The 70,745-nt window shown below is 46.2% G+C and overlaps 19 non-coding genes across 19 annotated transcripts; 5 read left to right on the top strand and 14 right to left on the bottom strand.

Moving 5' to 3' along the window:
* Window positions 1–43,334: 43,334 nt before the first annotated feature.
* On the top strand, window positions 43,335–43,498 carry LOC134899103 (U1 spliceosomal RNA). Its single transcript, XR_010172787.1, has one exon. It is a non-coding gene; the product is annotated as a U1 spliceosomal RNA (small nuclear RNA).
* Window positions 43,499–43,650: 152 nt separating this feature from the next.
* LOC134899395 (U1 spliceosomal RNA) lies at window positions 43,651–43,812 on the top strand. The gene has a single exon (XR_010173071.1). It is a non-coding gene; the product is annotated as a U1 spliceosomal RNA (small nuclear RNA).
* A 670-nt stretch (window positions 43,813–44,482) lies between these two features.
* LOC134898920 (U1 spliceosomal RNA) lies at window positions 44,483–44,646 on the top strand. Its single transcript, XR_010172610.1, has one exon. It is a non-coding gene; the product is annotated as a U1 spliceosomal RNA (small nuclear RNA).
* Window positions 44,647–44,798: 152 nt separating this feature from the next.
* On the top strand, window positions 44,799–44,961 carry LOC134899590 (U1 spliceosomal RNA). The gene has a single exon (XR_010173244.1). It is a non-coding gene; the product is annotated as a U1 spliceosomal RNA (small nuclear RNA).
* Window positions 44,962–45,632: 671 nt separating this feature from the next.
* Window positions 45,633–45,796, top strand: LOC134898959 (U1 spliceosomal RNA). The gene has a single exon (XR_010172647.1). It is a non-coding gene; the product is annotated as a U1 spliceosomal RNA (small nuclear RNA).
* A 357-nt stretch (window positions 45,797–46,153) lies between these two features.
* Window positions 46,154–46,316, bottom strand: LOC134899532 (U1 spliceosomal RNA). The gene has a single exon (XR_010173204.1). It is a non-coding gene; the product is annotated as a U1 spliceosomal RNA (small nuclear RNA).
* Window positions 46,317–46,468: 152 nt separating this feature from the next.
* On the bottom strand, window positions 46,469–46,632 carry LOC134898958 (U1 spliceosomal RNA). Its single transcript, XR_010172646.1, has one exon. It is a non-coding gene; the product is annotated as a U1 spliceosomal RNA (small nuclear RNA).
* Window positions 46,633–47,303: 671 nt separating this feature from the next.
* LOC134899571 (U1 spliceosomal RNA) lies at window positions 47,304–47,466 on the bottom strand. Its single transcript, XR_010173226.1, has one exon. It is a non-coding gene; the product is annotated as a U1 spliceosomal RNA (small nuclear RNA).
* A 152-nt stretch (window positions 47,467–47,618) lies between these two features.
* Window positions 47,619–47,782, bottom strand: LOC134899039 (U1 spliceosomal RNA). The gene has a single exon (XR_010172725.1). It is a non-coding gene; the product is annotated as a U1 spliceosomal RNA (small nuclear RNA).
* A 670-nt stretch (window positions 47,783–48,452) lies between these two features.
* Window positions 48,453–48,615, bottom strand: LOC134899279 (U1 spliceosomal RNA). The gene has a single exon (XR_010172959.1). It is a non-coding gene; the product is annotated as a U1 spliceosomal RNA (small nuclear RNA).
* Window positions 48,616–48,767: 152 nt separating this feature from the next.
* On the bottom strand, window positions 48,768–48,931 carry LOC134898957 (U1 spliceosomal RNA). Its single transcript, XR_010172645.1, has one exon. It is a non-coding gene; the product is annotated as a U1 spliceosomal RNA (small nuclear RNA).
* A 671-nt stretch (window positions 48,932–49,602) lies between these two features.
* On the bottom strand, window positions 49,603–49,765 carry LOC134899570 (U1 spliceosomal RNA). The gene has a single exon (XR_010173225.1). It is a non-coding gene; the product is annotated as a U1 spliceosomal RNA (small nuclear RNA).
* A 152-nt stretch (window positions 49,766–49,917) lies between these two features.
* On the bottom strand, window positions 49,918–50,081 carry LOC134899038 (U1 spliceosomal RNA). The gene has a single exon (XR_010172724.1). It is a non-coding gene; the product is annotated as a U1 spliceosomal RNA (small nuclear RNA).
* A 670-nt stretch (window positions 50,082–50,751) lies between these two features.
* On the bottom strand, window positions 50,752–50,914 carry LOC134899278 (U1 spliceosomal RNA). Its single transcript, XR_010172958.1, has one exon. It is a non-coding gene; the product is annotated as a U1 spliceosomal RNA (small nuclear RNA).
* A 152-nt stretch (window positions 50,915–51,066) lies between these two features.
* On the bottom strand, window positions 51,067–51,230 carry LOC134899158 (U1 spliceosomal RNA). The gene has a single exon (XR_010172840.1). It is a non-coding gene; the product is annotated as a U1 spliceosomal RNA (small nuclear RNA).
* A 675-nt stretch (window positions 51,231–51,905) lies between these two features.
* On the bottom strand, window positions 51,906–52,068 carry LOC134899475 (U1 spliceosomal RNA). The gene has a single exon (XR_010173148.1). It is a non-coding gene; the product is annotated as a U1 spliceosomal RNA (small nuclear RNA).
* Window positions 52,069–52,220: 152 nt separating this feature from the next.
* LOC134899037 (U1 spliceosomal RNA) lies at window positions 52,221–52,384 on the bottom strand. Its single transcript, XR_010172723.1, has one exon. It is a non-coding gene; the product is annotated as a U1 spliceosomal RNA (small nuclear RNA).
* Window positions 52,385–53,059: 675 nt separating this feature from the next.
* Window positions 53,060–53,222, bottom strand: LOC134899422 (U1 spliceosomal RNA). The gene has a single exon (XR_010173099.1). It is a non-coding gene; the product is annotated as a U1 spliceosomal RNA (small nuclear RNA).
* A 152-nt stretch (window positions 53,223–53,374) lies between these two features.
* LOC134898806 (U1 spliceosomal RNA) lies at window positions 53,375–53,538 on the bottom strand. Its single transcript, XR_010172497.1, has one exon. It is a non-coding gene; the product is annotated as a U1 spliceosomal RNA (small nuclear RNA).
* Window positions 53,539–70,745: the final 17,207 nt, after the last annotated feature.

The following is a 70,745-nucleotide window of genomic DNA, read 5'->3' as shown; positions in this document are numbered from 1 at the left end:
CTTCTAGGTTTGGCATAGAAAGGTATAATTCTAAGATAGAGAATTCTATTTGGAGCTCACCTTGTACTTTGTGAAGAAATAATCAGCATTGTGGCTGAGCAGATACATGTAGTGTGTGGCTGCAAACTGCATGGATCTGCTGCGTTGCAATGCTGGTACTTTTTTTTTTCAAAGTACCAATAGCTTCATATAATGTTCACAATTTTTATGCAGGATCAAATAGCTCAATGGGTAGGGTGTTTGATTAGAATTCAACAGGTTATAGGTTTGAAACCTGGGTATTGTAGTTTGAGATGTGTTATTTAATAAAGCATGTTATTCTGACTGCCGGCATCCTATCACCTGGGATATCATACTAAATAAATGGAGTTGATCAATTTTTTTTTTTTTTTTTATTAAACTAGGGACAATTTCCAGATACTTTTATTTATAACTGAGATTGCCCCCTGGAACTTCACATCAGTTGACAACTATGCATGAGTGGGCAGTGCTTGCCCTGGATCTGCCCACCCATTTGTGTGCCATCATAAAAGAAAGCATAACTGACAGTTATCCTGGGCGTACACTACACAATTATCTGTCAGGCTATCTATCCAGTCTGGATGGATGGAATAAAAATCTGGTAATGTATAGGAGTAAATGTCGATTAACCATTTGCTCCCAAACGCTAGAAAAGTGGTCAAAAATGGTCATTACACAAATTGGTTAAACCCAAAATTTAACCAATTTGTTTAGGGGACCATTTTTGTCCATTTTCTAGTGTTTGAGAGTAAATCGTTGATGGTCATTTGCTCACATAGATAACCGGATTTCTATTCCAATCAGCCAGTGTTGGAGAGATGGTCTGCCAGATTACATAATGCATACCAGAGCCATAACTAGACTTTTTAGTGCCCTGTGACAAAGAATTATATGCCCCCCCCCCCCCACTATTTTTGCAATATGGACAACAGGCGCATGCCTCGTGGGGAAGGGGCATAACAAGATTGGTCTCAGAGAAAGCACATGAGATATGAAGATATATCTAGTATACTTGACACTCAATGGTTTGTGGTATTGCCGGGGGGCCCTCCTTAAATGCATATACAGTCACACATGGCTTGCTTGTGCAAATGGCATATCAGCAGTCAGCACTAACTGGTGACATGCCATTTGTACAAGTAAGCCATGTGTGACTAATATATAAACACACTTTATTAAATAACACCTCAAACTACCATACCCAGGATTCAAACCTATAACCTGTTGAATTCTAATCAAACACCCTATCCATTGAGCTACTTGATCCTGCATAAAAATTGTGAACATTATATGAAGCTATTGGTACTTTGCAAAAAAATATTATTAGCATTGCAACTCAGCAGATCAATGCAGTGTGCAGCCACACACTCCATATATCTGCTCAGCCACAATGCTGATTATTTCTTCACAAAGTACAAGGTGAGCTCCAAATAGAATTCTCTAGCTTAGATTATACCTTTCTATGCAAGGGTAAATAGCTCAATTGTTTGACTGCAATGCCACAGGAAATGGTTTGGATCCAATACAGTGTGACTGAATAATAAAGAAACCTTAAGATGAGTTCATGAATGTTGTATAAGTATTAGTGAGAGAAGGGGTCAGGAGCATGCTAGGCTGCAAAAAATAAGGTAGGCTGCAAGTGAAAGTAATGATCTCCTATATATTTTCCCAGATCTGTCACTCTGTGTGGCTAACTCTGGGGGAAGTCACAGCAATGGGCGGAGATGGCATCTGCAGGACGATACACCAGTGCCAGCAGCAGACCGTAACAAAGTGACAGATTAGGGAGAATATATAGGAGGTAGGGAGGTGGCCATGGTACATGGCTGACCAAGGGACACTAGCTCATGTACCCCTTTACCACTGAGGCTAGCCACCAAGGATGGACCTGTCACCAGTGCACATGCAATAACCTCTTCTGCTGCCCTCTTTGCAACTCAGATTGCCCAGTGCTCCCCTTCGCTAACAGTCCACAAAGTTTCCCCATTTCACGATCTGCCTCCTCACCGCCACTTTCATCTCTACAGCACACGCGCATATCATACAAGATCCCATCATGCGTCCGTAGGTCTGAAATGCCAGAGGGAGGTTGGGGGGAGATTGGCATGCGCCAGCAACACCACACAGCTCACTGTGACCACAGTGGAGAGGCGCTGCAACAGGACAATACACCAACCTCGGAGCAAGGAACTGCGTCGGTCAGGAGGAGAACTATTTCAATAGCATAAAAAGGTTAGTGCGTCCCACCCTATGGACACCAGACTCATCAAGTCACTGTTGCCAGAGTCTCATACAATGACTCTGAACCTCTAAGCACACTATTTGACTGTCCACACCCTGCTGTGCCTATTACCCATCTCCTCCACCACCCTCAACACTGACCCACACATCATTCACCCACAAAGATACAATAAAGGTAGTTTGGATAAATTAGCTAAATGAAATGGATTTAACCAATTTATCTAAATGACCATTTTTGGATGTTTTCCAGTGTTTGTGAGCAAATGGTCAATTGTCATTTGCTGCCACATATTAGCATAATTTTGTTTCAACTAGAAAAAAAAAATTGGACAGATAATCTAAGTGTGGATCCAGTTTAAAGGTCCGTATTCACGGCCCGATTTTGGGGAGAGATGTGTGCTGAGCGAACTGCTCAGCACACATCTCTCCCCCCGCTCAGCACAGCGTGATGTGTGCTGAGCGTACGGGGGGTGGGGGGGCGCTCATTTCACCCCCTGTGTAGGGCATTCTGTGTGTATCCAGCTTAACAGGTGTGAGCATCATACAACTACTGACTTGCGAGTAACTATACAGCAGCTCCATACCTTGTGACTTGAAGAAACACCAGTTAACCCCGGGAATGCTGCAGTCAAAGCAACAATTCCTCTTCTTACATTCCGCTGCACTTATTGTGGGGTAGCCGCAATCCCTTCTGCTGTACGGTTCCACATTACATTGTTTCTTGTCACTTCCTGTTGATGCAGTAAGGAAACATCCAGGAATTACAGCAGCTTAGTTGTTTTTTTTTTTTTTTTTTAACTGGTGCAATTTAGCTAAAACAGCTAACAGGAAATTTCCACTTAAATGGTATTTTCTAATCTTATCTGACCATGACTAAGAATAAAGGATACACAAGATAAACTCTTATAGCTATGGACCTTATCCATGTTTAAGCTCCATCAAATCTGTAATCAATAGCACTACATGCTCCCACTCTACTGTATACTCTACCTGTGTTTTTAAGGTAAAAACACCATTTAACCCCAGTGACACTTGAATTAAAGCAGCAGCCTCTATAATAGCATTCTTTAGCATTAATCACAGGAAATCTGCAATCTTCACGCTCTTTGATAGCCATGCTACATTGCTGTTTACTTGGATGGAGCAGAGAGCACAACATCAGGACATAGGAAATATTACAATGCATGATAAGAAAGGTGTGAGCTCTACAGCAAGGCCTCTAACCCTTTGCCAGTGCCAAATACATAGGGCTTAACTCAGATCTGATCACAGCAGCAAATTTATTAGCTAAAACCATGTACACTGCAGGGGGGGGGGGTGTATAATATGTGCAGAGAGAGTTAGATTTTGGTGCGGTGTGTTCAAACTGAAATCTAAATTGCAGTGTAAAAACAAAACAGCCAGTATTTACCCTGCACACAAACAATATAACCCACCTAAATCTCTCTGCAAATGTTATATCTGCCCCCCCCATCCCTGCAGTGCACATGGTTTTGCCCACTAGCTAACAAATTTGCTGCATCTGGGAATTACAGCATCTTAATATTTCTTTTTACAGAAGGTTCAGCAAATTAAATTATTTAGTGAAATACTGTAATCATAACAGTTACAGGGATATTGTAGGTAGATTTATTGTCAGTGGATAAATGTAAAAATTAAACCCTTAGGCATAGTTCCCAAATGCTGTCATTGCAATCCAGATTTTAAGGATATCATGCTTGAGCACAGGTGACTTAATTAGAACTTCGGTCAATGTGAATTAACCATTGGACTCAACCATGGTTATCCTTAAAACCCAGGGGTCTATTTAAGATCGATCTTAATCGATGTTGGGCTTCCAGGTTGAAAAAAACACACACATTTACTAACATTTTAAAATTTATATAAAAAATCATCTGTTCGTAAATGCAGTGCACATGGTTTTGCCCAACTGCTAACAAAAATCCTGCTGCGATCAACTCAGAATTACCCCCCATGGCCCTCATTCCGAGTTGTTCGCTCGCAAGCTGCTTTTAGCAGCATTGCACACGCTAAGCCGCCGCCTACTGGGAGTGAATCTTAGCATCTTAAAATTGCGAACGAAAGATTTGCAATATTGCGATAAGACATCTCTGTGCAGTTTCTGAGTAGCTCGAGACTTACTCTGCCAGTGCGATCAGTTCAGTGCTTGTCGTTCCTGGTTTGACGTCACAAACACACCCAGCGTTCGCCCAGACACTCCTCCGTTTCTCCAGCCATTACCGCGTTTTTCCCAGAAACGGTAGCATTTTTTCCCACACGCCCCTAAAACGGTCTGTTTCCGCCCAGAAACACCCACTTCCTGTCAATCACATTACGATCACCAGAACGATGAAAAAACCGTGAGTAATATTCCTAACTGCATAGCAAATTTACTTGGCGCAGTCGCAGTGCGAACATTGCGCATGCGCATTAAGCTGAAAATCGCTGCGATGCGAAGAAAATTACCGAGCGAACAACTCGGAATGACCACCTATGTGCGCTGCAGGGAAGGCAGATTTAACATGTGCAGAGAGAGTTAGATTTGGGTGTGGTGTGTTCAATCTGCAATCTAATTTGCAGTGTAAAAATAAAGCAGTCAGTATTTACCCTGCACAGAAACAAAATAACTCACCCAAATCTAACTCTTTCTGCACATGTTATATCTGCCTCCCCTGCAGTACACATGGTTTTGCCCAACTGCTAACAAAATTCCTGCTGCGATCAACTTGGAATTACCCCCATCGAATTACCCCCATTTTCACACTGCTCGTGTATATAAGACATAGGGCCTAATTCAGTTTGGATCGTAATACGCGTTCCAACCGCAAAAACTATGAAGAGGATGGGGGCATATACGCAGGGTCCATCCTGTGCGTGTGCCTTCATTTTCTCCGGGTGCCCCGCAGAAAATGCGAATGCCTCTGCCTGTCAATCAGTAGAGGGCGTACCTTCGCAGGTATATCGCGATCATGAGCCATGTCTCCCATTTTTGTCATTATAGGTGCTCTGTGAGCTGCTGGCCATGCCCCAGCCCCTCTGTCTCCCGTGAATAGACATTGAGGCTTATTCAGACCAGATCGCTTCAATTTATTTTCACCCAGCGGGCAATCAGGTCTGCACATGCGTATGCGCCACAATGCGTAAGTGCGACGGTCTGGAGATCACAAGAAGATTGACAAGAAGAGGGTGTTTGTGTGGGTGGCAACTGAATGTTTCTAGGGAGTGTCCGGAAAAACCCTGGAGGGACCGGGCGTTTTGTGGGAGGATTTGTGACGTCACCTCAATGGCTGAGTAAGTGCTGAGCTGTGCAGCTCTTGTGCACATGTGATCACACACCTGCACAGCAAATTTTCCCTTCCGCTGTAGGCGGCAACTACCTGATTACAGGGATGCAAAAAACACACCCTAGCGATCAGGTCTGAATTACCCACAATGTGCATATTTGCAGAGCAACAAGCTACAGGGAGCCATCCACACCCCCCCCCCCCCCCCCGTTCCCCATGACTATGGGACACTGCGGCCCCCACAGGGGGGGGGGGGTTGTTTGGGTTAGCTGGACATTCCCAAAAAAAGTGACTGTCCTGCAAAAATTGGTATAGTTGGGGGGTATGTTCAAATACATTTATTGTTTTGCATGCAGGGTAAATACTGGCTTCTTTGACATTTAGCCACAAATGCTGCACAGCTGAATTACAGTATTACACTGCAATTAACAGTTATGCTAGGACATTCCCCCTCCCAAATCTACCTCTCTCTGCATGTTACATCTGTCCCACAGTGGCGTGCGGTGAGGTCAGTGGCTAGTGAGGCACTACAGCCATAATTTCCGCCGAATCCTGCCGATGACCCTTAGCCAATGCCCGCTACTGCCTCTGAGCCGATACCCGCTGCCACCGCCAATGGCTTACAAACTCTCCCACAATCAACTGACCCAGCCCTCCACCACTAATTTCTATCTCAGTCCGATGCCGCCAATGCCCGCTGCCTGCCTGCTCATTGTTCTTGTTATATATTATACATTTTTAAAGAAAAAAAAAATGAGTGTTTGGGACTGGGAAGGGTGAGGGAGGAGGACATGAATGCAATTTTGTTGTCCAGGGCTTCCATTAACTTAAAGGAGAAGGGTCTGAATGGGTTAAAAAAAATGCGTGAGGTCCCCCCTCCTTAGTATAACCAGCCTCTGGCTCTTTGAGCCGGTCCTGGTTATTTAAATACTGGGGGAAAAATTGGACAGGGGTTCCCCGTATTTAGACAACCAGCACCGGGCTCTTAGAACGGTCCAGGTTCCAAAAATACGTGGGACAAAAGATGTAGGGGTCCCCCATATTTTTAAAACCAGCACCGGGCTCCACTAGCCAGAGAGATAATGCCACAGCCGGGGGACACTTTTATGTAGGTCCCTGCGGCCCTGGCATTACCCCTCCAACTAGTCACCCCTGGCCGGGGTTCCCTGGAGGAGTGGGGACCCCTTAAATCAAGAGGTTCCTCCCCTCGAGGCACCCAAGGGCCAGAGGTAAAGCCCGAGGCTGTCCCCAGCACCCCTGGGTGGTGGGTGCCGGGCTGATAGCCATGTGTGTAAAAAAAGAATATTGTTTTTTGTTGTTGTGGAACTACAAGGCCCAGCAAGCCTCCCCCGCTTGCTGGTACTTGGAGAACCTCAAGTACCAGCAGGCGGGGAAATAACGGGCTTGCTGGTACCTGTAGTTCTACAACAACAAAAAATACCCAAATAAAAACACAAACACACACAGCGTGACAGTAAAATTATTGAGACAGGCTGTAGCATGTGGGTGCATGTAACCCTATAAAAGTGATGGATTGGGTGACTATTACAATACCCACTGTTGCTGTCTGAAAAATTATGGATTTGTAGATTGCTCTGCCGAGACATGTTTTTTTTCTAAAATGCACCACAGGTATGGATGGATAGTATACTTGACGACACAGAGGTAGGTAGAGCAGTGGCCTACTGTACCGTACTGCTATATATTATATTATTTATTATTATTATTATCCTTTATTTATATGGCGCCACAAGGGTTCCGCAGTGCCCAATTACAGAGTACATAAACAAATAATCAAACAGGAAAACAGCAACTTACAGTTGACGACAATATAGGACAAGTACAGGGTAAATAAACATAGCTACATCAGCAGATGACACTGGAATAAGTATCAGGAGGCAGAAGACTGCTGGATTTGGTGCAGCTGAAGATTATTAAAGTAAGAAAAGAGTAAGCACATGAGGGAAGAGGGCCCTGCTCGTGAGAGCTTACATTCTAAAAGGGAGGGGTAGACAGACAGGGGTGAGACAGATGGGGTACATAGAGAGCGGGGAACAGAGGTTTAGGATGAGATTTGTCTGGGTTTGGTGAAGAAGTGGGTTTTGAGAGCCCGTTTGAAGTTTTGTAGAGAGGTGGAGAGTCTGAGGGGGAGAGGTAGGGAATTCCAGAGAAGTGGTGCAGCACGTGAAAAATCTTGGAGGTAGGAGTGGGAGGAAGTAATCCGTAGGCAGGAGTCGGTGTGCATTAGCAGAGCGAAGAGGACGGGTGGGAGTGTAAAGCGAGATAAGATCAGAGATGTAGATGGGAGAGGAGTGGGTGAGGGCTTTGTAAGCAAGTGTGAGAAGCTTGAAATGGATTCTGAAAGGGAAGGGGAGCCAGTGAAGGACTAGTAAGAGAGGAGAGGTGGACGTAGTGCGTTTGGTGAGGAAAATGAGCCGGGAAGCAGCATTGAGGATAGATTGGAGTGGAGAGAGGTATTTGTCAGGAATGCCAGTCAGGAAGAGATTACAGCAGTCCAGTCTGGAGATGACCAGTGAGTGGATAAGAGTCTTACTTAGTAGCATCCTGGGTCAGAAAGGGTCTGATCCTGGAAATATTTTTTAGATGAAAACGGCAGGTTTGTGAGAGGTGCTGAATGTGTGGTTTGAAGGAGAGGGAGGAGTCAAGGATTACTCCAAGACAGCACACTTGGGGGGTAGAGGAGATAGTAGTGCCATCAATAGATAATGAGATTGTAGGAGGTGAGGTTATGCGGGAGGGAGGGAAGATGATCAGCTCGGTCTTAGACATGTTAAGTTTAAGAAAGAGCTGGGACATCCAGGAAGAGATAGCAGAGAGACAGTTGGAGATACGAGTGAAGAGAGTAGGGGAGAGGTCTGGAGAGGAAAGATAGATTTGAGTGTCATCAGCATAGAGATGATATTGGAAACCAAAAGAACTAATGAGCTTACTTAGTGAGGACGTATAGAGAGAGAAGAGAAGAGGACCAAGGACAGAACCTTGGGGTACCCCTACAGTTAGTGGAAGTGAGGGGGAGGTGGAGTCATGAGAGGAGACAGAGAATGAACGGTCAGAAAGGTAGGACGACAACCAAGAGAGGGCTGTGTTACGCAGACCAATGGAGTGAAGGATTTGCAGTAGGAGAGGATGGTCCACAGTGTCAAAAGCAGCAGAGAGATCAAGTAGAATAAGTAGAGAGTAGTGTCCCTTAGATTTAGCAGCATGGAGGTCATTGCATACTTTTGTAAGGGCAGTTTCAGTGGAGTGGAGAGGACGGAAGCCAGACTGGAATGGGTCAAGCAGTGAGTGTGAGGAAAGAAAGGAAGTAAGGCGGTTGTAGACAATACGCTCAAGGAGTTTGGAGGCAAAAGGGAGGAGAGAGATGGGTCGGTAGTTGGAGAGAGTGTTTGGATCAAGGGTAGGTTTTTTAAGAATAGGAGAGATGAGAGCATGCTTGAAGGCAGAGGGGACAGTGCCTGATGAGAGGGAGAGATTGAGAAGGTGGGAAAGATGGGAAAAAGCAGAAGAAGAGAGGTGGCAAAGGAGGCAGGAGGGGATTGGGTCAAGTGGGGAGGTGGTGAGGGGACAGGAACGAATGAGGGCCATGACTTCCTCTCCAGATGCATGGGAGAAAGATGACAGAGTTGGTGCGAGGGATGGGGAGGGTTCGTAAGGGTTGCGAGAAGGCTGGTTACTGATAGTCTGGTGTGATGTGATGTCCTGACGTATGGAGTCAATTTTGGATGTGAAGTAAGTGGCAAAGTCAAGAGCAGAGAGTGAGGAAGGGAGACGAGGTGGAGGTGGGCAGAGGAGTGAGTTGAGAGTGGCAAAGAGGCGCCGGGGGTTGGAAGACTGGGAGGAGATGAGGTTCTTGAAGTATGACTGTTTAGCAAGAGAAAGGGCAGCACTGAAGGATGAGAGCATAAGTTTGAAATGGAGGAAGTCTGCCTTAGAGCGTGATTTCCTCCAGTGTCGCTCAGCCGTACGTGAGCATTTTTGCAGATATCTGGTGCATTTGGTGTGCCAGGGTTGAGGTGTTAATTTGTGAGGGTGAATAGTGGTTGGTGGAGCAACAGAGTCAAGAGCAGAAGTAAGGGAAGCATTGTATGTGGAAGTGGCTTGTTCAGGGCATGAGAGAGAGAGAATAGGAGAGAGAAGTGAGTCAAACAGGGAGGAAAGGAATGTGGTGTCAATAGCTTCAATGTTACGCTTAGTGATGGTAGCCTTAGGAGGTTGAGATGGGGAAGTCGAGAGAGATAGGTTGAAGGAGAGCAGGTGGTGGTCAGAGAGGGGAAATGGGGAGTTGGAAAAATCAGAAATATCACAGCGGTGAGTGAAGACCAGATCCAGTGAGCTCCCATTCACATGGGAGGGTGAGGAGGTCCACTGGGAGAGACCAAGTGAAGAGGTGAGGTTAAGGAGTTTAGAGGCAGGGGATTGTGTGGGGATGTCAATAGGGATGTTGAAATCGCCTAGGATAATGGTGGGAATGTCAGAAGAGAGGAAGTGAGGAAGCCAGGAAGCAAAGTTGTCGATTAATTTGGAAGCAGTGCCAGGGGGGCGGTAAATGACAGCTACTCTAAGATGGACTGGTTGGAAGAGGCATATGGCGTGGACCTCAAATGTAGAGAATATAAGGGATGGTTCTGGTGGTATGAGTTGGTAGGAGTAACTAGAAGGTAAAAGGACCCCAACACCACCCCCATGGCGACCCCCAGGTCGGGGTGTGTGTGTGAATGTAAGGCCCCCAGCAGAGAGAGCAGCAGCAGAAGTAGTGTCAGAGGGCGTAATCCAAGTTTCAGTAATGGCTAGTAGGTGTAGGGAGTTGGAAATGAAAAGGTCATGAGTGGGGACCAGTTTGTTATAAACAGATCTGGCATTCCAGAGGGCACAGGATAGGGGGTATGAGTTTGTGGGAGAGATGTGAATTAGATTTTCAGGGTTGCTGTAGCGATGAGGTGGGATTAACTTTGAGGGCAGGGATGATGAGAGAGTAGTGTTGGTACGGGTGCCTGAGCTAGGAGGGGAAACTGCAGGAGGTGGGCAGGGAGGGAGGTCAGTGTGATGTGGATGGGGGTGTGGGGAGGTGACAGGGAAGGGAGAGAGGGAGCAGGGCTGAGTTGTGGGGTAGCAGGACCATGGGGCAGAGGTGAATGAAAGTGGGGTAACAGGAAAGGTGGGGGAAGAAAACAGAGGGATGGAGGGGAGACAGAGGAGGGGAGAGAGGAGGAGGTGGAGGAGACTAGGGGGGAAGGCTAAAGATACATTATTAGGTAGACACTGAGTGATGTGGGGAGTATAAGAAAACCTTGACATAGTGTTAAGTAGGTAAATAGGTTGAGGGAAAGTGGAAGTAGGAGAGGAGACTGTAAGGCAATCCGAGCAGAAGAATTGCAGAAATGCAGGTGAGAAAAGCAGTGTAGGCTCAAGGGGTGTAGATTTAGTATGAAATGAGTCAAAAGCGTAGATAAAGTGGGTGCAGAAAAGTATTTGGAGTGTAAGAAATGAAAGGATTGTGAGAGGTTTAAGAAGCAATGGTAATTATGTTAGATGTTTTAAGTGTTTGCAGGTAAAATTGCATTGGTGCAGCTGTGCTTAAAAAACAAAATTACAATAATACAGATACAGGCATTTGTAGGTGAAATGGATGGTTTATGAAATGTCCAAGTAAGGTAGTTCTGTGCTATGTAATCAGATGCAACAATCAGGAGGTGAGTGATCTGAGGAGTAAGTGACTCACATTTGTTATTAGTTCTTCAGTTTTCTTTGTTTTGTTAGATTGGTGTGCTTCTGTTTTCCTTCTTTTTCACTTCGATTGAACGCTGATTGAACACTGCTGTTATGTGTCAATTTTATCACGCTTTGATAAAAATGCACGCTTAGATCAATAAATGCACAGCCAAATGGCTTTGCACAGCCTACACCATTGGACTTAAGTAGAAGACTATCACAAGTGAAACCAATAATTGAAATCTGTAACCACACCCCACCCCCTCAAATGCCAGGCAATAAATTATCGTAAAAACAACAACCAGGCATTCCACAAAGATTAAACTGGGTCTATATCATTCAAAACTTTAAAAAAGTACTTCAAAATCACATACTATGCAATAATGTTTCAATTTGCATAACCCAGCAGAATTAGCTTTGCATATATAGATATAGTGCAGCAGAATATATTGGGGGTTGTAGTCAATTGTAATTACCTGTAGGTGACAAGAAGAGAAGAAACGTCAATTCACAATCAATATCAGCTGAAGATAAATTAACGCTGATTGAACGCTGCTGTTATGTGTCAATTTTATCACGCTTTGATAAAAATGCACGCTTAGATCAATAAATGCACAGCCTACACCATTGGACTTAAGTAGAAGACTATTACAAGTGAAACCAATAATTGAAATCTGTAACCACACCCCACCCCCTCAAATGCCAGGCAATAAATTACCTTAAAAACAACAACCAGGCATTCCACAAAGATTAAACTGGGTCTATATCATTCAAAACTTTAAAAAAGTACTTCAAAATCACATACTATGCAATAATGTTTCAATTTGCATTACCCAGCAGAATTAGCTTTGCATATATAGACATAGTGCAGCAGAATATATTGGTGGTTGTAGTCAATTGTAATTACTCAGCAGAATTAGCTTTGCATATATAGATATAGTGCAGCAGAATATATTGGTGGTTGTAGTCAATTGTAATTACCCAGCAGAATTAGCTTTGCAAATATAGATATAGTGCAGCAGAATAAATTGGTGGTTGTAGTCAGTTGTAATTACCCAGCAGAATTAGCTTTGCATATATATAGTGCAGCAGAATATATTGGTGGTTGTAGTCAATTGTAATTACCCAGCAGCAGCTCTACTGCACTCAACATCACCAGTGCTCACAATATATATAATGCTATATACTATGCCATAGTGGTGCTTACTATATAACACCTCCTACTGCGTTCCCCCTGGCAATGAGCATGACACCCAGAGAGTGAAACCCCTGGCAATGAGCATGACACCCAGCACGTGAAACTCTTGGCATTGAGCAGTTTTTGTAAAAGTAATTAGAAGCTTTACTGTAGGGCATAGTGTATCACAGATATTGTGGTGAGTGACATAATATGTTCCAAAGGGCATTAATGTGTGGGGCTTAACATGGTGGAAATTACTGTACTTTTTTCCCTGTGGTGGCCGAGGTCTGTTGGTGCAGGGTCAAGAACTGGGGTGTAAGGTAGTCTTTGCCTGCAAGGCTACGCCCATTTTATGGAGACCATACCCATTTTTGCGAGGTCACGCCCCCCCATCCCGTCCGGAGCGCTCACGCAAATATAGTTTTTTATATATATATATATATGGGGGAGGGGCACAATTTTTAATGCCAATGGTGGCGGGGGGCACGCATTTGAAGCCAAATTGTTTAGAAACACCCCTGCAAGAAAATATCTGCAAATCCAATGTTACCATAAGTGTGGCATATACCTGCGCTTGCTCGCGGGGTGAGAACATCTCCCTAATTGAATTCAGCGATATGAATAGAGGTTGTGCAGCAGCCACAGAAAGGGTTAATCTCTGCAGCTTGTCACGAAATTACATTGTTGCAATTTTAGCTGGGAGCTGCAATAATTACTCTAATACATAACACAGCCAACACTTCTATATTCACACAATATACTGCATGGTGAATATAGAAGTGGTGCTTACTAAACAGCACCTCCTACTGCATTCCACATCACCGCTGGTCACACTCATATCAGGCCCATAATGCTGTATACTATGCCATAGTGGTGCTTACTATATAACACCAGGTGCTGTGCAGTGGTCAAAACACACTAACTGGTCCCATGCTGTTGTTGAACTAAAGGCCTATACACACACGATGAGATTCGGTCTTTGCTAATAGGTTTAAAAAGGTTACATAAAAGCTACTTTATGTATTTATTCATTAAAGTTTTTAAGTTGTATTTTACAACCATACAATGATATGATATATAATGTATCGTATAATCATTACATAATGTTGATGGCATTGAATTGTCTCTGCCTTGACTAGTGGCAGCAGCTTCAGCACTAGGTGGAAGTGGATCTTGATCTTTCCCTATTTTCTCTGACGTCCTAAGTGGATGCTGGGGACTCCGTCAGGACCATGGGGAATAGCGGCTCCGCAGGAGACAGGGCACAAAAGTAAAAGCTTTAGGATCAGGTGGTGTGCACTGGCTCCTCCCCCTATGACCCTCCTCCAAGCCTCAGTTAGATTTTTGTGCCCGGCCGAGAAGGGTGCAATCTAGGTGGCTCTCCTAAAGAGCTGCTTAGAGTAAAAGTTTTGTTAGGTTTTTTTTATTTTCAGTGAGTCCTGCTGGCAACAGGCTCACTGCATCGAGGGACTTAGGGGAGAGAAGTGAACTCACCTGCATGCAGGATGGATTGGCTTCTTAGGCTACTGGACACCATTAGCTCCAGAGGGAGTCGGAACACAGGTATCACCCTGGGGTTCGTCCCGGAGCCGCGCCGCCGACCCCCTTGCAGATGCCGAAAAGTGAAGAGGTCCAGAAACCGGCGGCAGAAGACTTTTCAGTCTTCATAAGGTAGCGCACAGCACTGCAGCTGTGCGCCATTGTTGTCAGCACACTTCATAGCAGCGGTCACTGAGGGTGCAGGGCGCTGGGGGGGGCGCCCTGGGCAGCAATGATAGTACCTTATTCTGGCTAAAAATACATCACATATAGCCCCTGGGGGCTATATGGATGTATTTAACCCCTGCCAGGTCTCAGAAAAACGGGAGAAGAAGCCCGCCGAAAAGGGGGCGGGGCCTATTCTCCTCAGCACACAGCGCCATTTTCCCTCACAGAAATGCTGGTGGGAAGGCTCCCAGGCTCTCCCCTGCACTGCACTACAGAAACAGGGTTAAAACAGAGAGGGGGGGCACTTATTTGGCGATATGACTATATATATTAAAATGCTATAAGGGAAAAACACTTATATAAAGGTTGTCCCTGTATAATTATAGCGTTTTTGGTGTGTGCTGGCAAACTCTCCCTCTGTCTCCCCAAAGGGCTAGTGGGGTCCTGTCCTCTATCAGAGCATTCCCTGTGTGTGTGCTGTGTGTCGGTACGTGTGTGTCGACATGTATGAGGACGATGTTGGTGAGGAGGCGGAGCAATTGCCTGTAATGGTGATGTCACTCTCTAGGGAGTCGACACCGGAATGGATGGCTTATTTAAGGAATTACGTGATAATGTCAACACGCTGCAAGGTCGGTTGACGACATGAGACGGCCGGCAAACCAATTAGTACCTGTCCAGGCGTCTCAAACACCGTCAGGGGCGTTAAAACGTCCTTTTACCTCAGTCGGTCGACACAGACACAGACACGGACACTGACTCCAGTGTCGACGGTGAAGAAACAAACGTATTTTCCTTTAGGGCCACACGTTACTTGTTAAGGGCAATGAAGGAGATGTTACATATTTCTGATACTACAAGTACCACAAAAAAGGGTATTATGTGGAGTGTGAAAAAACTACATGTGGTTTTTCCTGAATCAGATAAATTAAATGAAGTGTGTGATGATGCGTGGGTTTCCCCCGATAGAAAATTATTGGCGGTATACCCTTTCCCGCCAGAAGTTATGGCGCGTTGGGAAACACCCCTTAAGGTGGATAAGGCGCTCACAAGCTTATCAAAACAAGTGGCGTTACCGTCTCCAGATACGGCCGCCCTCAAGGAGCCAACTGATAGGAGGCTGGAAAATATCCTAAAAAGTATATACACACATACTGGTGTTATACTGCGACCAGCGATCGCCTCAGCCTGGATGGGCAGCGCTGGGGTGGCTTGGTCGGATTCCCTGACTGGAAATATTGATACCCTTGACAGGGACAGTATTTTATTGACTATAGAGCATTTAAAGGATGCATTTCTATATATGCGAGATGCACAGAGGGATAATTGCACTCTGGCATCAAGAGTAAGTGCGATGTCCATATCTGCCAGAAGATGTTTATGGACACGACAGTGGTCAGGTGATGCAGATTCCAAACGGCACATGGAAGTATTGCCGTATAAAGGGGAGGAGTTATTTGGGGTCGGTCCATCGGACCTGGTGGCCACGGCAACAGCTGGAAAATCCACCTTTTTTACCCCAAGTCACATCTCAGCAGAAAAAGACATCGTCTTTTCAGCCTCAGTCCTTTCGTCCCCATAAGGGCAAGCGGGCAAAAGGCCAGTCATATCTGCCCAGGGATAGAGGTAAGGGAAGAAGACTGCAGCAGGCAGCCCATTCCCAGGAACAGAAGCCTTCCACCGCTTCTGCCAAGTCCTCAGCATGACGCTGGGGCCGTACAAACAGGTGCGGTGGGGGGTCGTCTCAAGAGTTTCAACACGCAGTGGGCTCACTCGTAAGTGGACCCCTGGATCCTACAAGTAGTATCCCAGGGGTACAGATTGGAAATTCGAGACGTCTCCCCCTCGCAGGTTCCTGAAGTTTGCTTTACCAACGTCTCCCTCCGACAGGGAGGCAGTATTGGAAACAATTCACAAGCTGTATTCCCAGCAGGTGATAATCAAAGTACCCCTCCTACAACAAGGAAAGGGGTATTATTCCACACTATATTGTGGTACTGAAGCCAGACGGCTCGGTGAGACCTATTCTAAATCTGAAATATTTGAACGCTTACATACAAAGGTTCAAATCAAGATGGAGTCACTCAGAGCAGTGATAGCGAACCAGGAAGAAGGGGACTATATGGTGTCCCTGGACATCAAGGATGCTTACCTCCATGTCCCAATTTGCCCTTCTCACCAAGGGTACCTCAGGTTCGTGGTACAAAACTGTCACTATCAGTTTCAGACGCTGCCGTTTGGATTGTCCACGGCACCCCGGGTCTTTACCAAGGTAATGGCCGAAATGATGATTCTTCTTCAAAGAAAAGGCGTCTTAATTATCCCTTACTTGGACGATCTCCTGATAAGGGCAAGGTCCAGAGAACAGTTGGAGGTCGGAGTAGCACTATCTCAAGTAGTTCTACGACAGCACGGGTGGATTCTAAATATTCCAAAATCGCAGCTGTCTCCGACGACACGTCTGCTGTTCCTAGGGATGATTCTGGACACAGTCCAGAAAAAGGTGTTTCTCCCGGAGGAGAAAGCCAGGGAGTTATCCGAGCTAGTCAGGAACCTCCTAAAACCAGGAAAAGTGTCAGTGCATCATTGCACAAGGGTCCTGGGAAAAATGGTGGCTTCTTACGAAGCGATTCCATTCGGCAGATTTCACGCAAGAACTTTTCAGTGGGATCTGCTGGAAAAATGGTCCGGATCGCATCTTCAGATGCATCAACGGATAACCCTGTCTCCAAGGACAAGGGTGTCTCTTCTGTGGTGGCTGCAGAGTGCTCATCTACTAAAGGGCCACAGATTCGGCATTCAGGACTGGGTCCTGGTGACCACGGATGCCAGCCTGAAAGGCTGGGGAGCAGTCACACAAGGAAAAAATTTCCAGGGAGTGTGATCAAGTCTGGAGACTTCTCTCCACATAAATATACTGGAGCTAAGAGCAATTTACAATGCTCTAAGCTTAGCAAGACCTCTGCTTCAAGGTCAGCCGGTATTGATCCAGTGGGACAACATCACGGCAGTCGCCCACGTAAACAGACAGGGCGGCACAAGAAGCAGGAGGACAATGGCAGAAACTGCAAGGATTCTTCGCTGGGCGGAAAATCATGTGATAGCACTGTCAGCAGTGTTCATTCCGGGAGTGGACAACTGGGAAGCAGATTTCCTCAGCACGACCTCCACCCGGGAGAGTGGGGACTTCATCGGGAAGTCTTCCACATGATTGTGAACCGTTGGGAAAGGCCAAAGGTGGACATGATGGCGTCCCGCCTGAACAAAAAACTGGACAGGTATTGCGCCAGGTCAAGAGACCCTCAGGCAATAGCTGTGGACGTTCTGGTAACACCGTGGGTGTACCAGTCGGTGTATGTGTTCCCTCCTCTGCTTCTCATACCTAAGGTACTGAGAATTATAAGACGTAGAGGAGTAAGAACTATACTCGTGGCTCCGGATTGGCCAAGAAGGACTTGGTACCCGGAACTTCAAGAGATGCTCACAGAGGACTCATGGCCTCTGCCGCTAAGAAAGGACTTGCTTCAGCAAGTACCATGTCTGTTCCAAGACTTAACGCGGCTGCGTTTGACGGCATGGCGGTTGAACGCCGGATCCTAAGGGAAAAAGGCATTCCGGAAGAGGTCATTCCTACCCTGGTCAAAGCCAGGAAGGAGGTGACCGCACAACATTATCACCACATGTGGCGAAAATATGTTGCGTGGTGTGAGGCCAGGAAGGCCCCACGAAGAAATTTCAACTCGGTCGATTCCTGCATTTCCTGCAAACAGGAGTGTCTATGGGCCTCAAATTGGGGTCCATTAAGGTTCAAATTTCGGCCCTGTCGATTTTCTTCCAGAAAGAATTGGCTTCAGTTCCTGAAGTCCAGAAGTTTGTCAAGGGAGTACTGCATATACAACCCCCTTTTGTGCCTCCAGTGGCACTGTGGGATCTCAACGTAGTTCTGGGATTCCTCAAATCACATTGGTTTAAACCGCTCAAATCTGTGGATTTGAAATATCTCACATGGAAAGTGACCATGATGTTGGCCCTGGCCTCGGCCAGGCGAGTGTCAGAATTGGCGGCTTTGTCTCACAAAAGCCCATATCTGATTGTCCATTCGGACAGGGCAGAGCTGCGGACTCGTCCCCAGTTTCTCCCTAAGGTGGTGTCAGCGTTTCACCTGAGCCAGCTTATTGTGGTACCTGCGGCTACTAGGGACTTGGAGGACTCCAAGTTGCTAGATGTTGTCAGGGCCCTGAAAATATAGGTTTCCAGGACGGCTGGAGTCAGGAAAACTGACTTGCTGTTATCCTGTATGCACCCAACAAACTGGGTGCTCTTGCTTCTAAGCAGACGATTGCTAGTTGGATGTGTAGTACAATTCAGCTTGCACATTCTGTGGCAGGCCTGCCACAGCCAAAATATGTAAATGCCCATTCCACAAGGAAGGTGGGCTCATCTTGGGCGGCTGCCCGAGGGGTCTCGGCTTTACAACTTTGCCGAGCTGCTACTTGGTCAGGGGCACACCCTGGCTGAGGAGGACCTGGAGTTCTCTCACTCGGTGCTGCAGAGTCATCCGCACTCTCCCGCCCGTTTGGGAGCTTTGGTATAATCCCCATGGTCCTGACGGAGTCCCCAGCATCCACTTAGGACGTCAGAGAAAATAAGAATTTACTTACCGATAATTCTATTTCTCGTAGTCCGTAGTGGATGCTGGGCGCCCATCCCAAGTGCGGATTGTCTGCAATACTTGTACATAGTTATTGTTACAAAAATCGGGTTATTATTGTTGTGAGCCATCTTTTCAGAGGCTCCGCTGTTATCATGCTGTTAACTGGGTTCAGATCACAGGTTGTACAGTGTGATTGGTGTGGCTGGTATGAGTCTTACCCGGGATTCAAAATCCTTCCTTATTGTGTACGCTCGTCCGGGCACAGTATCCTAACTGAGGCTTGGAGGAGGGTCATAGGGGGAGGAGCCAGTGCACACCACCTGATCCTAAAGCTTTTACTTTTGTGCCCTGTCTCCTGCGGAGCCGCTATTCCCCATGGTCCTGACGGAGTCCCCAGCATCCACTACGGACTACGAGAAATAGAATTATCGGTAAGTAAATTCTTATTTTACCCTCCACCTTTTTGTTCTCCATTTTTTAATGTGTGGAATTATATGCCAGTAATATATCTGGAATTAGACGGTGGTAATGTCTGGAATTAGATACCACTAGATAGATACCAGATATCACTGCATACCCTCCAACATTTTACACACAAAAATCGGTACAAATTAGAAAAAGGGGCGTGGTCACAGGTAAAGGGGCGTGGTCACGCCCCTTTTCCTATACTTTCAATGGAAGTTTGGAGAGCCAAAAATAGGTACAGACCATGAAAAAAAGGTACTGTACCTATTAAAAAGATACAGTTGGAGGGTATGTCACTGTGACTGGAATGATGACATATGCACAGTGACAGGACACTACCACAGCACCCTACAGCAGCCATATGCGGCACAAGACACTGGAGTATTAGTAATGTACTGTAGTATACTGAGCACCACAAGACAATGAGCAGTGATACGGAGCACTGATGAGATTACTAGAACTGACACAGAGCAGCCAGATGCAGCACTGGACTATTAGTAATGTTCTGTAGTATACTGAGCACCACAATGCAGCACAAAACAATGAGCAGTGATACTGAGCACTGATGAGGATACTAGAACTGACACTGAGCAGCAAGATGCAGCACTGGACTATTAGTAATGTACTCTAGTATACTGAGCACCACAATGCAGCACAAGACAATGAGCAGTGATACTGAGCACTGATGAGGATACTACTGAGAACTGACACTGAGCAGGAGAGACACACTACAATTTCATCTTGCGCCTCTTTTTTTATTTATCTTTGCATCATGTGCTGTTTGGGGCTATTTTTTTAAGTGCCATCCTGTCTGACACTGCAGTGCCACTCCTAGATGGGCCAGGTGTTTGTGCTGCCCACTTGGGTCGCTTAGCTTAGTCATCCAGGGACCTTGGTGCAAATTTTAGGACTAAAAATAATATTGGGAGGTGTGAGGTGTTCAGAATAGACTGGAAAGGAGTAGAAATTGGTTATTGAGCTTAATACTATAGGATCAAAATTACCCCCAAATTCTATGATTTTAGCTGTTTGAGGTTTTAAAAAAAAATCACCCGAATCCAAAACCCGAAAGTGTGGTTTTGCCAAAACGCGTCCGTATCCAAAACACAACTGCGGATCCGAAACCAAAACCAAAACATGAAACACGAAAAATGCCCGCTGCACATCTCTAGTTAGGGGAGAAGCATGTAGCCTTGTAGACTATGCACAGCTATATCTAGAAAAATATACGATCTAATCTTTAACCAACCAATGCAAGAAAGTATTTAATGTGAAAATACGAAACACTAGACTAATTGGAGGTGCGCCCTAAAGCAAATTACAATGTTAGGATTAGGGGGTTCGGAAAGACCTCTAGTGTATACACTACTATATACATTTTAAGATAGGAAGGTACAAATTACATATTCACATTGCATCTATGGGCTGGATTCAAATGTCCCTTTCCTCCCTCAATCGTGCCCGTCAGCAGCTATTCTAATGTTGCTGCCAACGGGTGCGACATGTTTATTTCAGCTCGCTACCCCCAGGGGAAACAAGCTGAAATGTGTGCAAAGAGACCCATTTGGGCAACCAAACGGTGTCTTTTCACGATCGCGCCCATTACTTTATTCAGGTTTAGGTGCTTTGTGCACCTAAACCAGAGTGTAATGGGCGCAATAATTGAGGGCATTTGAATTTCCCTTATATGTGTGTGTGTGATATACACATAGACACACATACTGTATTTCTTTATATAATGGACACCTCAGTTTCTATTCATTCATGTCCTGCCCCCTACTCTGTCAGACCCCTTCCCCTCTACTTTTCTGACCCCAAACGCCACTCATTCTTGTTGAGTGCTGGTGGGCCCATTCAGAATTTTGCTATGGGGCCCACAAAGGTCTTGTTACGCCACTGGGCAGGGTTATAGAGGAGGCGGTGCAAGGCATCCTGGGAACAGTCAAAGCTTTAGCCTGTTGGTGCCTTGGATCAACATCCAACTCTACACCCCGATGTTAGTGTAGTGCCTTTTGGGGTTAAGGTTTTACAGAAAGTTACAGGTTTTTTTAATTTAGTAAAATATGCCCCATTTTAAAGATAGGGCATTTAAATTTGTTGCACCTGTGCAGTACATAGCAGCCTGCAGGGCATGTACAGTGGCTTCATTTGGGTGCACATACATTGCCGGCTCCTGGTCGCAAACTGAAATGATTGTGTGTAAGTGGAATAGCGGTGTTTATGTCATACAGGGGGGTGGGGGAGGTTTGTGGTTGGCGGGGGGCACGCTGTGCGATTATTATCCTGCATCTATACATACATGCGCTAACACCTGGACATACACTGATGTACCCACACCTAATATCCATACATACACGCCCTGACACCTGGACATACACCAACATTCCCACACCTGCATCTATACATACACATGCTGACACCTGGACATACACCAACATACAAGCACCTGCATCTATATATACACGCGCTGACAAATGGACATACACCGACGTACCCACACTTGCATCTATACATATATGCACTGACATCTGGACATACAAGCACCTGCATCTATACATACACGCGCTGACACCTGAACCTACACTGACGTTCCCACACCTGCATCTATACATACACATTCTGACACCTGGACATACACAGACGTACCCACACCTGCATCTATACATACACGCGTTGACACCTGGACGTACACTGACGTACACACACCTACATCTATATATGCATGGATGCAAATGTGGGTACGTCTGTATACGTCCAGTTGTTAGCATGTGTATGTATAGATGTTAGGTGTGGGTACATCAGTGTATGTCCAGGTGTCAGCACATGTATGTATAGATTCACATGTGGGTACGTTGGTGTACGTTTAGGGGTCAGCGTGTTTATGTATAGATGTTGGTGTGTGTATGTCAGTGTACGTACAGATATAGGTGTATGTATGTATGTATGTATGTATATGTATAGAGGAAGGTGTGATATGTATAGAGGAAGGTGTGATACATACATATAACACATACATGATAGATACATACATATATCACACACACGATAGATAGATAGATAGATAGAACACATACCTACAAGATAGATACATACATACATACATGATAGAAACATATATACACACACATACGATAGATAGATAGATAGATAGATACATATATATATATATCAAAAAATAGGGGAGAGTTTATTGCGCCACTTGTGTACAACACCAAATAATCTAGAGTCCACGTAAGAATTAACGACACTCCCTAGGAATTAGCACAGGGCGTCAGCTGTCCCCCAGAAAACACAGGGATGGTAGTTCCCTGAAACAACGAGTAATGCACACAGGGGGGTGGGGGATATAGCGACCGTCGGTGTCTTAAAAATAGTTCAGAAATTGTGGAGTTAAAATCGTATCTAAAATGAGTAACCAGATCTAGAAATTATTTAAAAAAGGGGGGTGATGTTTATTTAAACACTAAAACAGACAAATTAATTGCATACAATCTCTAAAATTTACCTGGCAGTGACCTCATACCAAGTTAAGTTAAAATTGTTTTATATCTTTTAACTGGTATTTATAGCATTGTGTTTATTGTTTTTATCCCATTTTTTAAGAATTGTTGCTGCTTAAATTTTAGAGATTGTATGCAATTAATTTGTCTGTTTTAGTGTTTAAATAAACATCACCCCCCTTTTTTAAATAATTTCTAGATCTGGTTACTCATTTTAGATACGATTTTAACTCCACAATTTCTGAACTATTTTTAAGACACCGACGGTCGCTATATCCCCCACCCCCCTGTGTACATATATATATATATATATATAGAGAAAGCAATTCAGAGGGGGCACTCACCAGACTTCTTTATATTTTACCAAATGTTCATTTATTGAAGATAATACTTTACATGATCAGCAATTCCTCAAGCGCTTTCGGCCCAAAACAAGGGCCTTCCTCAGGAGGTACTGTATAAAGATCACCAATTCCACCAACCGTGAACAATGAATCCAGACATCCAGCAGCAACACTGGTTCTGCCTGACTGGCCCTAAATACCCCAATCACTTGAAAATAGCGCCAAAACCGAATATGATGTCATCAGAGAGCGACACAAGGTTTCTCCACTGTGTAATTACCCAACCCTATGAGGGAAAAAGATGCAACAAACTAAACTCACCCCCAACACAAGACACAGGTGAATAGGCTCATGTCCGCTTGGTCTGGAGCATCAAAGGATGCCACCATAGCACATCGTGCACCGCCGGGACTCTGGAGCGGCCACTTCCGGTCTGTGAAACGCACATGTCGCACGGCCGGAAGTGTGCCTATGGAACGCAAACAGGAAGTAAAGTTCCGTTTTATCGGACACCACTGAGCCACATCAGAATTTGATTCCAAATCAATCCACTGGGTATAATTAAAGTTATAGCGTCTATAAGTGATACAGTGCATATGACATGCACCCGTAGGGTACTAGAGCCAGGCAGTGCAGAATAGAGGATTCCTATTATAAAATCACATAACACATCAACAACAGACAGACAACATGCATATTTGTCCAGATCCTCAAGGTACAGTTTCTCCACTGTGTAATTTCCCTCATAGGGTTGGGTAATTACACAGTGGAGAAACCTTGTGTCGCTCTCTGATGACATCATATTCGGTTTTGGCGCTATTTTCAAGTGATTGGGGTATTTAGGGCCAGTCAGGCAGAACCAGTGTTGCTGCTGGATGTCTGGATTCATTGTTCACGGTTGGTGGAATTGGTGATCTTTATACAGTACCTCCTGATGAAGGCCCTTGTTTTGGGCCGAAAGCGCTTGAGGAATTGCTGATCATGTAAAGTATTATCTTCAATAAATGAACATTTGGTAAAATATAAAGAAGTCTGGTGAGTGCCCCCTCTGAATTGCTTTCTCTATATTTGGATGCCTCGGTATCCGGGTTGACACCCCAGCGTATGCATAATTGGAAGATGTGAGTGCAATCATACATTGGATATATCTAAGGAAATGGCTTTTTAGAATAAGGACCGTCTCCTGATTAGTCACCCATCCGTTATTACACCTGAAACTACATCCTGGATAATTAGAGTCTTTGGACATCCAACACAGCAACTGCTGGTTTTTTGCAGTTGGTATTCCTTTTTGAATACCTTTATTTTTAACCAATTTTCTTGTTTTTGAGGTTTTTTTGCATCGGGCATGATAGGGCTAGTACCGTCCCATTGATTTTTATGTACTCTTTGTGATAGCAGCTTTTGTTTCATGATACATTGAATAGTGTCTATATTGTTTCTGTGGAGCTGAATGACTGCTATATGAAATGTCCCAGTCTGGCACGGTGGGTTTTGATGAGGGATTGTTATTTGCGGCAGAAAATCAGTTGGTATCACTAACTGACGATGATGCTGAGAAAGTATATTTCCATCACTTTGAGTTTACTAGCCTTCCAGCAGAAAAACCAATTGATCTCTTTCACAAGGTACTACGTTTAAAACGTAGAGAGGTGGAATTAACACTCCACGGCCAATTCTTATCCGAATACCACCGAACTAAACGCATACCACGTGGATTTCGAGTGAGCAACACCCCCACCATCGGTAGAACTAATGCAGCCTTCTGCAGTAAAATGTGTGGTGTTTTAAATAAATGCTCACTCGACTTAATCCTCTTGGTCATTGAAGAAGTGGGGATAGAATTGGTTAAAATCAGGGAGGAAATTGAGACCTTTGAGAAAAAATATCTACAAACCTTGAAGGCAGATAAAACGGAAACCTGGTGTGACAAATTGCAATCACAATTAGATACGTTCAAGGACCAGTTGGTGACTTTTAAAAGGAAAAAGTTACAAATTGTCACTCAGGATTACACTACCCATCAAGTCTATAGGTGGTTAACAGGTGGTACAGGGGTGACTAGACGCTTTAGACAGAATAGGCCCTATCACAATAGATTCCAACAGAATAGTGATTCCTCGACATCACAGTCAGCTTCAGATTCTGAAGCTAGAGGGACTCGCCCACCGAGTGGTTTTTTAGGCAGAGGTACGCGTCCACCTCCCTCAAGAGATCCAGCAGACCAAGAAGACCCCACCCAAGAAGAGGCAGCTTTAAAAAGAAGAGCGAGGAGAAAGAAGGATTGAACAGCATTTTCAATCTATCTGATCACGTTCTGACGAAAGGGGAGATTTCACTCCTGTCATTAGGTCTTTCTTTTGTACCCACCTCCAGACACGACGATTTCAACTTAGCGGTTGATCATTATAAATTTGGGCGTGAGCTGCGCTTACGCGAGTTCTTTGGGGACAAAATTATGAAAGAGGGTGTGGATTTAACTGACCCCAAAATACTTAAAAAACCCAGTCTGTTTGATCCCCCCTCATCCAGCCCAAGTATACGGACCTTTTTAAGGATGACCGAAAATGACTTTAGAAATGATACCTCTAGGGGATTCCCAAATTTGACACCTGACCAACGTACAGCTTTAAGATCTCTGAGAAATAATGATAAGATTATTATTCGGCCCGCTGACAAAGGCGGTGCCGTGGTGATTCAGAATCTTGATAGCTATGATGCTGAGGTCAGGCGGCAACTCGCGAATCCTGAAGTTTATTCTAAATGTACGCATAATCCCATGCCTCTGGTGAAAAGAAAGGTTGATACATTAATTGACAGATCGGTCAGCATGGGTTGGCTGACGGAACAGATGGCGACCTACTTAAAGGTAGATTTTCCTATCTGCCCGATGCTTTACACGCTTCCCAAGGTCCATAAGTCTTTGGTCAACCCCCCTGGCAGACCTATCATCTCTGCTAGGGGGTCGCTTCTACAACCTTTAGCCATATTCTTGGATGGTTTCCTTCAAGAATTAATACCATTTATACCAAGCTATCTTAAAGATACTGGTGACTTTCTGGACAGAATTGTGGACCTTGGGGACATTAAAGAGAATGTGTTACTTGCAACACTAGACGTATCGTCACTGTATACGATCATTCCCCATAGGCTAGGCCTAGAGGCAGTAAGGAATTTACTTGTATCTACTGACTTTGGTACCATTCCTATTGATTGTATTCTGGCATTCTTAGAGATGATATTAACTAACAATCATTTTATGTATCAAGGAGAGTACTATATGCAATGCTCAGGGACCGCCATGGGTTCAAACGTGGCGCCTGTTTATGCAGGTATATTTATGCATGAGTATGAAACGGTAAACATCATGCCGAAATATAGCACTAAGATTGTGTATTATAAGCGTTTCATAGATGATGTGTTTTTGCTATGGGACGGTACTGAACTTGAGTTTAATGAGATGTTAGAATATCTGAATAACCTGGATTCCACCGTGCGTCTTACGGGACATTCAGACATGAAGTCTGTCAATTTTTTGGACTTGACTATTTTTCGGGCCGGAACTAAATTGGGGACTACACTATTCAGAAAAGAGACGGACCGTAACACGATTCTGCACGCCACAAGTAACCATCCGCCAGCTTTAAGATCAAGCCTTCCAATCTCACAATTTATGCGAGTCTTGAGAAACAATACGAATCCAATGACTGCTGAAGAGCAGATTGAAGAGATGAAGGCTCGTTTTATTCAGAGGGGGTACAGCAATGACACCATCAGCAAATGTTTGGAAAGAGCACGATCACGCGTTGGTGAAGCTAAACCGACCAAAGAACAGCGGATGATATATGTCACACAATTTGACGCTAAGTCGCCAGCCATTAGATCATCACTAAGGAAGCACTGGCCTATCTTAAATTCAGATCCGAAATTTAAGAAAGTTTTGGAACATCCACCTATGCTAGCATTTAGACGTGGCCGAAACCTGAAACAGCTGTTGATGCACCCTACAAGACAGACTGGTGACTCGGCAAAGAATTGGTTACACAAAACACGAAAAGGCTGCGTCAAATGTTTGGGTTGTGTGACATGTCGCTCAATGCTGGTCGGAGATAAGTTCCCACATCCGTTGAGTGGAAAACCAATTACCATCCGTTACCGGTTACACTGTCGGATGGACCATGTTGTCTATATGTTACTATGCCCATGTGGACTGCCATATGTGGGAATGACCACCTGTTCATTCAGGGAGCGAATGGCTAACCACCGCAGCTCAATTCATCAAGCGCTACAAACAGGCAGTACCGACAAACCGGTGGCCTTACACTTCCTGAAGGAAGGACACCAAGTGGCATCTTTAAAGTGCAGAATCATAGATTGGGTCCCCATCCCCACTAGAGGGGGAGATCGCTCACTCCTCCTTAGAAAACTTGAAGCAAGATGGATACACAGACTTGGTTCCGTAACACCGAATGGTCTGAATGAGTCCAACCCGCTTAATATATTTTTACGTTAGATTCTATTCTTAGGCCTTTTTTGCCCGATGCATGCTTTTTTATTGCTTTTTCTTTTGTAAAAAAATTTTTTATATATATTTTTTGGTGTTATTATACACAGTGTCAGTATTATAATGAATATTCCCACAACAGGGACACTGTATTGTGCTTATATAGATATATAAAAAACACTAAAAAATCTGTTTGGTTTTAATCATGCATGTTTGATTTGATCCCCTTGGTACAGTTTGAAATCTAGAAGGGTGCATTATATTACGGATTAGTAGCCCAGGAACGGGTGTATAAATTAATTAATAATAGCGGTGTCCGTGTTTTTACTGTACCTTGAGGATCTGGACAAATATGCATGTTGTCTGTCTGTTGTTGATGTGTTATGTGATTTTATAATAGGAATCCTCTATTCTGCACTGCCTGGCTCTAGTACCCTACGGGTGCATGTCATATGCACTGTATCACTTATAGACGCTATAACTTTAATTATACCCAGTGGATTGATTTGGAATCAAATTCTGATGTGGCTCAGTGGTGTCCGATAAAACGGAACTTTACTTCCTGTTTGCGTTCCATAGGCACACTTCCGGCCGTGCGACATGTGCGTTTCACAGACCGGAAGTGGCCGCTCCAGAGTCCCGGCGGTGCACGATGTGCTATGGTGGCATCCTTTGATGCTCCAGACCAAGCGGACATGAGCCTATTCACCTGTGTCTTGTGTTGGGGGTGAGTTTAGTTTGTTGCATCTTTTTCCCTCATAGGGTTGGGTAATTACACAGTGGAGAAACCTTGTGTCGCTCTCTGATGACATCATATTCGGTTTTGGCGCTATTTTCAAGTGATTGGGGTATTTAGGGCCAGTCAGGCAGAACCAGTGTTGCTGCTGGATGTCTGGATTCATTGTTCACGGTTGGTGGAATTGGTGATCTTTATACAGTACCTCCTGAGGAAGGCCCTTGTTTTGGGCCGAAAGCGCTTGAGGAATTGCTGATCATGTAAAGTATTATCTTCAATAAATGAACATTTGGTAAAATATAAAGAAGTCTGGTGAGTGCCCCCTCTGAATTGCTTTCTCTATATTTGGATGCCTCGGTATCCGGGTTGACACCCCAGCGTATGCATAATTGGAAGATGTGAGTGCAATCATACATTGGATATATATATATATATATATATATATGTATCTATCACAAACATATATGATTCATACATATATCACACACACATACATGATACATACATGAGAAAGACCTGGGATGGTGATGAGGCCCGGGCCCCCTGCTGATGTTGCGTTGAGGAAGGCAGTGTTCCAGGGCGGATGCCAGTCGGGGAGAGCGCCGCGCAGCCCGGGAAAAATACTGCTGAGGAGCTACATCTGGAAGAGCCCCAGGGAGGGAGAGTGTCACATGCCCCATCCTGCGCGGCACACTCTGCAGGCCTGCACATGGGAAGGGAGGTCTCTGGCCACACATACTCACCCTGCTGCTGAAGCCCCGCTGCTGTCCCCATCAGCGCTCTCCAGCGGGGAGCGGGGCCAGGATGAACCTCAACCTGTGAGAACTATCTTCATGATCAAGAGATCTCATATGCAAGATAAGTATATGTTGGGAAAGGGCTGGGGAGGGCGGCTGCTCGGGCACACCCTCGTCAAGTTAAGGAGATTTAACTGAGGAAGCACAAGGGAACTCTCGTCTGGGGACAACAACTGCAGGGAGACCACATCTTTTCAGATGAACATGGGAGGGCGGAAGGCTGCCTAATACTGAAGCACCCTCAGACATTAAACCATATGCAACAACTATTGCAAGCATTCCTGGGGGAAGGTCTGCAGCAGACGGATTTGCATTCGGTGATGTCATCCAAGCAGTGGGCCAAAGTTGGCTGGAACCCTCATCTGTATATGAAAAGAGAAAAGGGGCATGCGGGGCATGGCGGTCTTTGCGGCGCTTGGATAACCCCAAGTTTGCATTAAACACCCCCACCCTCCTTCGGTGTGGGGCTCATGTTGGCCATGCCCAAGCCCCTGAAGCATTCAAGCTGATTTCTTGCAGCAGCTGGGCACTGTAACAGCTTCAGAGCTGCTCTACAAGACAAGTAAAAGGGTGTGGGCCCTGCAGCACCACCGGTAGTTTGCATACACACATATATAGGACAGCATCTCTTATATGCCTCAGGGTCAATAAAATAGTATCCTTGTCTAGGCTATCCATCCCCTCAGATAAGGCATTTGTCCATGCCGCTACAGCACTACACACCCTGGTCGACGCAATTGCCGGTCTGAGTAAGGTACCTGAATGTGTATAAATGGACTTCAGGGTAATCTCCTGTTTGCGGTCAGCACACTCTTTGAGGGTAGCCGTATCCTGGGACGGGAGGGCTACCTTCTTGGATAAGCGTGTTAATGCTTTGTCCACCCTAGGGGAGGATTCCCATCGTAACCTATCCGTTGATGGGAAAGGATACGCCATAAGAATCCTTTTGGAAATCTGCAGTCTTTTATCTGGAGATTTCCAAGCTTTTTCACATAACTCGTTCAGCTCGTGTGAGGGGGGAAAGGTTACCTCAGGCTTCTTTCCCTTGTACATATGTACCCTCTTGTCAGCGACAGGGGGTTACTCTGTGATGTGCAAAACCTTTTTTATTGCCATAATCATAAATCGAATGGATTTTGCCAATTTTGGCTGTAACTTTGCATCATCGTAATCGACACTGGAGTCAGAATCCGTGTCGGTATCTGTGTCACAAACTGGGATAGTGGGCGCTTATGAGACCCTGACAGTCCCTGCAACATAGGATCAGGCATGGGTTGAGACCCTGACTGTCCCAAAGCTTCTGCCTTGTCTAATCTTTTGTGCAATGAGTTTACACTAGCATTTAAAACATTCCACATATCCATCCAATCAGCTGTCGGCGGAGACACCACATTCATTTGCTCCCGCTCCTCTCTAATATAGCCTTCTTCCTCAGACATGTCGACACACGTGTACCGACACACCACACACACAGGGAATGCTTTTTCTGAAGACAGTTTCCCCACAAGGCCCTTTGGAGAGACAGAGAGGGAGTATGTCAGCACACACCCCAGCGCTATATAACCCAGGAATAAAACAGTAACTTAATGTTTGCCCAGTAGTGCTGCTGTATGTAATTTGCGAATTATGTGCCCCCCCCCCTCTTTTCAACCCTCTTGTCTAACGTGGTATAAGCAGGGTAGAGTCCGGGGAGCTTCCTCTCAGCGGTGCTGTGGAGAAAAAATGGCGCTGGTGAGTGCTGAGGGAGAAGCCCCGCCCCCTCAGAGGCGGGCTTCTGTCCCGCTTAAACTGTAAAATTGGTGGGGGCTCATACATATATACAGTGCCCAGCTGTATATATGTTATATTTTTGCGAAATAGGTTTATATTGCTGCCCAGGGCGCCCCCCCTGCGCCCTGCACCCTTACAGTGACCGGAGTATGTGAGGTGTATGGGAGCAAAGGCACACAGCTGCAGTGCTGTGCGTTACCTCAGTGAAGATCATGAAGTCTTCTGCCGCCTCTGAAGTCTTCTTTTCTTCTCATACTCACCCGGCTTCTATCTTCCGGCTCTGCGAGGGGGACGGAGGCGCGGCTCTGGGACGGACGGCGAGGGTGAGATCCTGCGTACCAATCCCTCTGGAGCTAATGGTGTCCAGTAGCCTAAGAAGCAGGACCTTGCAACTCAGAGAGTAGGGCTGCTTCTCTCCCCTCAGTCCCTCGATGAGGGAGTCTGTTGCCAGCAGTGCTCCCTGAAAATTAAAAACCTAACAAAATACTTTCTGTCAGAAAGCTCAGGAGAGCTCATGAAAAGCACCCAGTCTCCACTGGGCACAGTATCAAACTGAGGTCTGGAGGAGGGGCATAGAGGGAGGAGCCAGTGCACACCCAGAACTAAAGTCTTTCTTAAAGTGCCCATGTCTCCTGCGGAGCCCGTCTATCCCCATGGTCCTTACGGAGTCCCCAGCATCCTCTAGGACTTTAGAGAAAATAGGATTTTAATACCTACTGGTAAATCCTTTTCTCTTAGTCCGTAGAGGATGCTGGGCACCCGTCCCAGTGCGTACTGTGTCTGCAGTTATTAAATGGCCCTTAACTCCAGAACATTTATGTGGAGACAACTTTCCTGACTTGACCATCTTCCTTGGATGTTTTCCCCCTGTGTGACCGCTCCCCAGCCTCGGAGGGTTGCATCCGTGGTCCCTAGGATCCCGTCCTGGATCCCAAACCATCGCCCCTCTAGGTGGTGAGAACTGTGCAGCCACCAATGGAGTGAGATTCTGGTCTTGGAAGACAGGATTATCCTCCGGTGCATGTGTAGGTGGGATCCGGACCACTTGTCCAACAGGTCCCACTGGAACACTCTGGCATGGAGCCTGCCAAACTGAATGGCCTCGTAGGCCGCAACCATCTTCCCCAGCAACCGAATGCATTGATGGATTAACACTCTTGCTGGTTTCAGAATTTGTTTGACCAGACTCTGGATCTCCAGAGCCATTCCACTAGAAGAAAACCTCTTCTGTGTCCAGTATCACTCCCAAAAACAACAACCGCGTCATTAGGACCAACTGCGATTTTGGCAAGTTTAGGAGCCAACCATGTTGTTAAAGAACTGTCAGGGAGAGTAGATGTTTTGCACCAACTGGTACCTGGATCTCGCCTTTATCAGGAGATCATCCAAGTACGGGATAATTGTGACTCCTTGCTTGCGAAGGAGAACCATCATTTCCGCCATCACCCTGGTGAAAATCCTCGGAGCCGTGGACAGACCAAACGGCAACGTCTGAAATTGGTAATGACAATCCTGAATTGCAAACCTCAGGTAGCTTGATGCAGTGGCTAAATGGGAACATGTAAGTAGGCATCCTTTATGTCTACCAAAACCAGGAAATCTCCTTTATCCCCCGGACTGGAGATCACTACCCTGAGAGATTCCATCTTGAAATTGAATTTCTTTAGGTAGAAATTAAGGGATTTCAGATTTAAGATTGGTCTGACTGAGCCGTCCGGCTTCGGGACCACGAAGAGGCTTGAATAAAAACCTTCTCCCTGCTGACTAAGGCTGATTTGAACAATCGGTGAGGGGGAACTTCTTGAAACCCCAGTTTGTACCCTTGGGACACTATTTGTAAAACCCACGAGTCCAGGTCCGAATGAATCCAGAACTGACTGAAGAGTTTTAGACGTGCCCCCCAGTGGTGGAACTAGCGAGCAGTGGGCCCATGTGCGACAAAATGGCTTGGGCCCCCCCCCCCCATCCCTTCCCATCCAAGTCCACCCCCTCACCCCTGGAGAGGATCTGGTGAGGGGGGCCTGCTCAGGGAAGTGGATACCTAGCAACAGTGCCGTAACTAGACATTTTAGCAGTGTGTGCAAGAAACTGCATTGGAGCCCCACCCCTGCATGCAAAACAGGGGCAGTGCGCGCTGTAGGCGCGCGCAAAAAAACATAGTGGCGTGGCTTCGTGGTTAAGGGGTGTGGCCACAAAATAATACCAATTCATAAAACGGTGCACAGTAGTCTCCATTATTCAAATTACGCCGCACAGTAGCACCACTACACCAGGTAGAGACCCTTTTACACCTCACGGCGGACAGATTCCTCTTTTTACACATTACAGCAGACAGCGTCCTCTTTTTACACATTACAGCAGACAGCGTCCCCTTTTTACACATTACGGCAGACAGCATCCCCCTTTTTTACACAACGGCAGACAGCGTGCCCTTGTTACACATAGCGGCAGACAGCGTACATTTTTTTCACATAACGGCAGACAGCCTGCCCTTGTTAAACATAGCGGCAGACAGCGTACACTTTTTACACATAACGGCAGACAGCCTGCCCTTGTTAAACATAGCGGCAGACAGCGTACACTTTTTTCACATAACAGCAGTCAGCCTGCCCTTGTTACACATAATGGCAGACATCGTACACTTTTTACACATTACAGCAGACAGCTTGCCCTTGTTACACATTATGGCAGACAGCGTGCCCTTGTTACACATTACGGCAGACAGCATCCCCCTTGTTACACATTACGGCAGGCAGATTCCCCCTTGTTACACATTGCGGCAAGCAGATTCCCCCTTTTTACACATTGCGGCAAGCAGCTTCCCCCTTTTTACACATTGCGGCAGGCAGATTACCCCTTTTTACACATTGCGGCAGGCAGTCCCGCTTTTTACACATAGCTGCAGGCAGATTCCCCCTTTTTACACATAGCGGCAGGCAGATTCCCCCTTTTTACACATTGCGGCAGGCAGTCCCCCTTTTTACACATAGCTGCAGGCAGATTCCCCCTTTTAACACATAGCTGCAGGCAGATTCCCCCCTTTTACACATAGCTGCAGGCAGATTCCCCCTTTTTACACATAGCGGCAGGCAGATTCCCCCTTTTTACACATAGCGGCAGGCAGATTCCCCCTTTTTACACATAGCGGCAGGCAGATTCCCCCTTTTTACACATAGCGGCAGGCAGTCCCAACAAAGAAAGAAAGAGTCGAAAGAAAGAAAGAGAAAGAAAGAAAGAAAGAAAGAAAGAAAGAAAGAAAGAAAGAAAGAAAGAAAGAAAGAAGAATTATACTTACCCTCTCCGCTGGCTCAGGCTTCTCGTGCAGCTTGACGATTCCCGGGCAGTAGAGAAGGAGGAGGAGGGAGGTGGAGGAGGGAGCCGCAGCAGCGCTGTCTTATTGGTGGAGGCGCTGCTGCTGCTGCCCCTCTGCTTCACTATAGGCTGTTCTCGGAAGACAGCCTATAGTGAAGCAGAGGGGCAGCAGCAGCAGCGCCTCCACCAGTAACAAAGCGCTGCTGCGGCTCCTTCCTTCACCTCCCTCCTCCTCCTCCTCCCCCCCGTGCCGCTGCTCCTCTCATCTCCAAGCGACCCTCCTCCCTCTTCGTGTGTTACAGAGGCGGCAGCGTGTCTGGTGCTGCGGCTGCTGCCCGTAGTGCCCTGGCCTGATCTGTTCGTTACGACGGGCGGGCGGCGGGAGTCGCAGGACGCATACCTGACGGGAGCGCTGGTGTGCGGCTGCGGCATGATACAATGAGTCATTGTGACTCATTGTAATGCCGGCGGCTGTGGGCCCTTGAGTGCGGCGGGGCCCCAGTGCAATGCACTGCCTGCCCTGCCAGTAGTTTCGCCCCTGGTGCCCCCCACTGGTGTGGGCTCCTGCAAGAGAGCCCCAGCGTCATGCAGTGGATTTGGCAGAAGCAGAGGACTCTGCTCCTGCGATCTTGAAGAGGCTTCTTGGAGTCAGCATCAGCATTCCCTTGGTGAATCCACAATGCCCTCCTATCCGAGACTGCCATGAAATTGGCCCGTGAGCACTTGTGCCCGGTGTAGGATTTTTAAATATGTGTAGTTTACTGTATGCAAGGGTTTAAAACCTTTTAGGAACTGAGATCTAAGGTGTATTACATGTAGTTTAAAAAAAACAAAAAAGGTTTATTTTATGGCAGTAGTTTCCAAACTGGGGTTCTTGCACTGGTAGCATAGTTTGGTGGTCCAGGACCAATTAAAATTATTTATACTTTATTAAATTGGCAAAACCATTCCCTCACAACATAACTGAACCTGAGGATGACATGCTATAAACACAATTTACTTGATTTTATATTTTTTTCTGAATTTCTCAATAAAAAAAACTTTGGCCTAGGGGTGCCGTGAAACAAATTTTGATACTATTTATTTATATAGTGCTCTTTCTCCAACAGGACTTGAGATATGGCTTCTGGAACTGAACACAGGATTCTAAATGTGGCTGTACCAAGGACCTATACAGTGGCATTACAGGTTGAGTATCCCTTATCCAAAATGCTTGGGACCAGAGGAATTTTGGATATCGGATTTTTCTGTATTTTGGAATAATTGCATACCATAACGAGATATTATGGTGATGGGACCTAAATCTAAGCACAGAATGCATTTATGTTTCATATATACCATATACACACAGCCTGAAGGTCATTTTAGCCAATATTTTTTATAACTTTGTGCATTAAACAAAGTGTGTGTACATTCACAGAATTCATTTATGTGTCATATACACCTTATACACACAGTCTGAAGTTCATTTAATACAATATTTTTAATAACTTTGAGTATTAAACAAAGTTTGTGTACACTGAGCCATCAAAAAACAAAGGTTTCACTATCTCAGTCTCACTCAAAAAAGTCCGTATTTCGGAATATTCCGTATTTCGGAATATTTGGATATGGGATACTCAACCTGTATTACTTTTTTCTGCTACTGGTTCTTTACCTATGCAAACAAGCATCTGACTTGCCTTTCCTATTGCTTTGTTACATTGCTCACCTGAAATAGTAATACTTAGATAGCTTTCCTCTTGCCATTATAATGCCCTTAATATTATAGTTAGCCTTTGTATTTTTGAGACGTGTATGATTTTGCATTTTTTGGCATTAAATGTTGCCATGTTCTTGACCATTCCTCTAGTCCAGGGGCGGAACTGCCAGAGACAACGGAGTCAGTTGCCGCCGGGCTCCAGCCCTAAAGGGGCTTCCTCCATTGCCCTCCGGCTGTTACGTGCCCTTCCTACTAAATAGACAAAGGCGCTACCAGCAGGGTCTCGCAGTTTGTACATTCCATGCCGTAACACCCTTCTTTCCACCTTTTTCAAGACCCAGCCCAGCAGCCTCGCCGCTGCCACCACCGCTAGCTGCAGCACTGCCAGCGGTGGGGTGCCCCTGCTTCTTCTCACACCACAGATAGCTGGGCAGCACTGCAACTGCCTGCCTGATTGCTCCGCCCCCTTCCGGCTCCCAAGCACCTCTGCTGCCCAGTGATCCAGGAGCCTGCTGCTAGGAAGAAGTGGCCGAGCTTCAGCAAGCGAGTCTGGACACTGGCGGAGGAAGCCATGATAACCAGATAATGGGGAGTGGAGAGCCAGTTCCAAGGTAATACTTTATACAGCTGGTTGAGATCCTGGTCGGTGGATATGGATTCCAAGAAAACCCTGGAGGTGCTTCCTTTCAAGGGAGACACTCTCTTTGGAGAAGACCTCAATAAGATTGTAGCTGATCTGGCTACTGCTAAAACAGCTTGCCTACCTAGTATGACTCCTACCACGCAGAAGGCTAAAAGTACTTTCCCTTGGCCCTTTCATCCTCAAGGTAAAGCGTACCCAAGGTCAGGCATACCCAAAGCAAGCTCATGCTTCCAGACCTGCCAAGCCCAGACTGAAGCAAGCCTGGGCTGCCCATCAGCCTGCTTCCAAAACGGACAAGCCTGCCGCATGACGGTGCAGGCCTCCCTCTGGGGGATCCCAGGGTGGGGGGCCCGACTTCTAGGTTTGGCATAATTCTAAGCTAGAGAATTCTGTTTGGAGCTCACCTTGTACTTTGTGAAGAAATAATCAGCATTGTGGCTGAGCAGATACATGTAGTGTGTGGCTGCAAACTGCATGGATCTCCTGCGTTGTAATGCTGATACTTTTTTTTTCAAAGTACCAATAGCTTCATATAATGTTCACAATTTTTATGCAGGATCAAATAGCTCAATAGGTAGGGTGTTTGATTAGAATTCAACAGGTTATAGGTTTGAATCCTGGGTATGGTAGTTTGAGATGTGTTATTTAATAAAGTATGTTGTTCTGACTGCCGGCATCCTATCACCTGGGATATCATACTAAATAAATGGAGTTGATCAATTTTTTTTTATTTATTTTTTAAACCAGGGACAATTTCCAGATACTTTTCTTTATAACTGAGATTGCCCCCTGGAACTTCACATCAGTTGACAACTATGCATGAGTGAGCAGTGCTTGCTCTGGATCTGCCCACCCATTTATGTGCCGTCATAAAAGAAAGCACAACTGACAGTTATCCTGGGCGTACACTACACAATTATCTGTCAGGCTATCTATCCAGTCTGGATGGATGGAATGAAAATCTGGTAATGTATAGGAGCAAATGTCAATTAACCATTTGCTCCCAAACACTAGAAAAGTGGTCAAAAATGGTCATTACACAAATTGGTTAAACCCAAAATTTAACCAATTTGTTTAGGGGACCATTTTTGTCCATTTTCTAGTGTTTGAGAGTAAATCGTTGATGGTCATTTGCTCACATAGATAACCGGATTTCTATTCCAACCAGCCAGTGTTGGAGATATGGTCTGCCAGATTACATAATGCATACCAGAGCCATAACTAGACTTTTTGGTGCCCTGTGACAGATAATTATATGCCCCCCCCCCTCCCCATTTTTGCAATATGGACAAAAGGCGCATGCCTTGTGGGGAAGGGGCATAACAAGATTGGTCTCAGAGAAAGCACATGAGATATGAAGATATATCTAGTATACTTGACACTCAATGGTTTGTGGTATTGCCGGGGTGCCCTCCTTAAATGCATATACAATCACACATGGCGTGTTTGTGCAAATGGCATATCAGCAGTCAGCACTAACTGGTGACATGCCATTTGTACAAGTAAGCCATGTGTGACTAATATATAAACATACTTTATTAAATAACACCTCAAACTATCATACCCAGGATTCAAACCTATAACCTGTTGAATTCTAATCAAATACCCTACCCATTGAGCTACTTGATCCTGCATCTATTCTAACCTCCAAAAACAGATTCAGTTGCATTTTCCAGCGTGTTTTGTTTGCGCCTTTGCAAATGTCTTACATCGACAAACTTATTCAGTACTATTTTGCAAATAGGGTTACATTGTCGCAACATTGTGTTCCCTAATTGCTTGATTTTTTTAAATGCAACAATTGATAAAGACACCTGATAATTGCTCTGTGGAGTCTTATTTTGTGTCTACTTCTAATCTACATTTAATTCCCTACCTCTAATCAAGGCATTTTTAAATGCTGGGGGCTGCCAGGACGTGAGGCCTACCTAGACTTTAGATCTGAATTTGAATGTACTTGTGAACTAACTTAATTTCCTACTTCTAAATTCATTCCTAAATTCACTACTTACATGAATCCTGTAGTTGGGCATTTTGGGACTTCGATTGTGGGCATTGTTTTGTGTCCAGACCAGCAGCAGGTGGTGTGCATTTGCTGGAAAGGCATCGAAGACCTCCGATATGCTGCATCTCCTGATGTGTGTCTCCCTCAAGTGTCTGTCAGCAAATGCCTGCTAGACACCCCATTCCAAGCTGATTGTGACATCACGGTACATGCATCATAGAACAGGCATGCTAGAACATGGGTCTTCAACCTGCGACCCTCCAGCTGCTGTGGAACTACACATCCCAGCATGCCCTGCCTCAGTTTTAGCATACCTTAATAGCAAAACTGTGGCAGGGCATGCTGGGATGTGTAGTTTCACAGCAGCTGGAGGGCCACAGGATGAAGACCCATGTGCTAGAGCCAAGCCGCAGGTACATTGAATGCTAGCAAGCTGAATATTTAAATCCTTTTTGTTCCGCAGCATTCCAATGTGGAAGATTCCATGGAACCAGAGATCCTTCCATTGAGAAGGACATGCTGCCTGGATGACTACACTGTGCAAATTAAATCACGGAGCCAGTTGGTTTGTGGGTGGCTCTGGTGACTGGGTGGTTGGGTGGGTGGTGTGTCGGAGGTGGAGCACATGCAAATGATTGTGTATCATCCAGCTAGTGAGAGAGAAAACTCATGCAGGAGTGTGCCTGCTTGTCAGTGGGTTATGCACCTTGCCAGACGTCAAATCTACATAGAGCAGCTGGAGGGGACAAGAGCAGGTTTGCAAAATATAGATAGAAGAGCATATATGCTGGCACATTCTCCATGATTGTGTCAGCTTATGTTTTGGTGCACTGCACTTTCCTCCACTAAGTTTTAGCCATTTTTGTTAAGCTCAAGTGTAGTTGCTTCTCGGCCTTTTGGCTGTGATCTTGTATCGTGGTTGAAGGGTCTGCTGGAGGGAGGGATTGTTTTCTTCATTGGCGAAAAACCAAAGATATTCCAGGATGGAAGGCTTGGGAACACTATCCGTTTTTCAGTTGTGGAAGAGCACAGAGGTCGGATTAGACTACATTCTATAGTAAAGGATACCTTTCTATTTATTGCCCCTCCCCTTATATGTGTCTGTGTTACAATAAAGCTTCGGTCTTGTGATTCCCCCACCCTCTTACACTCCACACACATAGCCTTATTAACTGTTGTATTATTGTATAGTTTAAATGTATAGTGCAGTTCATGATTTATAGTGTAGGCTGGCCTGTGCTGTAGTTCTTGAACTGTACTATACCGACAGCATTTGTATTGTGTTTTATCTGTGCTGCAACACAGTACTTATGTGTGTAATGTTTATGTATGTTTTTTTGCTTCTTTATGTCAATAAAGACTGCTTTTTCAATACAATATCTGAAAACAATCAATGTTTATCTTTGATGGCAATAGAAGTGGTATGATATTTGCTGCTTTTGAAAGGCAATATCTGATATGTCCCCTATCTGGGAACCATATATTAAATGGCTTTTCAGAAAAGGGAGATGGTAGAAGAGCTTTCAGTACTTGTAGGACCGATGCACATTTCCTATTCTAGCCTCCAAAAACAGATTCAGTTGCATTTTCCAGCGTGTTTTGGATGCGCCTTTGCAAATGTCTTACATCGACAAACTTATTCAGTACTATTTTGCAAATAGGGTTACATTGTTGCAACATTGTGTTCCCTAATTGCTTGATTTTTTAAATGCAACAATTGATAAAGACACCTGATAACTGCTCTGTGGAGTCTTATTTTGTGTCTACTTTTTATCTACATTGAATTCTCTACCTCTAATCAAGGCATTTTTAAGTGCTGGGGGCTGCCAGGACGTGAGGCCTACCTAGACTTTAGATCTGAATTTGAATGTACTTGTGAACTAACTTAATTTCCTACTTCTAAATTCATTCCTAAATTCACTACTTACATGAATCCTGTAGTTGGGCATTTTGGGACTTCGATTGTGGGCATTGTTTTGTCTCCAGACCAGCAGCAGGTGGTGTGCATTTGCTGGAAAGGCATCGAAGACCTCCGATATGCTGCATCTCCTGATGTGTGTCTCCCTCAAGTGGCTGTCAGCAAATGCCTGCTAGACACCCCATTCCAAGCTGATTGTGACATCACGGTACATGCATCATAGAACAGGCATGCTAGAACATGGGTCTTCAACCTGCGACCCTCCAGCTGCTGTGGAACTACACATCCCAGCATGCCCTGCCTCAGTTTTAGCATACCTTAATAGCAAAACTGTGGCAGGGCATGCTGGGATGTGTAGTTTCACAGCAGCTGGAGGGCCACAGGATGAAGACCCATGTGCTAAAGCCAAGCCGCAGGTACATTGAATGCTAGCAAGCTGAATATTTAAATCCTTTTTATTCCGCAGCATTCCAATGTGGAAGATTCCATGGAACCAGAGATCCTTCCATTGAGAAGGACATGCTGCCTGGATGACTACACTGTGCAAATTAAATCACGGAGCCAGTTGGCTTGTGGGTGGCTCTGGTCACTGGGTGGTTGGGTGGGTGGTGTGTCGGAGGTGGAGCACATGCAAATGATTGTGTATCATCCAGCTAGTGAGAGAGAAAACTCATGCAGGAGTGTGCCTGCTTGTCAGTGGGTTATGCACCTTTCCAGACGTCAAATCTACATGGAGCAGCTGGAGAGGACAAGAGCAGGTTTGCAAAATATAGACAGAAGAGCTCTCCAGCCTAGTTTGCTGTCTGTTTCCACTTCTCTTTTCTTGAGCCGCTCCCTTCTATGCCCTTGCGCACTATCCTGACTTCTCCCATCTGCTTACTTTGTGCCTTCCAACGCACAATGCGAATTACAGGTAGTGCTGCAGGGCCCACACCCTTTTACTTGCCATACAGAGCAGCTCTGGAGCTGTTACAGTGCCCAGCTTCTGCAAGAAATCAGCTTGAATGCTTCAGGGGCTGGGGCATAGCCAACATGAGCCCCACACCGAAGGAGGGTGGAGGTGTTTAATGCAAACTATAGGTCATCCAAGCGCCGCAAAAGGCCGCCATGCCCTGCACGCCCCTTTTCTCTTTTCATATGCAGACGAGGGTTGAAGCCAACTTTGACCCACTGCTTGGATGACATCACCATATGCAAATCCATCTGCTGCAGGCCTTCCCGCAGGAATGCTTGCACTAGTTGTTGCATTTGGTTTGTTGTTTGGGGGTGCTTCAGTGTTAGGCAGCCTTCTGCCCTCCCATGTTCATCTGAAAATATGTGTTCTCCCTGCAGTTGTTGTCCCCAGATGAGAGTTCCCTTGTGCTGCCTAATGATTTTGAATTGAAGTGGTTCATGTAGGTGCTATTTTAATCTGATTTTATATATGCATTTTAGTATATTTTTTTTTTTGCTTTACCATATTTATCTTTTTATTCTAGAACCACTATTTGTCTGATCAGTTATTTAATATTGGAACCAGTAGATATAAGGTGGATTTTATATGTTAATTAAACACTTTTAATTGACTGTAAAGAAGTCTACGCCAGCTTATCTCTGATTACGGACATTGGAATAGAAGTATACTGAAGAGAGATGAGCGTTGTGCGGCAAGTTGTCATGACAACGGACTCCAAGACGACGTAACCGGAAGTGACGTATCGCTAGACCTAGCGACTACGAGAAAAAGATCTAGGACTCCGGAGGCGGAAGTGACGGAGTGGGAGTTCAGGTTGCTATGGTAACCCGGCGGTTTCCGAACATGACGCCAGGTGGAATCAATTTGGAATCTGGCTGTGATTTGCTATTTAAATCTGGATGTGTGGTGCAGTGAGTATTCAGCCTCGAAAAAGACTCCAGGAATAGGAGTTGAAACGCGTCGGCGTATTCCATCTGTGACTGGCATTTACGGTGGTCTGCACTTCTAAGAACCAGAGGACTTTCCTGCTCCAGCCCGGGCGGTTTTGGGATTTAAAAGAACTTGTTTGAGAACTTTTTTGGGTTCTCAAACCCTCTGGTAATTGCTCTGCATATCTCTTTGTGGCTGTCACATTTTGGAGAATCATTCTGCACATTTTTACCCTACCTGTTTATTGTGTTATGTCCATGTTCCCCGATATGTGTCATTAAAAAACTTTATTGCACATGTGGTTCCCCTCTCCCCTCTGTTTTACATGCTACTACATTGAGAGGAGGAGGAGTGAGGAGTAAGAACCTGGACTTTCACGGTGACCTTAAGGGTTGTATGTTTTGTTTTTTTATTGCATGCAAGCACTTTATGCATTCATTTATGCACTGTTACTAGGTGCCTGTTGGTACCCGCAGCCTAATTTGTTTATTGTTCATTCATTTCTGGTGCTCTGGAGAGGCACTTATCCTGGTTGCGGGGGCTATTGTGCAGCCTTGTTTTAGACTGCGCGACACGTGGATAAAACTAGACAGATTCTTTGTTATACATTCCCTGCATACCCCTTTTCTCTTTTCATATGCAGATGAGGGTTCCAGCCAACTTTGGCCCACTGCTTGGATGACATCACTGTATGCAAATACATCTTCTGCAGACCTTCCCCCAGGAATGCTTGTACTAGTTGTTGCATTTGGTTTGTTGTTTGGGGGTGCTTCAGTATTAGGCAGCCTTCTGCCCTCCCATGTTCATCTGAAAATATGTGTTCTCCCTGCAGTTGTTGTCCCCAGATGAGAGTTCCCTTGTGCTGCCTCAGTTGAATCTCCTTTACTTGACAGAGATGTGCCTGAGCAGCGGCCCTCCCCAGCCCTATCCCAAATCATACTTATTTTGCATAGGAGATATCATGGTAATGAAGACTGTTATCCCAGGGTGAGGTTCATTCATTGCATTCTGGGTATGCTGACCCCTGTGATTTCCCCAAATGTGGGAAACTTGACTGCATTATTTGTGGTAGTGGGGGACTGTGTTTGTGCTTTCCTCTGGTCAGCTCTGGTAAAAGTCAGATTTCTTTGTCTCAGATCTTCCTCTAGCCTTGTTCTTCTTTCGAGAGTTCCCTTGTGCTGACTCAGTTGGATCTCCTTCACTTGACAGGGAAGTGCCCGAGCAGCGACCCTACCCAGCTCTAGCCCAACTCCTACTTACCTGCCAGGTGAGATACTATGATCATGAAGGTGTTCTCCCAGGGCAAGGCTCACCCATTGCACTCTGGGTGTGCTGCTCTTGCGATTTCCCCAAATGTGGGAAACTTGACTGCATAATTTGTGTTTCCCCTGGTCGGCTCTCGTATAATTCAGATGTCTTTGTCTCAGGTCTCTCTCCAGCCTAGTTTGCTGTCTGTTTCCACTTCTCTTTTCTTGAGCCGCTCCCTTCTATGCCCTTGCGCACTATTATGACCTCTCCTGTCTGCTTACTTTGTGCCTTCCAACGTCAATGCAAACTACAGGTAGTGCTGCAGGGCCCACACCCTTTTACATGCTTTACAGAGCAGCTCTGGAGCTGTTACAGTGCCCAGCTGCTGCAAGAAATCAGCTTGAATGCTTCAGGGGCTGGGGCATAGCCAACATGAGCCCCACACCGAAGGAGGGTGGAGGTGTTTAATGTGAATTAGGGGTCATCCAAGCGCCGCAAAAGGCCGCCATGCCCTGCACATCCCTTTTTTCTTTTCATATGCAGACGAGGGTTGAAGCCAACTTTGACCCACTGCTTGGATGACATCACCATATGCAAATCCATCTGCTGCAGGCCTTCCCCCAGGAATGCTTGCACTAGTTGTTGCATTTGGTTTGTTGTTTGGGGGTGCTTCAGTATTAGGCAGCCTTCTGCCCTCCCATGTTCATCTGAAAATATGTGTTCTCCCTGCAGTTGTTGTCCCCAGATGAGAGTTCCCTTGTGCTGCCTCAGTTGAATCTCCTTTACTTGACAGAGATGTGCCTGAGCAGCGGCCCTCCCCAGCTCTATCCCAAATCATACTTATTTTGCATAGGAGATACCATGGTCATGAAGATTGTTCTCCCAGGTTGAGGTTCATTCATTGCATTCTGGGTATGCTGACCCCTGTGATTTCCCCAAATGTGGGAAACTTGACTGCATTATTTGTGGTAGTGGGGGACTGTGTTTGTGCTTTCCTCTGGTCAGCTCTGGTAAAAGTCAGATTTCTTTGTCTCAGATCTTCCTCTAGCCTTGTTCTTCTTTCGAGAGTTCCCTTGTGCTGCCTCAGTTGGATCTCCTTCACTTGACAGGGGGGTGCCCGAGCAGCGACCCTCCCCAGCTCTAGCCCAACTCCTACTTACCTGCCAGGTGAGATACTATGATCATGTAGGTGCTTCTCCCAGGGCAAGGCTCACCCATCGCACTCTGGGTGTGCTGCCCCTGTGATTTCTCCAAATGTGGGAAACTTGACTGCATAATTTGTGTTTCCCCTGGTCGGCTCTCGTATAATTCAGATGTCTTTGTCTCAGGTCTCTCTCCAGCCTAGTTTGCTGTCTGTTTCCACTTCTCTTTTCTTGAGCCGCTCCCTTCTATGCCCTTGCGCACTATCCTGACTTCTCCCGTCTGCTTACTTTGTGCCTTCCAATGCACAATGCGAACTACAGGTAGTGCTGCAGGGCCCACACCCTTTTACTTGCCTTACAGAGCAGCTCTGGAGCTGTTACAGTGCCCAGCTGCTGCAAGAAATCAGCTTGAATGCTTCAGGGGCTGGGGCATAGCCAACATGAGCCCTACACCGAAGGAGGGTGGAGGTGTTTAATGCGAACTAGGGGTCATCCAAGCGCCGCAAAAGGCCGCCATGCCCTGCACGCCCCTCTTCTCTATTCATATGCAGATGAGGGTTGAAGCCAACTTTGACCCACTGCTTGGATGACATCACCATATGCAAATCCATCTGCTGCAGGCCTTCCCCCAGGAATGCTTGCACTAGTTGTTGCATTTGGTTTGTTGTTTGGGGGTGCTTCAGTATTAGGCAGCCTTCTGCCCTCCCATGTTCAACTGAAAATATGTGTTCTCCCTGCAGTTGTTGTCCCCAGATGAGAGTTCCCTTGTGCTGCCTCAGTTGAATCTCCTTTACTTGACAGAGATGTGCCTGAGCAGCGGCCCTCCCCAGCTCTATCCCAAATCATACTTATTTTGCATAGGAGATACCATGGTCATGAAGATTGTTTTCCCAGGGTGAGGTTCATTCATTGCATTCTGGGTATGCTGACCCCTGTGATTTCCCCAAATGTGGGAAACTGGACTGCATTATTTGTGGTAGTGAGGGACTGTGTTTGTGCTTTCCTCTGGTCAGCTCTGGTAAAAGTCAGATTTCTTTGTCTCAGATCTTCCTCTAGCCTTGTTCTTCTTTCGAGTTGCTCCCTCGGTGTGGGGCTCATGATGGCTATGCCCCAGCCCCTGAAGCATTCAAGCTGATTTCTTGCAGCAGCTGGGCACTGTAACAGCTCCAAAGCTGCTCTGTAAGGCAAGTAAAAGGGTGTGGGCCCTGCAGCACTACCTGTAGTTTGCATTGTGCGTTGGAAGGCACAAAGTAAGCAGACAGGAGAAGTCAGGATAGTGCGCAAGGGCATAGAAGGGAGCAACTCAAGAAAAGAGAAGTGGAAACAGACTGCAAATTAGGCTGGAGAGAGACCTGAGACAAAGAGATCTGAATTATACGAGAGCCGACCAGGTGAAACACAAATTATGCAGTCAAGTGTCCAACATTTGGGGAAACCGCAGGAGTAGCACACCCAGAGTGCAATGGGTGAGCCTTGCCCTGGGAGAAGCACCTTCATGATCATAGTATCTCACCTGGCAGGTAAGTAGGAGTTGGACTAGAGCTGGGGAGGGTCGCTGCTCGGGCACCCCCCTGTCAAGTGAAGGAGATCCAACTGAGGCAGCACAAGAGAACTCTCGAAAGAAGAACAAGGCTAGAGGAAGATCTGAGACAAAGAAATCTGACTTTTACCAGAGCTGACCAGAGGAAAGCACAAACACAGTCCCTCACTACCACAAATAATGCAGTCCAGTTTCCCACATTTGGGGAAATCACAGGGGTCAGCATACCCAGAATGCAATGAATGAACCTCACCCTGGGAAAACAATCTTCATGACCATGGTATCTCCTATGCAAAATAAGTATAATTTGGGATAGAGCTGGGGAGGGCCGCTGCTCAGGCACATCTCTGTCAAGTAAAGGAGATTCAACTGAGGCAGCACAAGGGAACTCTCATCTGGGGACAACAACTGCAAGGAGAACACATATTTTCAGATGAACATGGGAGGGCAGAAGGCTGCCTAATACTGAAGCACCCCCAAACAACAAACCAAATGCAACAACTAGTGCAAGCATTCCTGGGGGAAGGCCTGCAGCAGATGGATTTGCATATGGTGATGTCATCCAAGCAGTGGGTCAAAGTTGGCTTCAACCCTCATCTGCATATGAATAGAGAAGAGGGGCGTGCAGGGCATGGCGGCCTTTTGCGGCGCTTGGATGACCCCTAGTTCGCATTAAACACCTCCACCCTCCTTCGGTGTGGGGCTCATGTTGGCTATGCCCTAGCCCCTGAAGCATTCAAGCTGATTTCTTGCAGCAGCTGGGCACTGTAACAGCTCCAGAGCTGCTCTGTAAGGCAAGTAAAAGGGTGTGGGTCCTGCAGCACTACCTGTAGTTCGCATTGTGCGTTGGAAGGCACAAAGTAAGCAGACGGGAGAAGTCAGGATAGTGCGCAAGGGCATAGAAGGGAGCGGCTCAAGAAAAGAGAAGTGGAAACAGACAGCAAACTAGGCTGGAGAGAGACCTGAGACAAAGACATCTGAATTATACGAGAGCCGACCAGGGGAAACACAAATTATGCAGTCAAGTTTCCCACATTTTGGGAAATCACAGGGGCAGCACACCCAGAGTGCGATGGGTGAGCCTTGCCCTGGGAGAAGCACCTACATGATCATAGTATCTCACCTGGCAGGTAAGTAGGAGTTGGGCTAGAGCTGGGGAGGGTCGCTGCTCGGGCACCCCCCTGTCAAGTGAAGGAGATCCAACTGAGGCAGCACAAGGGAACTCTCGAAAGAAGAACAAGGCTAGAGGAAGATCTGAGACAAAGAAATCTGACTTTTACCAGAGCTGACCAGAGGAAAGCACAAACACAGTCCCCCACTACCACAAATAATGCAGTCAAGTTTCCCACATTTGGGGAAATCACAGGGGTCAGCATACCCAGAATGCAATGAATGAACCTCAATCTGGGAGAACAATCTTCATGACCATGGTATCTCCTATGCAAAATAAGTATGATTTGGGATAGAGCTGGGGAGGGCCGCTGCTCAGGCACATCTCTGTCAAGTAAAGGAGATTCAACTGAGGCAGCACAAGGGAACTCTCATCTGCGGACAACAACTGCAGGGAGAACACATATTTTCAGATGAACATGGGAGGGCAGAAGGCTGCCTAATACTGAAGCACCCCCAAACAACAAACCAAATGCAACAACTAGTGCAAGCATTCCTGGGGGAAGGCCTGCAGCAGATGGATTTGCATATGGTGATGTCATCCAAGCAGTGGGTCAAAGTTGGCTTCAACCCTCGTCTGCATATGAAAAGAAAAAAGGGATGTGCAGGGCATGGCGGCCTTTTGCGGCGCTTGGATGACCCCTAATTCACATTAAACACCTCCACCCTCCTTCGGTGTGGTGCTCATGTTGGCTATGCCCCAGCCCCTGAAGCATTCAAGCTGATTTCTTGCAGCAGCTGGGCACTGTAACAGCTCCAGAGCTGCTCTGTAAAGCATGTAAAAGGGTGTGGGCCCTGCAGCACTACCTGTAGTTTGCATTGACGTTGGAAGGCACAAAGTAAGCAGACAGGAGAGGTCATAATAGTGCGCAAGGGCATAGAAGGGAGCGGCTCAAGAAAAGAGAAGTGGAAACAGACAGCAAACTAGGTTGGAGAGAGACCTGAGACAAAGAGATCTGAATTATACGAGAGCCGACCAGGGGAAACACAAATTATGCAGTCAAGTTTCCCACATTTGGGGAAATCGCAAGAGCAGCACACCCAGAGTGCAATGGGTGAGCCTTGCCCTGGGAGAAGCACCTTCATGATCATAGTATCTCACCTGGCAGGTAAGTAGGAGTTGGGCTAGAGCTGGGGAGGGTCGCTGCTCGGGCACCCCCCTGTCAAGTGAAGGAGATCCAACTGAGGCAGCACAAGAGAACTCTCGAAAGAAGAACAAGGCTAGAGGAAGATCTGAGACAAAGAAATCTGACTTTTACCAGAGCTGACCAGAGGAAAGCACAAACACAGTCCCTCACTACCACAAATAATGCAGTCCAGTTTCCCACATTTGGGGAAATCACAGGGGTCAGCATACCCAGAATGCAATGAATGAACCTCACCCTGGGAAAACAATCTTCATGACCATGGTATCTCCTATGCAAAATAAGTATAATTTGGGATAGAGCTGGGGAGGGCCGCTGCTCAGGCACATCTCTGTCAAGTAAAGGAGATTCAACTGAGGCAGCACAAGGGAACTCTCATCTGGGGACAACAACTGCAAGGAGAACACATATTTTCAGATGAACATGGGAGGGCAGAAGGCTGCCTAATACTGAAGCACCCCCAAACAACAAACCAAATGCAACAACTAGTGCAAGCATTCCTGGGGGAAGGCCTGCAGCAGATGGATTTGCATATGGTGATGTCATCCAAGCAGTGGGTCAAAGTTGGCTTCAACCCTCATCTGCATATGAATAGAGAAGAGGGGCGTGCAGGGCATGGCGGCCTTTTGCGGCGCTTGGATGACCCCTAGTTCGCATTAAACACCTCCACCCTCCTTCGGTGTGGGGCTCATGTTGGCTATGCCCTAGCCCCTGAAGCATTCAAGCTGATTTCTTGCAGCAGCTGGGCACTGTAACAGCTCCAGAGCTGCTCTGTAAGGCAAGTAAAAGGGTGTGGGTCCTGCAGCACTACCTGTAGTTCGCATTGTGCGTTGGAAGGCACAAAGTAAGCAGACGGGAGAAGTCAGGATAGTGCGCAAGGGCATAGAAGGGAGCGGCTCAAGAAAAGAGAAGTGGAAACAGACAGCAAACTAGGCTGGAGAGAGACCTGAGACAAAGACATCTGAATTATACGAGAGCCGACCAGGGGAAACACAAATTATGCAGTCAAGTTTCCCACATTTTGGGAAATCACAGGGGCAGCACACCCAGAGTGCGATGGGTGAGCCTTGCCCTGGGAGAAGCACCTACATGATCATAGTATCTCACCTGGCAGGTAAGTAGGAGTTGGGCTAGAGCTGGGGAGGGTCGCTGCTCGGGCACCCCCCTGTCAAGTGAAGGAGATCCAACTGAGGCAGCACAAGGGAACTCTCGAAAGAAGAACAAGGCTAGAGGAAGATCTGAGACAAAGAAATCTGACTTTTACCAGAGCTGACCAGAGGAAAGCACAAACACAGTCCCCCACTACCACAAATAATGCAGTCAAGTTTCCCACATTTGGGGAAATCACAGGGGTCAGCATACCCAGAATGCAATGAATGAACCTCAATCTGGGAGAACAATCTTCATGACCATGGTATCTCCTATGCAAAATAAGTATGATTTGGGATAGAGCTGGGGAGGGCCGCTGCTCAGGCACATCTCTGTCAAGTAAAGGAGATTCAACTGAGGCAGCACAAGGGAACTCTCATCTGGGGACAACAACTGCAGGGAGAACACATATTTTCAGATGAACATGGGAGGGCAGAAGGCTGCCTAATACTGAAGCACCCCCAAACAACAAACCAAATGCAACAACTAGTGCAAGCATTCCTGGGGGAAGGCCTGCAGCAGATGGATTTGCATATGGTGATGTCATCCAAGCAGTGGGTCAAAGTTGGCTTCAACCCTCGTCTGCATATGAAAAGAAAAAAGGGATGTGCAGGGCATGGCGGCCTTTTGCGGCGCTTGGATGACCCCTAATTCACATTAAACACCTCCACCCTCCTTCGGTGTGGTGCTCATGTTGGCTATGCCCCAGCCCCTGAAGCATCCAAGCTGATTTCTTGCAGCAGCTGGGCACTGTAACAGCTCCAGAGCTGCTCTGTAAAGCATGTAAAAGGGTGTGGGCCCTGCAGCACTACCTGTAGTTTGCATTGACGTTGGAAGGCACAAAGTAAGCAGACAGGAGAGGTCATAATAGTGCGCAAGGGCATAGAAGGGAGCGGCTCAAGAAAAGAGAAGTGGAAACAGACAGCAAACTAGGCTGGAGAGAGACCTGAGACAAAGAGATCTGAATTATACGAGAGCCGACCAGGGGAAACACAAATTATGCAGTCAAGTTTCCCACATTTGGGGAAATCGCAAGAGCAGCACACCCAGAGTGCAATGGGTGAGCCTTGCCCTGGGAGAAGCACCTTCATGATCATAGTATCTCACCTGGCAGGTAAGTAGGAGTTGGGCTAGAGCTGGGTAGGGTCGCTGCTCGGGCACTTCCCTGTCAAGTGAAGGAGATCCAACTGAGTCAGCACAAGGGAACTCTCGAAAGAAGAACAAGGCTAGAGGAAGATCTGAGACAAATAAATCTGACTTTTACCAGAGCTGACCAGAGGAAAGCACAAACACAGTCCCCCACTACCACAAATAATGAAGTCGAGTTTCCCACATTTGGGGAAATCACAGGGGTCAGCATACCCAGAATGCAATGAATGAACCTCACCCTGGGATAACAGTCTTCATTACCATGATATCTCCTATGCAAAATAAGTATGATTTGGGATAGGGCTGGGGAGGGCCGCTGCTCAGGCACATCTCTGTCAAGTAAAGGAGATTCAACTGAGGCAGCACAAGGGAACTCTCATCTGGGGACAACAACTGCAGGGAGAACACATATTTTCAGATGAACATGGGAGGGCAGAAGGCTGCCTAATACTGAAGCACCCCCAAACAACAAACCAAATGCAACAACTAGTACAAGCATTCCTGGGGGAAGGTCTGCAGAAGACGGATTTGCATACAGTGATGTCATCCAAGCAGTGGGCCAAAGTTGGCTGGAACCCTCATCTGCATATGAAAAGAGAAAAGGGGTATGCAGGGAATGGCGGCTTTTTGCGGCGCTTGGATGACCCTTAGTTCGCATTAAACACCCCCACCCTCCTTCGGTGTGGGGCTCATGTTGGCAATGCCCCAGCCCCTGAAGCATTCAAGCTGATTTCTTGCAGCAGCTTGGCACTGTAACAGCTCCAGAGCTGCTCTGTAATGCAAGTAAAAGTTTGTGGGCCCTGCAGCACTACCTGTAGTTTGCATTGTGCATTGGAAGGCACAAAGTAAGCAGACAGGAGGAGAAGTCAGGATAGTGCACAAGGGTATAGAAGGGAGGGGCTCAAAAAAAAAAGAAGTGGAAACAGACTGCAAACTAGGCTGGAGAGAGACCTGAGACAAAGAGATCTGAATTATATGAAAGCCAACCAGTGGAAACACAAATTATGCAGTCAAGTTTCCCACATTTGGGGAAATCACAGGGGCAGCACACCCAGAGTGCAATGGGTGAGCCTTGCCCTGGGAGAAGCACCTTCATGATCATAGTATCTCACCTCGCAGGTAAGTAGGAGTTGGGCTAGAGCTGGGGAGGGTCGCTGCTCGGGCACCCCCCTGTCAAGTGAAGGAGATCCAACTGAGGCAGCACAAGGGAACTCTCGAAAGAAGAACAAGGCTAGAGGAAGATCTGAGACAAAGAAATCTGACTTTTACCAGAGCTGACCAGAGGAAAGCACAAACACAGTCCCCCACTACCACAAATAATGCAGTCAAGTTTCCCACATTTGGGGAAATCACAGGGGTCAGCATACCCAGAATGCAATGAATGAACCTCAATCTGGGAGAACAATCTTCATGACCATGGTATCTCCTATGCAAAATAAGTATGATTTGGGATAGAGCTGGGGAGGGCCGCTGCTCAGGCACATCTCTGTCAAGTAAAGGAGATTCAACTGAGGCAGCACAAGGGAACTCTCATCTGCGGACAACAACTGCAGGGAGAACACATATTTTCAGATGAACATGGGAGGGCAGAAGGCTGCCTAATACTGAAGCACCCCCAAACAACAAACCAAATGCAACAACTAGTGCAAGCATTCCTGGGGGAAGGCCTGCAGCAGATGGATTTGCATATGGTGATGTCATCCAAGCAGTGGGTCAAAGTTGGCTTCAACCCTCGTCTGCATATGAAAAGAAAAAAGGGATGTGCAGGGCATGGCGGCCTTTTGCGGCGCTTGGATGACCCCTAATTCACATTAAACACCTCCACCCTCCTTCGGTGTGGGGCTCATGTTGGCAATGCCCCAGCCCCTGAAGCATTCAAGCTGATTTCTTGCAGCAGCTTGGCACTGTAACAGCTCCAGAGCTGCTCTGTAATGCAAGTAAAAGTTTGTGGGCCCTGCAGCACTACCTGTAGTTTGCATTGTGCATTGGAAGGCACAAAGTAAGCAGACAGGAGGAGAAGTCAGGATAGTGCACAAGGGTATAGAAGGGAGGGGCTCAAAAAAAAAAGAAGTGGAAACAGACTGCAAACTAGGCTGGAGAGAGACCTGAGACAAAGAGATCTGAATTATATGAAAGCCAACCAGTGGAAACACAAATTATGCAGTCAAGTTTCCCACATTTGGGGAAATCACAGGGGCAGCACACCCAGAGTGCAATGGGTGAGCCTTGCCCTGGGAGAAGCACCTTCATGATCATAGTATCTCACCTGGCAGATAAGTAGGAGTTGGGCTAGAGCTGGGGAGGGTCGCTGCTTGGGCACCCCCCTGTCAAGTAAAGGAGATCCAACTGAGGCAGCACAAGGGAACTCTCGAAAGAAGAACAAGGCTAGAGGAAGATCTGAGACAAAGAAATCTGACTTTTACCAGAGCTGACCAGAGGAAAGCACAAACACAGTCCCCCACTACCACAAATAATGCAGTCAAGTTTCCCACATTTGGGGAAATCACAGGGGTCAGCATACCCAGAATGCAATGAATGAACCTCACCCTGGGAGAACAATCTTCATGACCATGGTATCTCCTATGCAAAATAAGTATGATTTGGGATAGGGCTGGGGAGGGCCGATGCTCAGGCACATCTCTGTCAAGTAAAGAAGATTCAACTGAGGCAGCACAAGGGAACTCTCATCTGGGGACAACAACTGCAGGGAGAACACATATTTTCAGATGAACATGGGAGGGCAGAAGGCTGCCTAATACTGAAGCACCCCCAAACAACAAACCAAATGCAACAACTAGTGCAAGCATTCCTGGGGGAAGGCCTGCAGCAGATGGATTTGCATATGGTGATGTCATCCAAGCAGTGGGTCAAAGTTGGCTTCAACCCTCGTCTGCATATTAAAAGAGAAAAGGGGCATGCAGGGCATGGCGGCCTTTTGCGGCGCTTGGATGACCTATAGTTCGCATTAAACACCTCCACCCTCCTTCGGTGCGGGGCTCATGTTGGCTATGCCCCAGCCCCTGAAGCATTCAAGCTGATTTCTTGCAGAAGCTGGGCACTGTAACAGCTCCAGAGCTGCTCTGTATGGCAAGTAAAAGGGTGTGGGCCCTGCAGCACTACCTGTAGTTCGCATTGTGCGTTGGAAGGCACAAAGTAAGCAGATGGGAGAAGTCAGGATAGTGCGCAAGGGCATAGAAGGGAGCGGCTCAAGAAAAGAGAAGTGGAAACAGACATCAAACTAGGCTGGAGAGCTCTTCTGTCTATATTTTGCAAACCTGCTCTTGTCCTCTCCAGCTGCTCCATGTAGATTTGACGTCTGGAAAGGTGCATAACCCACTGACAAGCAGGCACACTCCTGCATGAGTTTTCTCTCTCACTAGCTGGATGATACACAATCATTTGCATGTGCTCCACCTCCGACACACCACCCACCCAACCACCCAGTGACCAGAGCCACCCACAAGCCAACTGGCTCCGTGATTTAATTTGCACAGTGTAGTCATCCAGGCAGCATGTCCTTCTCAATGGAAGGATCTCTGGTTCCATGGAATCTTCCACATTGGAATGCTGCGGAATAAAAGGATTTAAATATTCAGCTTGCTAGCATTCAATGTACCTGCGGCTTGGCTTTAGCACATGGGTCTTCATCCTGTGGCCCTCCAGCTGCTGTGAAACTACACATCCCAGCATGCCCTGCCACAGTTTTGCTATTAAGGTATGCTAAAACTGAGGCAGGGCATGCTGGGATGTGTAGTTCCACAGCAGCTGGAGGGTCGCAGGTTGAAGACCCATGTTCTAGCATGCCTGTTCTATGATGCATGTACCGTGATGTCACAATCAGCTTGGAATGGGGTGTCTAGCAGGCATTTGCTGACAGACACTTGAGGGAGACACACATCAGGAGATGCAGCATATCGGAGGTCTTCGATGCCTTTCCAGCAAATGCACACCACCTGCTGCTGGTCTGGACACAAAACAATGCCCACAATCGAAGTCCCAAAATGCCCAACTACAGGATTCATGTAAGTAGTGAATTTAGGAATTAATTTAGAAGTAGGAAATTAAGTTAGTTCACAAGTACATTCAAATTCAGATCTAAAGTCTAGGTAGGCCTCACGTCCTGGCAGCCCCCAGCACTTAAAAATGCCTTGATTAGAGGTAGAGAATTAAATGTAGATAAAAAGTAGACACAAAATAAGACTCCACAGAGCAGTTATCAGGTGTCTTTATCAATTGTTGCATTTAAAAAATCAAGCAATTAGGGAACACAATGTTGCAACAATGTAACCCTATTTGCAAAATAGTACTGAATAAGTTTGTCGATGTAAGACATTTGCAAAGGCGCATCCAAAACACGCTGGAAAATGCAACTGAATCTGTTTTTGGAGGCTAGAATAGGAAATGTGCATCGGTCCTACAAGTACTGAAAGCTCTTCTACCATCTCCCTTTTCTGAAAAGCCATTTAATATATGGTTCCCAGATAGGGGACATATCAGATATTGCCTTTCAAAAGCAGCAAATATCATACCACTTCTATTGCCATCAAAGATAAACATTGATTGTTTTCAGATATTGGATTGAAAAAGCAGTCTTTATTGACATAAAGAAGCAAAAAAACATACATAAACATTACACACATAAGTACTGTGTTGCAGCACAGATAAAACACAATACAAATGCTGTCGGTATAGTACAGTTCAAGAACTACAGCACAGGCCAGCCTACACTATAAATCATGAACTGCACTATACATTTAAACAATACAATAATACAACAGTTAATAAGGCTATGTGTGTGGAGTGTAAGAGGGTGAGGGAATCACAAGACCGAAGCTTTATTGTAACACAGACACACATAAGGGGAGGGGCAATAAATAGAAAGGTATCCTTTACTATAGAATGTAGTCCAATCCGACCTCTGTGCTCTTCCACAACTGAAAAACGGATAGTGTTCCCAAGCCTTCCATCCTGGAATATCTTTGGTCTTTCGCCAATGAAGAAAACAATCCCTCCCTCCAGCAGACCCTTCAACCACGATACAAGATCACAGCCAAAATGCCGAGAAGCGACTACACTTGAGCTTAACAAAAATGGCTAAAACTTAGTTGAGGAAAGTGCAGTGGACCAAAACATAAGCTGACACAATCATGGAGAATGTGCCAGCATATATGCTCTTCTATCTATATTTTGCAAACCTGCTCTTGTCCCCTCCAGCTGCTCTATGTAGATTTGACGTCTGGCAAGGTGCATAACCCACTGACAAGCAGGCACACTCCTGCATGAGTTTTCTCTCTCACTAGCTGGATGATACACAATCATTTGCATGTGCTCCACCTCCGACACACCACCCACCCAACCACCCAGTCACCAGAGCCACCCACAAACCAACCGGCTCCGTGATTTAATTTGCACAGTGTAGTCATTCAGGCAGCATGTCCTTCTCAATGGAAGGATCTCTGGTTCCATGGAATCTTCCACATTGGAATGCTGCGGAACAAAAAGGATTTAAATATTCAGCTTGCTAGCATTCAATGTACCTGCGGCTTGGCTCTAGCACATGGGTCTTCATCCTGTGGCCCTCCAGCTGCTGTGAAACTACACATCCCAGCATGCCCTGCCACAGTTTTGCTATTAAGGTATGCTAAAACTGAGGCAGGGCATGCTGGGATGTGTAGTTCCACAGCAGCTGGAGGGTCGCAGGTTGAAGACCCATGTTCTAGCATGCCTGTTCTATGATGCATGTACCGTGATGTCACAATCAGCTTGGAATGGGGTGTCTAGCAGGCATTTGCTGACAGACACTTGAGGGAGACACACATCAGGAGATGCAGCATATCGGAGGTCTTCGATGCCTTTCCAGCAAATGCACACCACCTGCTGCTGGTCTGGACACAAAACAATGCCCACAATCGAAGTCCCAAAATGCCCAACTACAGGATTCATGTAAGTAGTGGATTTAGGAATGAATTTAGAAGTAGGAAATTAAGTTAGTTCACAAGTACATTCAAATTCAGATCTAAAGTCTAGGTAGGCCTCACGTCCTGGCAGCCCCCAGCATTTAAAAATGCCTTGATTAGAGGTAGAGAATTAAATGTAGATAAGAAGTAGACACAAAATAAGACTCCACAGAGCAGTTATCAGGTGTCTTTATCAATTGTTGCATTTAAAAAATCAAGCAATTAGGGAACACAATGTTGCAACAATGTAACCCTATTTGCAAAATAGTACTAAATAAGTTTGTCGATGTAAGACATTTGCAAAGGCGCATCCAAAACACGCTGGAAAATGCAACTGAATCTGTTTTTGGAGGCTAGAATAGGAAATGAGCATCGGTCCTACAAGTACTGAAAGCTCTTCTCCCATCTCCCTTTTCTGAAAAGCCATTTAATATATGGTTCCCAGATAGGGGACATATCAGATATTGCCTTTAAAAAGCAGCAAATATCATACCACTTCTATTGCCATCAAAGATAAACATTGATTGTTTTCAGATATTGGATTGAAAAAGCAGTCTTTATTGACATAAAGAAGCAAAAAAACATACATAAACATTACACACATAAGTACCGTGTTGCAGCACAGCCAAAACACAATACAAATGCTGTCGGTATAGTACAGTTCAAGAACTACAGCACAGGCCAGCCTACACTATAAATCATGAACTGCACTATACATTTAAATACAATAATACAACAGTTAATAAGGCTATGGGTGTGGAGTGTAAGAGGGTGAAGGAATCACAAGCCCGAAGCTTTATTGAAAGACAGACACATATAAATGGAGGATTAATAAATACAAAGATATCCTTTACTATAGAATGTAGTCCAATCCGGTCTTTCAACTCTTCCACAACTGAAAAACGGATAGTGTTCCCAAGCCTTCCATCCTGGAATATCTTCAGTCTCTCGCCAATGAAGAAAACAATCCCTCCAGCAGACTCTTCAACCACGATACAAGATCACAGCCAAAAGGGCGAGAAGCAACTACACTTGCGTTTAACCAAAATGGCTAAAACTTAGTGAAGGAAAGTGCAGTGCACCAAAACATAAGCTGACACAATCATGGAGAATGCGCCAGCATATATGCTCTTCTATCTATATTTTGCAAACCTGCTCTTGTCCCCTCCAGCTGCTCCATGTAGATTTGACGCCTGGCAAGGTGCATAACCCACTGACAAGCAGGCACACTCCTGCATGAGTTTTCACTCTCACTAGCTGGATGATACACATTCATTTGCATGTGCTCCACCTCCGACACACCGCCCACCCAACCACCCAGTCACCAGAGCCACCCACAAGCCAACTGGCTCCGTGATTTAATTTGCACAGTGCAGTCATCAAGGCAGCATGTCCTTCTCAATGGAATAATCTCTGGTTACATGGAATCTTCCGCATTGGAATGCTGCGGAACAAAAATGATTTAAACATTCAGCTTGCTAGCATTCAATGTACCTGCGGCTTGGCTCTAGCACATGGGTCTTCATCCTGTGGCTCTCCAGCTGCTGTGAAACTACACATCCCAGCATGCCCTGCCACAGTTTTGCTATTAAGGTATGCTAAAACTGAGGCAGGGCATGCTGGTATATGTAGTTCCACAGCAGCTGGAGGGTCGCAGGTTGAAGACCCATATTCTAGCATGCCTGTTCTATGATGCATGTTCCGTGATGTCACAATCAGCTTGGAATGGGGTGTCTATCATGCATTTGCTGACAGCCACTTGAGGGAGACACACATCAGGAGATGCAGCATATCGGAGGTCTTCGATGCCTTTCCAGCAAATGCACACCACCAGCTGCTGGTCTGGACACAAAACAATGCCCACAATTGAAGGCTCAAAATGCCCAACTACAGGATTAATGTAAGTAGTGAATTTAGGAATGAATTTAGAAGTAGGAAATTAAGTTAGTTCACAAGTACATTCAAATTCAGATCTAAAGTCTAGGTAGGCCTCACGTCCTGGCAGCCCCCAGCATTTAAAAATGCCTTGATTAGAGGTAGGGAATTAAATGTAGATAAGAAGTAGACACAAAATAAGACTCCACAGAGCAATTATCAGGTGTCTTTATCAATTGTTGCATTTAAAAAAATCAAGCAATTAGGGAACACAATGTTGCGACAATGTAACCCTATTTGCAAAATAGTACTAAATAAGTTTGTCGATGTAAGATATTTGCAAAGGCGCAAACAAAACACGCTGGAAAATGCAACTGAATCTATTTTTGGAGGTTAGAATAGATGCAGGATCAAGTAGCTCAATGGGTAGGGTATTTGATTAGAATTCAACAGGTTATAGGTTTGAATCCAGGGTATGATAGTTTGAGGTGTTATTTAATAAAGTATGTTTATATATTAGTCACACATGGCTTACTTCAGTGGTTTCCAAACTTTTTTGAATCACGGCGCCCTAGAATATCAGAATTTTTTTCACGGCACCACTAGGCCAAAAATTTCTTATTGAGAAATTTAGAAAGAAATATTACATTAAGTTGATCACGTTTATATGTCATCCTAAAGGTCAGTTGTGTGGTGAGGGACAAGATTTGATTCTGTTTGGCCACATATTTTATGACTGGCAGCCACCAGCACTGGTTTTGCCTATTATATTGACCATGAATAATTTGAATTGGTCCTGGACCACCAACCCAGGGCACCCCTGCAAGTGTCCCGAGGCACCCCAGGGAGCCACGGCACACAGTTTGGGAACCTCTGGCTTACTTGTACAAATGGCATGTCACCAGTTAGTGCTGACTGCTGATATGCCATTTGCACAAACACGCCATGTGTGACTGTATATGCATTTAAGGAGGGCACCCCGGCAATACCACAAACCATTGAGTGTCAAGTATACTAGATATATCTTCATATCTCATGTGCTTTCTCTGAGACCAATCTTGTTATGCCCCTTCCCCACAAGGCATGCGCCTTTTGTCCATATTGCAAAAATGGGGAGGGGGGGGGGCATATAATTATCTGTCACAGGGCACCAAAAAGTCTAGTTATGGCTCTGGTATGCATTATGTAATCTGGCAGACCATATCTCCAACACTGGCTGGTTGGAATAGAGATCCGGTTATCTATGTGAGCACATGACCATCAACGATTTACTCTCAAACACTAGAAAATGGACAAAAATGGTCCCCTAAACAAATTGGTTAAATTTTGGGTTTAACCAATTTGTGTAATGACCATTTTTGACCACTTTTCTAGTGTTTGGGAGCAAATGGTTAATTGACATTTGCTCCTATACATTACCAGATTTTCATTCCATCCATCCAGACTGGATAGATAGCCTGACAGATAATTGTGTAGTGTACGCCCAGGATAACTGTCAGTTGTGCTTTCTTTTATGACGGCACATAAATGGGTGGGCAGATCCAGAGCAAGCACTGCCCACTCATGCATAGTTGTCAACTGATGTGAAGTTCCAGGGGGCAATCTCAGTTATAAAGAAAAGTATCTGGAAATTGTCCCTAGTTTAAAAAAAAAATAAAAAAAAATTGATCAACTCCATTTATTTAGTATGATATCCCAGGTGATAGGATGCCGGCAGTCAGAACAACATACTTTATTAAATAACACATCTCAAACTACCATACCCAGGATTCAAACCTATAACCTGTTGAATTCTAATCAAACACCCTACCTATTGAGCTATTTGATCCTGCATAAAAATTGTGAACATTATATGAAGCTATTGGTACTTTGAAAAAAAAAGTATCAGCATTACAACGCAGCAGATCCATGCAGTTTGCAGCCACACACTACATGTATCTGCTCAGCCACAATGCTGATTATTTCTTCACAAAGTACAAGGTAAGCTCCAAACAGAATTCTCTAGCTTAGAATTATGCCAAACCTAGAAGTCGGGCCCCCCACCCTGGGATCCCCCAGAGGGAGGCCTGCACCGTCATGCGGCAGGCTTGTCCGTTTTGGAAGCAGGCTGATAGGCAGCCCAGGCTTGCTTCAGTCTGGGCTTGGCAGGTCTGGAAGCATGAGCTTGCTTTGGGTATGCCTGACCTTGGGTACGCTTTACCTTGAGGATGAAAGGGCCAAGGGAAAGTACTTTTAGCCTTCTGCGTGGTAGGAGTCATACTAGGTAGGCAAGCTGTTTTAGCAGTAGCCAGATCAGCTACAATCTTATTGAGGTCTTCTCCAAAGAGAGTGTCTCCCTTGAAAGGAAGCACCTCCAGGGTTTTCTTGGAATCCATATCCACCGACCAGGATCTCAACCAGCTGTATAAAGTATTACCTTGGAACTGGCTCTCCACTCCCCATTATCTGGTTATCATGGCTTCCTCCGCCAGTGTCCAGACTCGCTTGCTGAAGCTCGGCCACTTCTTCCTAGCAGCAGGCTCCTGGATCACTGGGCAGCAGAGGTGCTTGGGAGCCGGAAGGGGGCGGAGCAATCAGGCAGGCAGTTGCAGTGCTGCCCAGCTATCTGTGGTGTGAGAAGAAGCAGGGGCACCCCACCGCTGGCAGTGCTGCAGCTAGCGGTGGTGGCAGCGGCGAGGCTGCTGGGCTGGGTCTTGAAAAAGGTGGAAAGAAGGGTGTTACGGCATGGAATGTACAAACTGCGAGACCCTGCTGGTAGCGCCTTTGTCTATTTAGTAGGAAGGGCACGTAACAGCCGGAGGGCAATGGAGGAAGCCCCTTTAGGGCTGGAGCCCGGCGGCAACTGACTCCGTTGTCTCTGGCAGTTCCGCCCCTGGACTAGAGGAATGGTCAAGAACATGGCAACATTTAATGCCAAAAAATGCAAAATCATACACGTCTCAAAAATACAAAGGCTAACTATAATATTAAGGGCATTATAATGGCAAGAGGAAAGCTATCTAAGTATTACTATTTCAGGTGAGCAATGTAACAAAGCAATAGGAAAGGCAAGTCAGATGCTTGTTTGCATAGGTAAAGAACCAGTAGCAGAAAAAAGTAATACAGGTTGAGTATCCCATATCCAAATATTCCGAAATACGGAATATTCCGAAATACGGACTTTTTTGAGTGAGACTGAGATAGTGAAACCTTTGTTTTTTGATGGCTCAGTGTACACAAACTTTGTTTAATACTCAAAGTTATTAAAAATATTGTATTAAATGAACTTCAGACTGTGTGTATAAGGTGTATATGACACATAAATGAATTCTGTGAATGTACACACACTTTGTTTAATGCACAAAGTTATAAAAAATATTGGCTAAAATGACCTTCAGGCTGTGTGTATATGGTATATATGAAACATAAATGCATTCTGTGCTTAGATTTAGGTCCCATCACCATAATATCTCGTTATGGTATGCAATTATTCCAAAATACAGAAAAATCCGATATCCAAAATTCCTCTGGTCCCAAGCATTTTGGATAAGGGATACTCAACCTGTAATGCCACTGTATAGGTCCTTGGTACAGCCACATTTAGAATCCTGTGTTCAGTTCCAGAAGCCATATCTCAAGTCCTGTTGGAGAAAGAGCACTATATAAATAAATAGTATCAAAATTTGTTTCACGGCACCCCTAGGCCAAAGTTTTTTTTATTGAGAAATTCAGAAAAAAATATAAAATTAAGTAAATTGTGTCTATAGCATGTCATCCTCAGGTTCAGTTATGTTGTGAGGGAATGGTTTTGCCAATTTAATAAAGTATAAATAATTTTAATTGGTCCTGGACCACCAAACTATGCTACCAGTGCAAGAACCCCAGTTTGGAAACTACTGCCATAAAATAAACCTTTTTTGTTTTTTTTAAACTACATGTAATACACCTTAGATCTCAGTTCCTAAAAGGTTTTAAACCCTTGCATACAGTAAACTACACATATTTAAAAATCCTACACCGGGCACAAGTGCTCACGGGCCAATTTCATGGCAGTCTCGGATAGTAGGGCATTGTGGATTCACCAAGGGAATGCTGATGCTGACTCCAAGAAGCCTCTTCAAGATCGCAGGAGCAGAGTCCTCTGCTTCTGCCAAATCCACTGCATGACGCTGGGGCTCTCTTGCAGGAGCCCACACCAGTGGGGGGCACCAGGGGCGGAACTACTGGCAGGGCAGGCAGTGCATTGCACTGGGGCCCCGCCGCACTCAAGGGCCCACAGCCGCCGGCATTACAATGAGTCACAATGACTCATTGTATCATGCCGCAGCCGCACACCAGCGCTCCCGTCAGGTCTGCGTCCTGCGACTCCCGCCGCCCGCCCGTCGTAACGAACAGATCAGGCCAGGGCACTACGGGCAGCAGCCGCAGCACCAGACACGCTGCCGCCTCTGTAACACACGAAGAGGGAGGAGGGTCGCTTGGAGATGAGAGGAGCAGCGGCACGGGCGGGAGGAGGAGGAGGAGGGAGGTGAAGGAAGGAGCCGCAGCAGCGCTTTGTTACTGGTGGAGGCGCTGCTGCTGCTGCCCCTCTGCTTCACTATAGGCTGTCTTCCGAGAACAGCCTATAGTGAAGCAGAGGGGCAGCAGCAGCAGCGCCTCCACCAATAAGACAGCGCTGCTGCGGCTCCCTCCTCCACCTCCCTCCTCCTCCTTCTCTACTGCCCGGGAATCGTCAAGCTGCACGAGGAGCCTGAGCCAGCGGAGAGGGTAAGTATAATTCTTCTTTCTTTCTTTCTTTCTTTCTTTCTTTCTTTCTTTCTTTCTTTCTTTCTTTCTTTCTTTCTTTCGTCTCTTTCTTTCTTTGTTGGGACTGCCTGCCGCTATGTGTAAAAAGGGGGAATCTGCCTGCCGCTATGTGTAAAAAGGGGGAATCTGCCTGCCGCTATGTGTAAAAAGGGGGAATCTGCCTGCCGCTATGTGTAAAAAGGGGGAATCTGCCTGCAGCTATGTGTAAAAGGGGGGAATCTGCCTGCAGCTATGTGTTAAAAGGGGGAATCTGCCTGCAGCTATGTGTAAAAAGGGGGACTGCCTGCCGCAATGTGTAAAAAGGGGGAATCTGCCTGCCGCTATGTGTAAAAAGGGGGAATCTGCCTGCAGCTATGTGTAAAAAGGGGGACTGCCTGCCGCAATGTGTAAAAAGGGGGAATCTGCCTGCCGCAATGTGTAAAAAGGGGGAAGCTGCTTGCCGCAATGTGTAAAAAGGGGGAATCTGCTTGCCGCAATGTGTAACAAGGGGGAATCTGCCTGCCGTAATGTGTAACAAGGGGGATGCTGTCTGCCGTAATGTGTAACAAGGGCACGCTGTCTGCCATAATGTGTAACAAGGGCAAGCTGTCTGCTGTAATGTGTAACAAGGGCAAGCTGTCTGCTGTAATGTGTAAAAAGTGTACGATGTCTGCCATTATGTGTAACAAGGGCAGGCTGACTGCTGTTATGTGAAAAAAAGTGTACGCTGTCTGCCGCTATGTTTAACAAGGGCAGGCTGTCTGCCGTTATGTGTAAAAAGTGTACGCTGTCTGCCGCTATGTTTAACAAGGGCAGGCTGTCTGCCGTTATGTGAAAAAAATGTACGCTGTCTGCCGCTATGTGTAACAAGGGCACGCTGTCTGCCGTTGTGTAAAAAAGGGGGATGCTGTCTGCCGTAATGTGTAAAAAGGGGACGCTGTCTGCTGTAATGTGTAAAAAGAGGACGCTGTCTGCTGTAATGTGTAAAAAGAGGAATCTGTCCGCCGTAAGGTGTAAAAGGGTCTCTACCTGGTGTAGTGGTGCTACTGTGCGGCGTAATTTGAATAATGGAGACTACTGTGCACCGTTTTATGAATTGGTATTATTTTGTGGCCACACCCCTTAACCACGAAGCCACGCCACTATGTTTTTTTGCGCGCGCCTACGGCGCGCACTGCCCCTGTTTTGCATGCAGGGGTGGGGCTCCAATGCCGTTTCTTGCACACACTGCTAAAATGTCTAGTTACGGCACTGTTGCTAGGTATCCACTTCCCTGAGCAGGCCCCCCTAACCAGATCCTCTCCAGGGGTGAGGGGGTGGACTTGGATGGGAAGGGAAGGGGGGGGGGCCCAAGCCATTTTGTCGCACATGGGCCCACTGCTCGCTAGTTCCACCACTGGGGGGCACGTCTAAAACTCTTCAGTCAGTTCTGGATTCATTCGGACCTGGACTCGTGGGTTTTACAAATAGTGTCCCAAGGGTACAAACTGGGGTTTCAAGAAGTTCCCCCTCACCGATTGTTCAAATCAGCCTTAGTCAGCAGGGAGAAGGTTTTTATTCAAGCCTCTTCGTGGTCCCGAAGCCGGACGGCTCAGTCAGACCAATCTTAAATCTGAAATCCCTTAATTTCTACCTAAAGAAATTCAATTTCAAGATGGAATCTCTCAGGGTAGTGATCTCCAGTCCGGGGGATAAAGGAGATTTCCTGGTTTTGGTAGACATAAAGGATGCCTACTTACATGTTCCTGACACAGAAGAGGTTTTCTTCTAGTGGAATGGCTCTGGAGATCCAGAGTCTGGTCAAACAAATTCTGAAACCAGCAAGAGTGTTAATCCATCAATGCATTCGGTTGCTGGGGAAGATGGTTGCGGCCTACGAGGCCATTCAGTTTGGCAGGCTCCATGCCAGAGTGTTCCAGTGGGACCTGTTGGACAAGTGGTCCGGATCCCACCTACACATGCACCGGAGGATAATACTGTCTTCCAAGACCAGAATCTCACTCCATTGGTGGCTGCACAGTTCTCACCACCTAGAGGGGCGATGGTTTGGGATCCAGGACGGGATCCTAGGGACCACGGATGCAACCCTCCGAGGCTGGGGAGCGGTCACACAGGGGGAAAACATCCAAGGAAGATGGTCAAGTCAGGAAAGTTGTCTCCACATAAATGTTCTGGAGTTAAGGGCCATTTAATAACTGCAGACACAGTACGCACTGGGACGGGTGCCCAGCATCCTCTACGGACTAAGAGAAAAGGATTTACCAGTAGGTATTAAAATCCTATTTTCTCTAAAGTCCTAGAGGATGCTGGGGACTCCGTAAGGACCATGGGGATAGACGGGCTCCGCAGGAGACATGGGCACTTTAAGAAAGACTTTAGTTCTGGGTGTGCACTGGCTCCTCCCTCTATGCCCCTCCTCCAGACCTCAGTTTGATACTGTGCCCAGTGGAGACTGGGTGCTTTTCATGAGCTCTCCTGAGCTTTCTGACAGAAAGTATTTTGTTAGGTTTTTAATTTTCAGGGAGCACTGCTGGCAACAGACTCCCTCATCGAGGGACTGAGGGGAGAGAAGCAGCCCTACTCTCTGAGTTGCAAGGTCCTGCTTCTTAGGCTACTGGACACCATTAGCTCCAGAGGGATTGGTACGCAGGATCTCACCCTCGCCGTCCGTCCCAGAGCCGCGCCTCCGTCCCCCTCGCAGAGCCGGAAGATAGAAGCCGGGTGAGTATGAGAAGAAAAGAAGACTTCAGAGGCGGCAGAAGACTTCATGATCTTCACTGAGGTAACGCACAGCACTGCAGCTGTGTGCCTTTGCTCCCATACACCTCACATACTCCGGTCACTGTAAGGGTGCAGGGCGCAGGGGGGGCGCCCTGGGCAGCAATATAAACCTCTTTCGCAAAAATATAACATATATACAGCTGGGCACTGTATATATGTATGAGCCCCCACCAATTTTACAGTTTAAGCGGGACAGAAGCCCGCCTCCGAGGGGGCGGGGCTTCTCCCTCAGCACTCACCAGCGCCATTTTTTCTCCACAGCACCGCTGAGAGGAAGCTCCCCGGACTCTACCCTGCTTATACCACGTTAGACAAGAGGGTTGAAAAGAGGGGGGGGGGGGCACATAATTCGCAAATTACATACAGCAGCACTACTGGGCAAACATTAAGTTACTGTTTTATTCCTGGGTTATATAGCGCAGGGGTGTGTGCTGGCATACTCCCTCTCTGTCTCTCCAAGGGGCCTTGTGGGGAAACTGTCTTCAGAAAAAGCATTCCCTGTGTGTGTGGTGTGTCGGTACACGTGTGTCGACATGTCTGAGGAAGAAGGCTATATTAGAGAGGAGCGGGAGCAAATGAATGTGGTGTCTCCGCCGACAGCTGATTGGATGGATATGTGGAATGTTTTAAATGCTAGTGTAAACTCATTGCACAAAAGATTAGACAAGGCAGAAGCTTTGGGACAGTCAGGGTCTCAACCCATGCCTGATCCTATGTTGCAGGGACTGTCAGGGTCTCATAAGCGCCCACTATCCCAGTTTGTTGACACAGATACCGACACGGATTCTGACTCCAGTGTCGATTACGATGATGCAAAGTTACAGCCAAAATTGGCAAAATCCATTCGATTTATGATTATGGCAATAAAAAATGTTTTGCACATCACAGAGTAACCCCCTGTCGCTGACAAGAGGGTACATATGTACAAGGGAAAGAAGCCTGAGGTAACCTTTCCCCCCTCACACGAGCTGAACGAGTTATGTGAAAAAGCTTGGAAATCTCCAGATAAAAGACTGCAGATTTCCAAAAGGATTCTTATGGCGTATCCTTTCCCATCAACGGATAGGTTACGATGGGAATCCTCCCCTAGGGTGGACAAAGCATTAACACGCTTATCCAAGAAGGTAGCCCTCCCGTCCCAGGATACGGCTACCCTCAAAGAGTGTGCTGACCGCAAACAGGAGATTACCCTGAAGTCCATTTATACACATTCAGGTACCTTACTCAGACCGGCAATTGCGTCGACCTGGGTGTGTAGTGCTGTAGCGGCATGGACAAATGCCTTATCTGAGGGGATGGATAGCCTAGACAAGGATACTATTTTATTGACCCTGGGGCATATAAGAGATGCTGTCCTATATATGTGTGTATGCAAACTACCGGTGGTGCTGCAGGGCCCACACCCTTTTACTTGTCTTGTAGATCAGCTCTGAAGCTGTTACAGTGCCCAGCTGCTGCAAGAAATCAGCTAGAATACTTCAGGGGCTTGGGCATGGCCAACATGAGCCCCACACCGAAGGAGGGTGGGGGTGTTTAATGCAAACTTGGGGTTATCCAAGCGCCGCAAAAGACCGCCATGCCCCACATGCCCCTTTTCTCTTTTCATATACAGATGAGGGTTCCAGCCAACTTTGGCCCACTGCTTGGATGACATCACCGAATGCAAATCCGTCTGCTGCAGACCTTCCCCCAGGAATGCTTGCAATAGTTGTTGCATATGGTTTAATGTCTGAGGGTGCTTCAGTATTAGGCAGCCTTCCGCCCTCCCATGTTCATCTGAAAAGATGTGGTCTCCCTGCAGTTGTTGTCCCCAGACGAGAGTTCCCTTGTGTTCCTCAGTTAAATCTCCTTAACTTGACGAGGGTGTGCCCGAGCAGCCGCCCTCCCCAGCCCTTTCCCAACACATACTTATCTTGCATATGAGATCTCTTGATCATGAAGATAGTTCTCACAGGTTGAGGTTCATCCTGGCCCCGCTCCCCGCTGGAGAGCGCTGATGGGGACAGCAGCGGGGCTTCAGCAGCAGGGTGAGTATGTGTGGCCAGAGACCTCCCTTCCCATGTGCAGGCCTGCAGAGTGTGCCGCGCAGGATGGGGCATGTGACACTCTCCCTCCCTGGGGCTCTTCCAGATGTAGCTCCTCAGCAGTATTTTTCCCGGGCTGCGCGGCGCTCTCCCCGACTGGCATCCGCCCTGGAACACTGCCTTCCTCAACGCAACATCAGCAGGGGGCCCGGGCCTCATCACCATCCCAGGTCTTTCTCATGTATGTATCATGTATGTGTGTGTGATATATGTATGAATCATATATGTTTGTGATAGATATATATATATATATGTATCTATCTATCTATCTATTTATCTATCTATCGTATGTGTGTGTATATATGTATCTATCATGTATGTATGTATGTATGTATCTATCTTGTATGTATGTGTTCTATCTATCTATCTATCTATCTATCTATCTATCTATCTATCTATCGTGTGTGTGATATATGTATGTATCTATCTATCATGTATGTGTTATATGTATGTATCACACCTTCCTCTATACATATACATACATACATACATACATACATACACACACCTATATCTGTACGTACACTGATATACACACACCAACATCTATACATAAACACGCTGACCCCTAAACGTACACCAACGTACCCACATGTGAATCTATACATACATGTGCTGACACCTGGACATACACTGATGTACCCACACCTAACATCTATACATACACATGCTAACAACTGGACGTATACAGACGTACCCACATTTGCATCCATGCATATATAGATGTAGGTGTGTGTACGTCAGTGTACGTCCAAGTGTCAACGCGTGTATGTATAGATGCAGGTGTGGGTACGTCTGTGTATGTCCAGGTGTCTGAATGTGTATGTATAGATGCAGGTGTGGGAACGTCAGTGTAGGTTCAGGTGTCAGCGCGTGTATGTATAGATGCAGGTGCTTGTATGTCCAGATGTCAGTGCATGTATGTATAGATGCAAGTGTGGGTACGTCGGTGTATGTCCATTTGTCAGCGCGTGTATATATAGATGCAGGTGCTTGTATGTTGGTGTATGTCCAGGTGTCAGCATGTGTATGTATAGATGCAGGTGTGGGAATGTTGGTGTATGTCCAGGTGTCAGGGCGTGTATGTATGGATATTAGGTGTGGGTACATCAGTGTATGTCCAGGTGTTAGCGCATGTATGTATAGATGCAAAATAATAATCGCACAGCGTGCCCCCCGCCAACCACAAACCTCCCCCACCCCCCTGTATGACATAAACACCGCTAATTCCACTTACACACAATAATTTCAGTTTGCGACCAGGAGCCGGCAATGTATGTGCACCCAAATGAAGCCACTGTACATGCCCTGCTGGCTGCTATGTACTGCACAGGTGCAACAAATTTAAATGCCCTATCTTTAAAATGGGGCATATTTTACTAAATTAAAAAAACCTGTAACTTTCTGTAAAACCTTAACCCCAAAAGGCACTACACTAACATCGGGGTGTAGAGTTGGATGTTGATCCAAGGCACCAACAGGCTAAAGCTTTGACTGTTCCCAGGATGCCTTGCACCGCCTCCTCTATAACCCTGCCCAGTGGCGTAACTAGACCTTTGTGGGCCCCATAGCAAAATTCTGAATGGGCCCACCAGCACTCAACAAGAATGAGTGGCGTTTGGGGTCAGAAAAGTAGAGGGGAAGGGGTCTGACAGAGTAGGGGGCAGGACATGAATGAATAGAAACTGAGGTGTCCATTATATAAAGAAATACAGTATGTGTGTCTGTGTGTATATCACACACACACATATAAGGGAAATTCAAATGCATTCAATTATTGCGCCCATTACACTCTGGTTTAGGTGCACAAAGCACCTAAACCTGAATAAAGTAATGGGCGCGATCGTGAATTGAAAAGACACCGTTTGGTTGCCCAAATGGGTCTCTTTGCACACATTTCAGCTTGTTTCCCCTGGGGGTAGCGAGCTGAAATAAACATGTCGCACCCGTTGGCAGCAACATTAGAATAGCTGCTGACGGGCACGATTGAGGGAGGAAAGGGACATTTGAATCCAGCCCATAGATGCAATGTGAATATGTAATTTGTACCTTCCTATCTTAAAATGTATATAGTAGTGTATACACTAGAGGTCTTTCCGAACCCCCTAATCCTAACATTGTAATTTGCTTTAGGGCGCACCTCCAATTAGTCTAGTGTTTCGTATTTTCACATTAAATACTTTCTTGCATTGGTTGGTTAAAGATTAGATCGTATATTTTTCTAGATATAGCTGTGCATAGTCTACAAGGCTACATGCTTCTCCCCTAACTAGAGATGTGCAGCGGGCATTTTTCGTGTTTCATGTTTTGGTTTTGGTTTCGGATCCGCAGTTGTGTTTTGGA

Source organism: Pseudophryne corroboree, chromosome 3 (genome assembly GCF_028390025.1).
Source record: "Pseudophryne corroboree isolate aPseCor3 chromosome 3, aPseCor3.hap2, whole genome shotgun sequence".
Lineage (NCBI taxonomy): Eukaryota > Metazoa > Chordata > Amphibia > Anura > Myobatrachidae > Pseudophryne > Pseudophryne corroboree.
The sequence above is the reverse complement of the archived record's forward strand: the minus strand, read 5'-3'. Positions and strand labels throughout refer to the sequence as shown.